The sequence below is a fragment of the Phoenix dactylifera genome, chromosome 15 (genome assembly GCF_051530095.1).
Source record: "Phoenix dactylifera cultivar Ajwa chromosome 15, Ajwa_hap1_PhDact_Kaust_v1.1, whole genome shotgun sequence".
Classification (NCBI taxonomy): Eukaryota; Viridiplantae; Streptophyta; class Magnoliopsida; order Arecales; family Arecaceae; genus Phoenix; species Phoenix dactylifera.
The window spans coordinates 17,800,513-17,865,148 of record NC_143204.1 but is presented as its reverse complement, the minus strand read 5'-3'; the positions used below and the strand labels follow the sequence as shown (position 1 = coordinate 17,865,148).

The window sequence follows — 64,636 nt, the reverse complement described above, 5'->3', positions numbered from 1 at the left end:
GAACTCTGCACCGTATCAAGGCCATGATCATGTGTCCTTAGGCAACAACTCCACCATTCCGATTCATCATACTGGTACAGGAATTCTTCAAACACCGTCCCATAATCTTCAACTGTCCCAAGTTCTTCATACTCCTGGTATTTCACATAATTTATTGTCAGTTCACAAACTTGCCTGTGATAATAACTGCACCCTGATCTTCAATTCTTCTGGATGCTCTATTAAGGACAACATCACCAACAGGACGATTCTTCACGGTCGATGTACTGATGGGTTATACAGGTTCCCTCTTCAGTTTTCTCAACTCACTACTTCCAACCCTCATACCTCACCATCTGGTTCTACTGCTCTTCTAACTTCCACTACTTCACATGATACATGGCACCAAAGACTTGGTCATCCGGGCTCTGCTGTTCTTCGCACTCTTATGTCAAGAAGGCTCATTCCTAGCACCAAGCAGTCTACTTTCTCCTGTCCGGCCTGCCGTATGGCCAAAAGCAGCAGACTACCATTTCATAAGGCAGTTCATACCACTACAGCTCCTCTTCAACTCATTCATTCGGACGTTTGGGGACCTTCCTCTGTCTCCTCACAGCAAGGGTTCAAATATTATGTTTCCTTTGTTGATGATTTTACCAGGTTTACCTGGGTCTGTCCAATTCAATACAAATTAAATGTCTTACCTATATTCATACATTTTAAGAGAATGGTTGAAACTCAATTCACAGCCTCCATTAAAGTGTTTCGTTCAGACAGTGGTGGTGAGTTCATCTCCAAGAAATTTTCTTCTCTATTTTCTAAGTATGGTATTCTTCATCAACGGTCGTCTCCTCATACTCCAGAGCAAAACGGGGTTGCAGAGCGAAAGAACAGACATATCCTGGAATCTATTCGAAGTCTTCTAATTGCTTCTTCTCTCCCAGTTTCATTTTGGGTAGAAGCTCTTTTAACTTCTGTATTCCTCATCAACTGTGCACCGTCTCCTATTTTACACCACAAATCACCTTATGAGCTTCTCCATGGACATCCTCCGGACTATTCTCTACTTCGGATCTTCGGATGTCAATGCTTCCCATGGCTTAAGCCTTACCAGCATAACAAATTGGCTCCACGCTCTCTTCCTTGTATTTTTCTTGGATACTCTACTCAACACAAGGGCTATCGCTGTTACAATCCTACAACAGGTCGTGTTTTTATATCCAGGCACGTTCAGTTTGATGAGCATATTTTTCCTTTCTCTCAGGTAACCTATTCCTCTTCAAGTCCACCAGTGCTACCTACACCGTTGCTAGTTCCGGACTTTTCAACCTGTCCTCGTCCATCTCATACCCCAGCAGTACAATCTTCTTCTTCTTCGTCTGCAACGGCCACTGATCGGTTACCTCTCTCTTCCCACACTTCTTCTTCTCATACTACCACTAATACTGGCACACCCTTACTCTCTTCGGTACCTTCAACTGCCGTTCCTACATCCTCGTCTGTGCCACTACCAGTCAGACATCCTATGATAACCAGATCACAAACTGGGTCTCTAAAACCCAAGGAAATATTCTCCCTTCACACAAATATTTCTTCCTTCATTGAACCCACCTGTTACTCTACCGCTGTTCTTGATTCTAATTGGCGTCAGGCAATGTCTACGGAGTTCAATGCCTTAATGGATCAACAAACTTGGAGACTTGTTCCCAGACCAATAGATCAAAACGTTCTTGGGTGTCGATGGACCTACAAAATCAAGAAACACTCAGATGGATCCATCGCACGCTACAAAGCACGTTTGGTTGCTAAAGGGTTCAATCAGGAGTTTGGTGTTGATTACACTGAAACATTCAGTCCGGTTGCTAAGTTTCAAACAATCAGAGTGCTTCTTGTTGTTGCCCTGACCTCTAACTGGCCTATTAGACAACTGGACATCTCAAATGCCTTCCTCCATGGTACACTCAATGAAACGGTGCTTATGGAACAGCCGCCGGGTTTCGTCGACTCATCCTACCCTCAGCACGTTTGTCTTCTTCAGAAAGCTCTGTATGGGCTGAAACTGTTAGATTTTTATTAAATAATGATTAAAAGTTTTCATACTTAAAACATATATATTATGTATATATGTTAAGAAGGGAGTGTGGTGTGGATGGTTGGTGTGCCCGCTTGAGGTGCTTGAGGTAGGTGGTTCGAATCTCTGTTCCCTCCTTTTTTAAATCTCTCATATGGAGGATTTATTTACGTGAAGGCTCGGTTCTGTGCCTGTGCTCGTCCGACCCGACGGTCTTTGCGCTCGAGCCTGTGCTCGCTCGGCCCTGCTCGTCCGAGGTTACTTGCGCCTCACAGGCCCTGCTCGTCCAAGGTTCCTTGTGCCTGTGCGACCAGAGGTTCTTTGCGCATGTGCCCTGCTCGTCCGAGTTTCCTTGCGCTCGTGCCTCTGCTCGTCGGCCCTGCTCGTCCGAGGTTCCTTGCACCTGTGCGACCCAGAGCTGAGGTCGTCCAAGAGACTGAGGCCCTGCTCGTCCGAGGTTCCTTGTGCCTGTGCTCGTCCGAGGTGCCGAGGTTGAGGTCGGACCACAGGTGCAATGAGCCCAGAGGAGCCGAGGTCGGACAACAGGTGCGATGAGCCAAGAGGCGCATGAGTCGTGCTTCGCACCCTTCGCACGAGGAGCCACGTCGCTTCCTCGATAGCACCTCTTCGCAACCGACCTCGCATCCGCTGGCCATACTCCCAGTGTTTTTTCAAACTTTCTTACCGGTTTCGACCGTTGGATCGTTTTTGGGTCGCGTCTGTCCCAAAGAAGTCTATAAATAGACCTCTTCGGATTAGACAGTATATAGAAAATTGAAAACAGAGAACTTCTATTCTTCCTGTTTGCTGTTTTTCTTTCAATCAACGGGCTTGCTGCATACTGATTCTGGGTTCGAAGGCTTCTTTGATCCGTGCAAATCATTGAGGCTGAAGGAACAGTGCGAGAGGCTGTTGTATCTCAGGAGTAGAACGCCATCTAAGCCTAGTGCACTGTAAGGCGGCGAAATCTACTTCAAGGAAAGTGACCAACATACCACGCCTCAGCATCTCGGGTTCCATTTTTCCACTTTCTCTATTTATTTTCTCTAAGCCTATTTCTGCCTATTATTTATTGAAGTAGAGTATTATAGATTTAAAATTTTCTGGGACAGTATTTTTCCAACATTCTTGAAGTAGATTTCTTCCTACATATAATAGGCTAGTACTTAGAGTTACCCCAATGGCCAATGCAAGTGACCCGGTTCCTCCTGAAAAATTTAATGGAAATAACTTTAAGCGTTGGAGACAGAAGATAGAAATCTTCTTAACCACATTTGGGTTATTTTCCATAATCTTTGACTCTCCTCCAAATGAGGAAGAGAATGAACCAGCTAGAACTTGTAATTTGGAGAAATTTAAGAAGAAAGACTACCTGTGTAGGGGAAGGATTCTGTCCTATCTTACTGATCCCCTTTTTGATGTCTACTGCACTTTTAAAACCTCCAAAGAGATTTGGGATGATCTTAATAAGAAATATGGTATCCAAGATGCCGGAATGGACAAGTATGCTGCTAGTCAATTCCTGTCTTATAAGATGGTTGACACCAAGCCCGTAGTTGACCAAGCCCATGAGTTAACAGTGATTTATCATGAATTAGGCTTAAGGGGAATGGGTATAACTGAGAGCCTTCAAGTTGCTTGTACCATTGACAAGCTCCCACCTTCTTGGAAAGACTTTGGGTTATCCCTGAAACATAAAACCGAGGATATGACAATGAAAACTCTATTGTCTGCCATTAGGATCCAAGAACAACACCTTGAGAAAGATAATGAGCAACTCATGAATCCTGAGCTTCTAACCAAGGTGAACTTTGTAGAAGGCCAAAATAAGACCCATAAGTTCAAGAACTCCAAATTTGAAAAGGGTGGACCTAGAAACAAAAGAAAACCTATGAAGCCAAAACATCATATCAATAAGAATGATCGGAAGCCGATTTGCTACAATTGTGGGAAACTCGGTCATATGGCTCGAGTATGCCGGATGAAGAAGAAGAAGTATCAGAACTATGAACATGCGCCTTCTCAACCTGCAAATCCACAAACCAACATGGTGCTATCCAGTACAGGTCCTACTAGTACTGATGATCGGTATGTAACTTTAAGTCCAGAATTAAATTTGGCAATTTGCTCTACCGATTGGTTAGTGGATACAGGTGCGAATGTTCATATGTGTACTGATCATACCCTTTTTACTACTTATCAGGTCCGGAGCGGCCTAACAGTAACTATGGGGAACTCTTCCTCGGCACGAGTGCTTGGAACTGGAAAGTACTTCTAAGGCTTACGTCTGGGAATGTGCTTACACTATTTAATGTGTACCATGTGCCCGATGGAAGGAGGAATCTGATCAGTGGATCTCTTCTAAATAGAAGTGGTTATTCTTTGTTATTTCAATCTAAGAAAGTGATTATAACAAAGAATGGAACATTTGTAGGCAAAGGCTATGAGTGTGATGGCTTGTATGTAATAAATAATGTATCTTTGGATTTTTCTTCTGATAACAATAATAAAATTGTGCTTTCAATATGTTCTTCATCTCTTTGGCATGCTAGATTAGGACATGTGAATAATAATACTATTAAAAGAATGATTAGCTCTGGTTTATTACCTAATGTTTCATTAAATGAAAAGAAAAGGTGCCAAATTTGTGTTCAATCTAAACAACCTAGAAAACCATTTAAAATAGTAAATAGAAATTCAATTTTATTAGAATTAATACATTCAGATGTATGTGATCTAAATGGAACTTTGACTAAAGGGGGTAGAAGGTATTTCATTACCTTCATAGATGATTATTCTAAGTATTGTCAAGTTTATTTAATGAAATCTAAAGATGAAGCATTTGAGATGTTCAAGACTTACAAATCTTTAGTAGAAAATCAACTTGACAAGAGAATAAAGATTCTCAGGTCAGATAGAGGAGGAGAATATACCTCTAATGACTTGAATGAATTCTGTAGAGTTAATGGAATTCTACATGAAGTTACACCTCCCTATTCACCTCAGTCTAATGGAGTGGCTGAAAGGAAAAATAGGACTCTGCAAGATATGGTAAGATCTTTGCTTGCCAACTTAGGTTTACCTGAGGTTTGGTGGGGGGAAGCAATGCTTACTGCATGTTTCCTGCTTAATAGGGTTCTATTTAAAGGTTCTAATAAATCTCCTTATGAACTTTGGAAAGGAAGAAAACCTAACCTAAATTTTGTAAAAGTTTGGGGTTGTTTGGCTAAGGTTAATATTCCTTTAATCAAGAAAAGAAAATTAGGACCTAATACTTTTGATGCTGTGTTTCTTGGTTATTCTCTTAATAGTGTTACTTATAGGTTCTTAGTCATTAATTCTGATATTAATGGCATAGATAAGAATACTATAATTGAATCTAAAGATGCTTCTTTCTTTGAAGACATTTTTTCATTTAAGGATAAAATAGAAAAGCATGTAATAGATAGATCTAATGATGCATCTTGTAGTTCGCCATCTAATTCTCTAATTATTCCTAATAATGAAAATGAAAATGAACTTAATGATATTAATGAACTTGGTAAAGGAAAAAGAATTAGGAAAAAGAAAGATTTTGGATCTGATTTCTATACTTTTATGGTTGAAGATGATCCTAAAACTTATAAAGATGCTATGAACTCATTAGATTCTATGTTTTGGAAGGAAGCTATTAATAGTGAAATGAATTCACTTATGACTAATAAAACATGGTTTTTAACTGACTTACCACCTGGTAGTAAGGCTATAGGTTGTAAATGGATATTTAAGAAGAAATTAAGACCTGATGGTTCTATTGAAAAATATAAAGCAAGATTAGTTGCTAAGGGCTTTTCTCAGAAAGAGGGTATTGACTACTTTGATACATATTCTCCTGTAACAGGATAACCACAATTCGTACTTTAATTGCACTGGCTTCAATCCATAATTTGATAATTCATCAAATGGATGTCAAGACTGCCTTCCTTCATGGTGATTTAGAGGAAGAGATCTATATGGATCAGCCAGAGGGATATGTGGCTCAAGGACAGGAAAGAAAAGTTTGTAGGTTAGTCAAATCCCTCTATGGTTTAAAACAAGCTCCTAAGCAATGGCATAGGAAATTTGATAAAATAATTATTTCTTATGGCTTTAAAGCAAATGAATCAGATAAGTGCTTATATTCAAAGTTAGAAAATGATTCATGTATTATCTTGTGTTTATATGTTGATGATATTTTAATTTTTGGTACTGATATGAATATGGTGACTGATATCAAAACTTTCTTGTCTAATAATTTTGATATGAAAGATTTAGGTCAGGCAGAGGTAATTCTTGGTAACAGGATTACCAGAATACCTGATGGTATAATTTTTGATCAATCACAATATATTGAGAAAATATTGAAGAAATTTGATAAGTACAACTGTAAACTAGTGAGTACACCTTATGAGCATGGTTTGAACTTGAAGTGCAATAAAAGTGATCCAGTGGCCCAAGAGAAATATGCTCAAATTATTGGGACACTGATGTATGTTGCAAATACAAGTAGACCTGATATTTCTTATGCTATAGGAAAGCTCAGTAGGTTTAATAGTTGCCCTAGTCTTAGTCACTGGGAAGCACTCGATAGAGTACTTAGATACTTGAGAGGTACCATGTATTATGGTTTACATTACTCAAGATTTTCCGCTGTACTTGAAGGATACAGTGATGCTAGTTGGATCACTGATTCAGTGAACCGAAAAGGAACTAGTGGATACATATTCATGTTGGGTGGTGCAGCTGTTGCTTGGAGATCATCCAAACAAACTGTGATCACAAGATCCACTATGGAGGCTGAGATTGTAGCCTTAGATTCTGCAAGTCAAGAAGCAGAATGGTTTAAGAATCTTATGTCTGAAATACCTATTATGGAAAAGCCTATACCTGCTATCTCTTTGTTATGTGATAATGAAGCTGCAATTAATACTTGTAGAAATACTGAGTATAACAAGAGAAACAGAAGACACATTAGTGTGAGACATAAGACTATTATATACCTAATTAAAAATGGTATCATAACTTTGGAATTTGTTGGATCTAAAGATAACCTAGCAGATCCTTTAACTAAAGGACTGGCTAGAAGCAAAGTCATAGAAACATCAAAGGGGATGGGATTGAAACCCATAAGGAATCATTGACAATAGCAACCCAACCTATTCTGACTGGAGATCCCAAGATGAAAGGTTCAACGGGAAAAACAAGTTGTTTAATGATTAGTTAGCACTATAATAAAATGACTTTATGTCATTTGGTCTCTCCCTGTGATGTGAGTGCTAAATACAGCAGAGGTATACGGAAGAGTTTAAAACTCTGAATGAGTCCGAGTTTATGGCAAGGTGCTGTGCTGCGAGCACCCTTAGAGGACTCACCTATGTGAGTGTGACTGTGTGGCCGCAGTCTATGGGGATAAGGGTTTAACCCCTAGAGCACTCATGAAACTGAGATATTGGTGCATAAGGCCAGAAAAAGCACCACCTATAATGAACCCAGTATTTGCATTTGTCATGGGTGAAGTATATAGAAATCTGAACCAAAGGATTTGGTTCAAAGCTTTTTAGCTACCACTATACCTTTCAGATGAAAATATACTTTCACTAGGTAAAGGTTCAAAGCCGCAAGCTACCTTTATTGAAGTCGTGACATAAACAAGCCCGATTTGACTATTTTTATTTTTGAAAACATTTTAATCAGGTGGGGGAATGTTAGATTTTTATTAAATAATGATTAAAAGTTTTCATACTTAAAACATATATATTATGTATATATGTTAAGAAGGGAGTGTGGTGTGGATGGTTGGTGTGCCCGCTTGAGGTGCTTGAGGTAGGTGGTTCGAATCTCTGTTCCCTCCTTTTTTAAATCTCTCATATGGAGGATTTATTTACGTGAAGGCTCGGTTCTGTGCCTGTGCTCGTCCGACCCGACGGTCTTTGCGCTCGAGCCTGTGCTCGCTCGGCCCTGCTCGTCCGAGGTTACTTGCGCCTCACAGGCCCTGCTCGTCCAAGGTTCCTTGTGCCTGTGCGACCAGAGGTTCTTTGCGCATGTGCCCTGCTCGTCCAAGTTTCCTTGCGCTCGTGCCTCTGCTCGTCGGCCCTGCTCGTCCGAGGTTCCTTGCACCTGTGCGACCCAGAGCTGAGGTCGTCCAAGAGACTGAGGCCCTGCTCGTCCGAGGTTCCTTGTGCCTGTGCTCGTCCGAGGTGCCGAGGTTGAGGTCGGACCACAGGTGCAATGAGCCCAGAGGAGCCGATGTCGGACAACAGGTGCGATGAGCCAAGAGGCGCATGAGTCGTGCTTCGCACCCTTAGCACGAGGAGCCACGTCGCTTCCTCGATAGCACCTCTTCGCAACCGACCTCGCATCCGCTGGCCATACTCCCAGTGTTTTTTCAAACTTTCTTACCGGTTTCGACCGTTGGATCGTTTTTGGGTCGCGTCTGTCCCGAAGAAGTCTATAAATAGACCTCTTCGGATTAGACAGTATATAGAAAATTGAAAACAGAGAACTTCTATTCTTCCTGTTTGCTGTTTTTCTTTCAATCAACGGGCTTGCTGCATACTGATTCTGGGTTCGAAGGCTTCTTTGATCCGTGCAAATCATTGAGGCAGAAGGAACAGTGCGAGAGGCTGTTGTATCTCAGGAGTAGAACGCCATCTAAGCCTAGTGCACTGTAAAGCGGCGAAATCTACTTCAAGGAAAGTGACCAACATACCACGCCTCAGCATCTCGGGTTCCATTTTTTCACTTTCTCTATTTATTTTCTCTAAGCCTATTTCTGCCTATTATTTATTGAAGTAGAGTATTATAGATTTAAAATTTTCTGGGACAGTATTTTTCCAACAGAAACAGGCACCACGTCAATGGTTCTCCACCTTCTCCTCTTTCCTTCTTGACCAAGGCTTCACTGTTAGCAAGGCTGACCCCTCTCTGTTTCTCTTTGCTTGCCAAAGCGTCCATATTTACATCCTAATATACGTCGATGATATCCTATTAACTGGCAATAATAAGGATGCAATTGCTGATCTTCTGCTCCGACTTCAGCTCTGGTTCAAAGTTAAGGACTTGGGAAATCTGTCTCAGTTCTTAGGGGTGCAGTTTGTCTTCTCTTCTCAAGGTATCTCCCTTCATCAGCAGCACTATGCAAACATCATTCTGCAACGAGCTGGGTTAGAGCACTGTAAACCAGTGTCCTCTCCCTTACCTACAAAGCATTCGACCTCCTCTACAGATTCTATCTTATTTCCAGATGCCGCACTCTATCGCCGACTTGTTGGATCCCTTCAATACCTGACTATTACTAGACCAGATCTTACTTTTGCAGTGAACTATCTATGTCAATTCATGCATAAACCATTGACCTCTCACTATCAGCTGCTTAAAAGAGTGCTTCGTTACGTGAAAGGAACATTGGATTTTTCACTGAACTACCGTCCCAGTTCCTTCGTCCTCACCGCCTATTGTGATTCGGACTGGGCTGGTGACCCCTTTGATCGCAAGTCCACGACTGGTTTCTGCGTCTTTCTTGGAGATAATCCCATCTCCTGGTACTCCAAGAAGCAACCTACGGTTGCCCGATCATCTACGGAGGCCGAATACAGGGCGTTAGCTATTACATCTACTGAGATCATCTGGCTTCGCCGGTTACTGCGTGAATTTCACATTTCTACTATCACCCCCACTGAACTTTTGTGTGATAACGTCTCTGCCTTGGCACTGGCCACTAATCCGGTTTTTCACGCACGAACCAAGCATATAGAAATTGACTATCACTTCGTCAGGGAGAAGGTGAACTCTGGTGAAATCAAACTCAGCCACATATCCTCTATTGACCAACCAGCAGACTTGTTTACAAAAGCTCATTCTTCTCAACGGCATCATCTTCTCTGCTCCAAGCTTCATGTTCTTCCGACCTCTCAGCTTGACGGGGGGTCTTGAATGATCACTGGTTCCAGAAGCCTCTCTTACCAGAATCAGTTGGTTAAACCGAATCAGTTGTAACAGTTCCAGTTCAACTGATTCGATCTTGATCCCTATATAAGGGAATGTAATAATCTCAGAAGTATGATGTTGTATTGAATAAAACTCTTCTCTTTCTCTCTCTGAAACTTCTCTCTGAAACCTTCCCAGGCGTCATTTACTGTAGCTTATAAGCTCTTCAGCTACAGTTGGTTGGTGATGAAAGTAATGGAGTTAGGAGGCTTCCATAAAACTCTACAGCGATATATATCATAGAACTATTTCATCGCTTTCAGGTTCCTTTTGGCTCTTGTCCTCCATTCTTTGTCCTTTCTTTTCTTCAAACATTTTGAAAAAATAGAAAACCATGGCGAGCAACTGTGGCTCACCTCACTGTGACCACTCTTATGGTGAAATGTGAGTCATCATTGTCATCTTTAGGAAAGAAAGATTTTAAGAGCAAATTCTAATTGCTTGGACGGCATAAAAAGCAAAGGAGAACGGCCTATGGCTATGCAAGAAGAGGTAGCACGGAGTTTCCATGATAATCTCAATTTCTTCTATATCTTTTCTATGTGGTGGATGAGATTTTTTTTTCTTTCTTTCTTTTCCTTTTTGGAGATAATTAACCAATTTTGGAATGCTAAAATCATGAATATATTTTACAGTAAAAGTAATGCATATTCGTGATTTTGATCTTTTAGAGACATTGTTTTTGTGAGCATGATGCATATTCCAAGGATACTTTGATTTTAGGGTATATTTGGTTGGAGGGAGTTGGGCTCTAGAATGGAGATGGGAATGAGTAATTCCCATTCCAGACGTTTGGTGAAGAGGAAGTATATTCTTGTTTTTATTCTAGAAGAGAATAGGGATGCTCCAATCCTCCAAAACTTAATTCAAACTCTCTTCTAGCATTCAAATCCTATTCCGATTTCGGTTTTGATACCAGCCATGAACTAAAAGTACCAGGAATATGGCCATTCCAATTTTCATTCCAATTTCGATTTGAATTTTGGTCATGACCAAACGCACTGTTAGAGGTATAAAGCTAAAACCAACCTAGCTCAACTCAACATCTTAAATGATAGAACAGGTTGAAAGGAAACTCGAAATGGATTAGAGTATCATAATTGAAATGCTTCCGTACATATCTATTTCTTGAACAATATTAAGACATTAAGGGTGTGTTTGGTTCGTGACCAGAATTGAAATTGAAATCGGAATTGGAATTAGAATGAAAATCAAAATGACCATATTCTCCGATGCATTTGCTTTATAACTGGAATTACAATCGGAATCGGAATACTAATTGAATACTAAGGAAGAGTCAGAATTAGATTTTGAAGGATCGAGACATTCTCATTTCTCCTGCAATTGGAATGGAAATATGACTCTTTTCAGCCAAACTGCTGGAATCAGAGTCACTCGTTTCCATCCCTATTCTAGAGCTCAACTCTCTCTAGCCAAATATATCTTAATCTCATCATTGACAAATCAGAGAATATGGTGTAGTTGCCCGTTCATCTCGTTATCCAACTCTCCGTTTTCAACTATGGCCGCACTCTCTCCTCGTCCTCCAAATTTGAATCCCCGCACTCTCATCAATAGCCCGTGTTTAAACCTTGGACGTCCATCAAGGACGAGTCCTCAGTACAGAGGCTTCCCATGTGCCGGTCCATTGGTTTGCGTGTCATGGCGGTGGTAACACCGCAGATGCACTGTATCTTTGATTGCTCTGAATTCTCCATCAACTAGAGCTACAAATGTCAGATGATTCGATCAAGTTGAGTGCTGATTCTAATTTAATCCACTGCCTATATTTGTTTTCAATCATGATTTAACAAAAATTGGGCTCATGTCTGGAATAATTTGTTTAATTCACACTAATTCAATCTTAACCTAAACTCGTATTAGATCGGAATTGGGTTTGATCGGATTATATCATATTGTTTTGATCCAGTTGGCTCGAATGCTCGAATCACTATTTATTAGATATTTTCCAAGAATTAGTTTCAACCAGAATCCAACTAGTGGAGCTCGTTTATATTTTACTAATACTAAAAAAATCATTTTTGAAATATAAATATTATGAATATAGATATAAGTTAATTATTTATTATATTGGATCGGGTTTGATTATATTGGATTTGGGTTGAACTTAGGCTGAATTCTAGCCCAATCCAACTTGACGTTGTGACTTTTATTCTAAGCTCAACGCAAATTTTACAAAGCCCTACTCTCCTAGCCCGTAGACCATCCTCTTCTGAATGTGAATGTCTAAGATATGGGATTATGCTGCTCCCTCATCTTGGAAGTGCAATTCATGAAAACCCTCATCTTGTAAAAATTATTAGGTGGATCAAGTCCATCATAGACCTACGGTAAATTGAATCCATCTAATAATTTCATCCTAGGATGATTTCATTCTATGTCCGCAATAGATCTAGTTCACCTAATAATTTCTCTCGGTGTTGGCCCATTTGTTAGGTTGATAAGATCTAACGACACAAAATTCTAATATACGCGTCCAGCCATCTGAATCAAGCTGAGTCTTATACCACCAAATTCACCCATATATCATTATACCAATCTAATCTAGATGTCCATGAAATACTGGTTAAAAAAAAAGAAAGAAACATTAAACAGTTGCTCAAAAACTACATTAATCATTTTACCTTCTGTGGTCAGATGCACATCAAATGTGATAGTAGCCCATTTGGATGATTGCTTGGAGAAAAGGCTCGAGCCAATCAATTCTACCACGCGATTTGGACCATAATATCATCCGCAGTCTGAGTCAGGTCCATGTTACATTGTGATTGTAATTCCACCACAGATTGGTGGTAAAATAGTTGAGTGAATATGTGGTTCTTTGCCATATAACCCTTCCCTTGGTCATTTATATTTAGGAGAACGTACAGCTCGCAATGCGTTTGCTTAGCACGAGTACATTAATTGTAATCCCAATTAGACTAAACAAAATTAATAAACGTTACACTATGGGAGTAAAGCTAGTAAATAGATTGGGCAATAATATATGTAGCGTATGGTGTTAGAGTGCAATGTTGAAATCGGAACAAGAAATTTTTGCGTGATTGTTGCAATCCACTGCACCTAGTCCAAGCAACTGGTACCCTTTCCACCCGGAGATCTCACTAGATTGAATGTTAAATTGTTATTATGTTTGATGTGGTCAGCGGTGATGGTGATATAATATGTACACATCGCATGGAAGTGTACAAAACGACTAGTTAGAGGTTTTCTTTAATAGATAATTATAAAATATTATTTTCTCTACAACAAATTTTGCAAAAAAAAAAAAACAGAGAGAAAGACTTGTTTTGCCTAAGACACATTTATAACTTATTTTTTGTAAAACAAATTTCATGAAAACAACTCATTAACAATTACATTTGTAAAACTCATTCATTTTTTTTTTTTTGTAAATGTAATTTACTATATAATGCCCGTGAAATAAATAGCCCTTCGGAGTATCTCCTCACCCTTAGGAAAATACAAGTATAAACTTAATCTAGAGCATATTCTTTCGTGACCAAGAGCACAGAGAACCAGTCTTACACATCAAATTTGGCTAATTCTACACAAATGCAATAGAATTTTGCTAGGTGCCTCCATGGAGGCAAACTATCATTGCCTTTTCCCTATGATTAGGGGGCTATGAACAATGACGGAGCCTTGCTAGTGAAATAAAATCACACAAATCAAATATCTAGTGTGATATAATCTTTTTCATCGTTGTAACATCGACATGATTTAAAAAATTAAAGCGAGAGAAAACACCAAGAAGGGATGAAAATATTATTTAATATTTATCTATATGTTTAGAATTTAGGGGTAAGAGTAGATCGAATAATATCAATTTTTATATCCAAATCTATCCGAATATGAATAAAAATTGGAGCATCCGACTAATATCTCTATCCGTATCTATATCCGTCAAAAAAATATATGAATATAGATAGATAATTATCCAATTTGTATTCAAATTTTTAATTTTATTTATAATCTTATTTAATTTTATATAGTACTCATGAACTTTTAAGAAAAATAAATGATCATATTATTATGCTATTAACTTGATTTATCATCCACTTAGTAATATCTTTGATTCTATGATCATGAAATTCAATTATCCATTTATATCCATACTTTCAGTATCCGATTTATATAAATATTCGTTTAAAATAAATATGAATATAAATTTTTGCATGTGACTAATATTCATATCCATATCTATATTTGTAAAATAAAATAAATATAAATATAAATATACTAATATTTGATCCACATCCGCTTGGATATCAACCCTATTAGAATTTTAACAAGATTATAACGGGCGAAAACTATAGAATATCTTATAGGGTGGGACTCTTGTTTTACCATGTTTCCTTTAACGTCTATTTTAAGGAAAAAACCCAAAAGCAAATAAGAAATAAAACTCATATTATTAATGGAACCTATCAATCTCATAACTTTTTTTAAAAAATAAATATGAGATAATTAATTGCTTGGTATATATCATCTAGCCATATAATATATACCGATAAAAAGTATATTCTGAAAACTATGTATTGATTCACCTAAAAGTGTATATAAGATCGATGCCATGTATATATCAGATAAACTTAAAGTATGCATCAGAGAGTCGATGATTATGTATCACCGACAGTGTAGTATGTATTGGTGAATATGATATTATGGAAACTATATTAATTTGCTTTGAAGTGTATATTGGATTGCTAGATGACTAATTTACTAAATGTGTATCATCTGATCGCGTACTATGTATCGGTGAATACCATATTCTAGAAATTACGTATTAATTTACTTAGATATGTGTATTGACTTGCTAAATAATTAATTTGCTTGGTGTGCATTATTTGGCGATATGTATTGTATTTTTTTATTTTTTTAAATTCCAAAACTGGTACTTTGTTAGTAAAAAAATTATAATTTTTAAATTTCTTCTTTATACTAAAAAATATAATATATATATATATATATATATATATATATATATATATATATATATATATATATATATATATTGGTGTTCGCCCATATGATTTTTGTTCATCGGAATTCCCTGAACTACTCTTCGAAGAGTTCTCTGATACCGATGGTATCCTGAGAGCCCTCACCACCTGGTTTCCTTAAAGTGAATTTTGACGGCATCATCTGAGAGGGCGGCAACAAACGCAGTGTGGATTTTGTGATCAGAGACTATAATTCTAGGCTGATTGTAGTTGGAGGAGGGCATATATTTGATAAGTCTGTTCTAGTCGCGAAACTGCGTGCGGCGTAAGAGGTCCTCATTCATGCTAAAGTACATCTAGGTGCTCGACGGGTTTTTTGAGAACGATTTGGTTATAGTGATCGACTGGATCCAGAGCGGGCATACCACGACAGAACGGCATCCCCTAATCTATAATATTTGTCATTTTGTGGAGGAGTTTGATTCCTTCCAAGTTTTACATGTCTTTTGGAGACGAATAGTGCGACGGATTGGGTCACTTCTTATGCAGCATACCATTCTGGGGTTGTCTTGTAGGAGGTTTTGGAGTACGTGTTGTTGGCCCTAGAGTATTATGTAGTGTGGTTATTCTGGACGTACTTATGGTTAATTTTAGTGTGACCCGTTGCACCAGAAAAAAAAAAAAAAAAAAAAGCAAATTACCCGCTGCAGCACTTTTTTGGACCCAAGTATCTGGTGGGCCCTTTCGTCTCCCCCGAATCCCACTGTACCCGCAATCGAACCTATCGACCACCACGTGAAAGTTACACGTGGAGGCGAGCATCACCATGCACGTAACCTGGCGTCTGCACGGCCGCACGAAGCGACGGCGCGCAAAACTAAAGAACTCGTAAAATAAAATAAATGATTTTTTTTAAAACCGGCGGTCCCCGGGCTCTCTTATCTCTCATCATTACCGCCGTCCTCCGCTCCGTCCGTACGGCCACCGCCACCCGCGTGGTGACCGATCGCATCCCCCGCCGACCATTAACGCTCTAGCTCGCCCCCCCGAGAGAAACCCTAGGTTCCCGCCTCCCAAAATTGGCAGCCATGGCTTGCTTCCAGCTTGCCAGACCTGGACTCTCGACGGCCATCGGCCTCCGGACCGGCCGCCTGTCCCGCCGCCTTTCCGGCCCCGGTGCCCTCACCGTCCACTGCCGCCTCCAGGAGAGCAACAGCGACTCCAATGGTAGAACGCCGCCTCCTTCTCGAATTCGATGTCTATTTGATCGAAAGGTTCGTTTTGATTGGTTTTTATTGGGTTTTTTGGGAGTCTGGATCCAGGGGAGGAGCCGCCGGAATCGCTTTTCATGAAGGAGCTGAGGAGGAGAGGGATGACGCCAACGTCGTTGTTGGAGGAGAGCAACAGGGAGTCTTCGTATGGATTGGGGGAGGAGGAGGAGGAGAGTGGCGCCAGGGGGAGGAGCAGGGGTCAGATGAAGAGGAACGGGGTCGCGTCGGTGGATTTCGAGAAGGGAATATCAGACCAGAGGAAGCATTCCATGGCGTTGAACAGTGAGGGCCTTAAGGTCGGTACCCATCATCTCCTCCGCCATCTCAATTTCGTATGTCGTTCTACCGTTTGGAAACCAGAATTAATATAAAAAAAGGTCATTTTTTACGACCATGGTTTGATGAATAATGGGATCTTTAGCATTTGTTTTCTGTTGTGCTGAGAATTATTGATCGAATTGTTGTTCTTTTAAGGTGGATTTAATGTTAACTGTGTTGAAAATATAATTCATTACTTGGATTTGTGTTGATGGATGACTAACGAGTAACGAGAAGAAGTTAAGATAGCTTAGGACGGGTTGTCATAAGGAAAAAATTTGGAGGGATGCCATTTGTAGCAAGTAATGGGGGTGAGAGGGGGGAGGATGATTAAGAGAAGATAGATGCAAGCAATAAGAAAACAGAGTAAAGAAGACAAAAGGGAACAAGTGAGACTGGAAATGAAATAAGAGTAGTGCAGCTGCAATAGTTAACATGAGGAATATGGTGGAAAAGATAAGAGAATAGCTTCATATAGAAGTGAAGAATCATTGCAAAGGACTGAAAGATGGAAGAGATCAATACTATCCACCAATAGAAAGATGGGAATAATCAATACTCTTCACCAGTAGGCATTCTGAAGTGAGGGGGAAGGGCTTTCTTTACTCATGGGACCACCAGAACTGGTTGCTTTCCTTGGAAAGATAGGATGGGGGTTGTGCGAGGGTCACGAAAAGAGATATTCCCTCTCTCTTAGGAGCATGCTTATGTATGCATTGCCACTGACAGAGAAAGTAACATCTAATAGAAAATATATTTTTGAGATTATTTGGGCTTGGTTGTATCCTATTGTCATTTCGTCTCCCTTTTACATGTCTCCTCGATATGGAAGGTGATTGTTCCACAAAGTTATCTTATTCTTATTTAAAACGAAAATATGTCTTTATTGGCTAGAAAACAGTTTTCTCTCAAACAATTGGCAAAAAGTGACAAGTGTTCGTTCGGGTGGCACATCATCTTGGTACAACAAAGATTAAATCATCAGTCAAGGAAGATTCTGTAAAAGATTTTAAAGAAAACTCACAGTTAATACATAAATAACAATAGGGAACTATTTTTTATGCATACTAAAATATGACCCCTGATGTGGTATTATTGACCAACAAACATCAAATTGTTGTCAATCAATGCACTTCCAAAGTCAATTGAGGACTTTTTCATTTTTCAATGCAACATGTTTATGGCTAAGCATTCAACAATACTGACATGTGCAAACATTGTGAACTGTAGTTTGATCACATTGCTTGCTTGTTAATGGTCAGTGATGTTGTCCTTCTTTATGCACACTATTTTGAGGCTTAGAGGGCAGCTTTTTGGGCGTCTGAGTTGAAATATTTCAACGGTAATGTGGATTTACCTTACCTCCATATGGTCTTTCAGGTATAAGAATATGCACGTCTTTTGTCCGGGGTTGTCTTAGTTAGGAATTAAATGTGTACTGGGTGGAATTTAGGATGAGAATTTTCTGTAGCTTTTGGAAATCAGACAAGTCATACTGTGATTCATAATTCAACATTGAATAGATGGACTTGAGCTTTCCAAAGGAAAGAGAGATGTATGCAAGTTGACAAGGTAATCATTACTAGTAATTAGTCAGAATCAAAGGTAACAGCTATAGCTGAGAGAAGGTTGGACCTGACCACCCATTACATAAAGGATGAGAGCGTAAGACAACCTTACTTGAGTCCTAAGTATGTTTGTTGGAATACTTGTCAAACAATATTATTATATCCTACATAAGGTATCTGCTTCTAGCTCGTACAATTTTATGATTAGGCAACTTATTAAACTGATTTATTATATTTGTATTCTTTTGCAAGACATATATCATGTTGGCTAGGATAACTTCTTTTCCTTATTCTTTGAAAATTTGTGTTGAGGCACTATAAATTCTTGAAGTCTTTTAGGTGCAGGGCCGGCCTAACCCTTAGGCGACTTAGGCGGTCGCCTAAGGCCTTGGCCCAAAGAAGCCCCACCGCAGGGAAGGCCTCAAAGACAAAATGGAAAGAAAAAAGCCTCTCTGCGAGTTCGCTATAGGCTGGCCCACTGCAGGAAAGACCTCAAAGACAAAACGGCCTTAGGCCCCCAAATACATTGGGCCGCTCCTGTTCAGGTGGCTAGATGACTTGTGCATTACTAAATATCTTAACCATTGTTCGTAACATTATACTCACGAGGCATGGTCTAAGAATGGACTTGCAGTTATAGGCCTCCTTATCATCTTACTTTAATAAAATATGTTACTTGTCAAACAAGTTAGCCAAATTAAAAATCATTTGGATATGGGTTTCTGGAATATGTAAAGTGAAAGACACTCCATATAAAATATTGGATAGTATCTATTTGGAAGGGGGAACATAATGCATAAATCTATACCTTTAGAAAAGGTCAAGTATCAACACTATATAAGTTAAATTCATATACATGGTATGGGCAATTTTTTTCAAAGAGATTGGACAGGGTCCGAGAGAGAGATCTGCTATATTGGCAAGCCGAATCGCATGTCAAAATTTTGGAGACCGTAAATTACCTATAAGATGTAGGTTCTTTTTTTTTTTTTCTGAAATTGAGTAACATTTCGAATGCAAGGCATGGCATGATCTCGGAAGGATACAACACGCTGTGTGATCAGAATCAAGTTCCATCATTTGGGCCTCAAAATGGGTTGATTAAAGCAATTTTTTTTTTAAGAAAAGATTTTGACCAGGCATATCTCGCAATTCAGGAAGAATTAGATGAAGTGGCTGAAGAAAAGAATTTTAGCTTTTCCCCTAGCCATGTTTTATTCGGGAAAGCTGTAACTTTTTGTAACTAGGAAAAGAATTCAACCTGAATTGTGCAATGGCAGATCTCAATGGTATAAATGATATTTTGTAATTCAATTTTATTATTTTGATGAAAAAAGAGACCTAGACCTTACTTTCGCCAATTTTCCACTTTTTTATCTTTCTAGATTTTCTTTAAGAGATTCGAGTTGAGCATGCTGAAAAAATGTCTTTCTTTTCCCTAGTCGGATCAATGATGGAATGAGGCTTTTGGTAATTTACTTCATACTTATATATTTATGTGCTATTCACACGTATGATTTTGACAACATGTATGCCTTCTTGGCTTACTATGATGTTGCTGTTAATTGTTAACTATCACGGCAGTCAATATCCTTCTATACATTATTGGTGCCTCCACAATCCATATTAAAACCTCTTGATTTTGTTGGCGGTATTAGCATAATTTGGTTTGTACGAAGCAGTTTGACTAGTCTTGATTTGGTTGCTTTCTCTCATTAACATGGGAGATTTTAATGCACGGTTCTTCTTGATGCAGGGTTTGATTCCACAGGCAAAACTGCTTCTAAGCATTGGAGGCACGTTCTTTTTGGGTTTTCAGCCTCTGGTTCTGATTACTATCGCATTTTTTGCAGCACTTTACTTTGTAAGCTTTCGATCTTTCCCTTCTTCCAGTTGCTGTTTTATGTTCTAAATTTTTCTTTGTATTCATTCATAGGAAGCAATATGATGCAAAACATTGTGGCTTCTCTTAGTTCGAATGAGTCATGGGGGTCTTCTAAACAGATAATGCTAGGAAAGACAGTGTCACACATCCTAAAGTGCGCGGCAAAGGCTTCTAAAGTCATAAAAATAAAGTCATGAAAGAGAAGGTGTCACACATTGTAAAGTCTGCAGTAAATGTTATATTCAGCACACAAGCAACACACACAAGCTTGTCTAGATATATGTGCATGTGCAGACATATTATAATTATATGATGACTGAAGTACTGAAAGGTGATGTACTCCCTTTCTTCTCTGTCTTCTCATTCTCTTCTCTAACCGTTTTTCTATGTTCATATTATATGGGAGTGAGAATGGAAGATAGAGGGGTCAAATGTGATAATGAATTATAATACATTCTACTCATCTTAAGCAGTTGGCTTGCTCAGTCATGTAGGGGAACCCCAACTAGAGGGTGCCTGATCCATCAAAGTCATTTCAAGTCTGCATGAACTTGGCATCCATGATGACAACCGCACCGTGCAAATTCACATTGTGGAAGTTCCACTATGTAGACAAAAGAGAATGTAAATTAGGAGTATATAGGTTTAGGAACGTGGCCTTAAAGCACAAGGAATGCAAAGAATATGGCGAAAGAGTGAACAATGACAAACATGATTCATGAGTTCCTGTTTTATTGCGTAGTCTTAAATTTGAGTCATGGAAGGATCTCAATGTTGAGGATCTGCTCTTTAAGGTTTCATTTATTTAGATGCTTATGCTGATTAATATATAAATACCGGGAAGTTATGCAGTGCAGAATGTACTGTGGCAAGAAGAAGGTGGAAAATGTTGTCTGTAGCTATTAGCTTGGATGGGTGGACAAGTAGAGAAGACTGCATTCTACCTTCTCAAGACCTTTGGATGCAAGGCATATTTTTGTCTAGGGTAATTTTATATATTTCTTGCATTAGTTCTGTCTGAACAAAGTACACCACAACATCCTGTGAATGCTTGTAAGAATCCGAGAAAATATTAGAGAAGTTGAAGTTATTTGGTGATGCTCATAAAAACACTTTTCACCTGATAAGAACAAGTTGCAAAGAAGAATTTATTCATAAAACCAAGTTGTCTAAAGGCTTGTTTTGTATTGTGGCCTTGATTGATGTCCTCCAAACACACAGTTTATGAACTAGTAATTACTGTTGGAGAAGAGAGAAAAAGAGAACTTTTATGCAGAAATGGTTTGTTGAAATGCTTTCCTAGCAACTTAATTTGTGAAATGTTACACATATTTGATAATTTATAGCTTGCTTGCCTCCCAATCTAGTTTTTCCGGTGACCTAGAACTTGATTTTTGTATCGTTTGCAGTACTTTGGGCCAAGTTTTGTGCATGATGCCAGCAAGATGCCAGTATCACCACCGCCACATATCGATCGATATACACTTCTGGAAGATGAAGGGCTATCTCAAGTGGCTCCACATGCGAACTGAAAGCGCATTAATATTCTTCGAAAATGTCAAAGAAAATTCTCAAATATCCCTGTAATATTCTTTCACCGCTTGTAAATTTGAATTCTAGCTATAGAGTGGAACTTCTTGTTGTTACTGTTTGTAATGCTTCTCGCAATTATGTAGCCCACTTGATCCTTTTTATTAACAAGTATGGGCTCTAAGGATCTTTCAGAGTCTAAAATAGATTATTTTTGAATAGTTACAAGCTTTAACTCCTGCCTAATGGATGTTCGACCAGCCAAAGAAAAAGATAGAAAATACAGATTGCCAGAGATAATATATTAGCTGTAACAGGACAGAAACTATGTTGCATTTCGAGGCGTTAGACAAATCAGATGGTTGGAAATGTTGCGATCAAAATCACAGCTAAACTTCTCTTGGACAAGAGTGAAACCAACAACAAAATTCCACAATATGATGCCCGCACACCTTGCAAAACATGATGCCGGAGACTCTCATTTTTATCAGCATCCCCGGATTCTTCTGATTGTGGAAGCTAATAGCTTGTCACCAACAATAGACCTCAGGTGTTTAATAAAGGTGCCTTTGCTCATCTTTCCTGCCTGAATAAAAGCAAAAAGATATGCACCAGTTAGGACAATCTACTCTCAATTTTGATAACAGTCTGGAATTAGGTTAGGACCACGGTTATCTAATTCACCAAACTATAAGCCAACTAGAAATTGAGAAAAACCAAATCATTTCATGATACAATTCTGTATAGTGAAAATGATTAAACAATATTACAAAAAAGAAGGTTATTTGATAAAGTTCTGAACGTGCTAAATCTCTCTCCCTGTTGTCTTTCTTTTTCTCAAACTGTTTCTGCATATCTTGATGAATCCAAATCATTCTATTGATAAATTTTCTATGAACTAAACTAAAGTATAATATATATATACTGATATCATTTTTTTTTTCAATCATACAACAAGCAAATTTAATTCATTTAAGAGTGAACTTCAAATCATATATCAAAACCAAGCAAAGCAATAAACTGAGTAACTGATTAAGACTATATTGGAACTTTGAAACCAATATATATTGCATGGGAAGCTTGTGGTAAGAACTCACCTTGTAATGATCATAGAATATCTCTATAGCTTGTCTTCTCGAGGATGAAAGGGATCCTCCTATGTCTGCAAACAGTTTTTGGAAGGACAGACTTGTTATAGAAGGTTTCCTTGATGGACTCATGATTCTCTCTGGATCTGAGTACATCAGATAAACCTCATGAGTTTCGACGAATCATAACAAAAGGAGCCAGTAAATAAAGGGAGAGAGGGTGATCGCTGGAAGAGGAGGATAAGCAAATACCTTGAGATTTCCTTGAGGATTTGAAGCTCACAACATACTCAGGCAGAATGTGAGTGTTCATGCGAGTACTCCACAGAATATACCATTTTGGGCTCGCAAGATCGTCGACGCCGCTATCGAAGTCTTGGCTGCTAGGATGGAACTGGAGGGAGCCTGCCTCAACTTTCTCAGGCTTTCCCATGATCGCACGGCATAATATGATGTGCCTCTCGCCATTAACATCCGCTTCAGACAACAAAGAACTGCAAGCATTGAAAAAGAATAACTCCATGAGCAGATGCCATGGAACTTTGTTGATAAAAGACAACATAAGCATGAGACTGAGAATTAGATTACCTTGTGTATGGAGAATGTGGTGGGGAGAGGTGGATGCCAACACCACAAGCATCAGAACCCAAGGTTCCGTTGTTAGGCTGCCCAAAACCGTGAGAAAGGACGGCGGCGACGTCCCTTGCCGGCGTTCCATACCAACCAAATTTCACATTGCCATCGCCCCGGTTGGCCTTCGTCATCTGCATCTGTATCTGGAAAGCTTTGAGTCGGGAATTCCCTGAGGAGCCGGAGTGCAAGCATTTGTGGATCGAAGTGATGACTGTGTCTGGAGCAAATTTCCTCATTCCATCAAGAAATAACTTCTCCACAACCTTGTAATATCGATCTCCATCTCCCAGCACTTCAACTCCTGGCCATGTCGGCCTGTTCGAACTTGCAGTGGTGGAGGTCTCAGGACTCTCGTCGGAGTGTTCTTCGATGGGCTCGAACTCATCTCTCCTTCTCTTAAGAGGGTTACTACGATCTGATGGAGCTACCGAAGAGCGCTTATCGATTCTCACTTCGATCTCCAGCTTCGGACGAGGAACATTCCTCTGCTCATCCGCATCTATTCTTGGGAAAAAGCATTGCCCATTGATATCAATCCAAGCGATAGAATTCGAAATTCCCGTCCCCAAATCAATCTGAGTCATATGTAGGAAGTCAAAAATATACGAACTATTATCGACAGCGACCTCTAAAATGGCCTTGCCGGCGACGAAACCAGCCCTCAAAATATCGAACACTTCGCGGGGGAAGTCGATCCAAGAGTCGTTCTTGAGGAAGAGGAACCTGGAAGGAGCGCCGCTCTTCCTGAAGTTCTTGAAATCTCGAATCAGACCGGCGCAGGAGTAGGGATCGGGTGAAAACTTTGACCTTTGGAGCGAAGACGCATCGGGTCGGCAATTCTCGACGCCATGAGGGGAGCTTTTCTTCGTCGGAAATGAAGCGAGCTCGTTCCCGTTGGAATCAACTATTCTGGCTCTGAAGTCTGCTACTGGAGAGGCTTCCTTCGTCGCTATAGGGATCGAGAAACCAGGGTTTGTTAGCTTCATCGGTATATAGAACAAGCGAGGGAGAAGAGGGGCAGGAGGTGATGTTAAGGAACTAGGGAAGCATTCAAAGTCAACGGCTATGAGAAGAAGAAGGACGCGGGTTTGAATTCTGCCGCCGTCCTCTGCTCCATTTATAGTTCTCGTAGCGGTGCCTAAGTTAGATCGAGGATAAGAGCCATGGAATTTATTTAAGTTACAACTTTGCCATTTGGTCTACCATGTTAGTTTGACCATACTCACCTTGTTTCTTCAATGTTAAGCCATCATTAATTAATGATTTGTTTTTCTTTAAAATAGTAATTAGGGCAAGCTTAGTTAAGAAGCTGGAATAGAAATATGATATTTAAAAGATGTACAGGTTTTTTTTATTTTTCTTCTTTTCTATCATCTGAGAACCCTTTGGATTGAATTAAATTCATTGATTAATTAGCTAAGAAAATATCGAATGACTTCAGAAAATATTTGATTTTATTGATTGATATATTGCCACTTAAAGTATGAATAAATCATTGGAAATTGCAAGCTAAGCTATAAATTAGATGAGGATATTTTAGTCCTTTTAAGGTGCATGGGATGAGATTTGGGTTGCGCACGTAAGGGGTGGAAATGTCATTTCATGGAGCACAAGAACCAACTTCAGGTCTTTTTAGTTTCTTGGGCTACTTTCTTTGCATGGGGTTTGGAGCTGTGACTTAGGGATTAAGCTAAGGTAGAGGGGATCGATAGAAAGAGAGGCCACGCCTCTTTTAGCTTGGTTTGTAAGCGGTTGTCACTGGCTGTGCGGCCTTTCCTTTGAGCCAAAGCAAAGAACAAGGGAAAAGATTCAAAGGTTGGTGTTTTTGTGGTGAATGTGTGCTGTGGGGGACCTGGTTTGTGGATGTACAGGGTCAGACTTCCACCTTATTGACCCTTTGTTATTGGTCTTTTTAGTTTGGACAATAAAAATTATCCCCACATGGAGGAACTTTGATCTCTTCTAGAAAAAGGATCCAATCCCTCTTCCACTCATGAGTTAAAGCTTAATAGACTAACATCTGGTGTTGCAGCAACAAGAATTTCTTATTTAAAGATCCTTGCTCGTGACGACACGTACTATAAGATCGATCGAAGTATCAATGTACATTATATTGTATCATCTTATCAATTACTTTTCTATATTCTTCAAGTCTAGGAAGAGAGTTCAACAATAATTCAGCAATAAGTTAAATTTGTATGTATATAAATTATATACTGATAGAAAATAAAATAAATCTTGTCGGATAATTAATGAATAATCAAGAAACTCATATTCAAGACTAAATGTGGATTGGAATATCACCCCAAATGAGAAGCGGCAGAAAGTTATTTACTTGTTTAAAAACAAGATTAATTTTTTTTTTCCGCTCCATTTCTTCCTTTTCTTTTCCTTTCCCTACTAGGCCCTTGTCTGTCTTTTCTGCAAAAAAAAAAAAAAGGACTCTAAAAGACCAGAATATGTGTCGGATAAGAGCTTTGCAATTTGTGCGACAAATAAAATTTAGCCAACCTAGGAAGGTCAAAAAATTGCTCAGGAAGCCACACAGATTTTGAAGTACATTAACATTATTTGTACATGCAATTTTACTATCATTTGCTCCTTAATATGTTCTTTATTAAATAGAACTGTTGTGTAGTAGGAATGAATATTTAGAAGTTATGAAGATGAAACAAAATATACTTTTTCTTTGAGGAATAAAAGTGATACTCACATCACAACTGAAGTTACTTTTATTGTGCAAAGTATAAATTATTGATCTGTTTATGTATTTAGATTATCTTTTAGACGTTGATCTGTTTATGTATTTAGATTATCTTTTAGACGTGAATATCATTAAGCTCAAGGATAACAAAATTTTGAATTATATTCTGCTCTGCCTTAAACCATTTATGAATATAAGCTGTCTACTTTATTGTGCCTGTTTTGCATTGTATAAATTTAAAATGTCCCTTGTTGAAGCAATCGTATTCTTATGCTGTGGGGTCAAAGCGCCACCTTCCAGGATGCCATAAGTGCTCGCGTGCGCACCAAAAAAAAAAAAAATTCCTTCATGTATTTTCTAAGCTCTTGAAGCATTCCATAAAACATTAGCTCTCTGGAAGAAACAAAGGCACAAGGAAGTTTTTCTCATTTAACCTACAGAAGCTCAATTACAGCATTCATAATCCACACAACCTGAAAACTTCTAGACACTAATCACAAGGAACTTTTTCCTCCCACTTTTCCGATTTTACTACAGAAACCCAGTTATTGGCGTTCATGATCCACAAGGCTTGAAAGTTTACACTTTCCTAAAAGGACTGTGAGCTACCAGATCTCGACGAAGACCTTGAATAGACACCGCAAGGCAAATCAAGCTCATAATCTGTAGTAATGTCCACTCGGTGGAGAGCTTCCTGATCTTAGCTTGGCTTGTATATCTCCTGACAGGAAAATAAACCGTTAGAGGCCAAAATCCTCCACTCAAACACAAAAGTCGTCGAAGTAGGCGAAGGTCGTGACGACCAATGTGGTCAGGACAACATTAAAGTGTCCTCCATATTGCACCAAACAAGTTGAAGGAGCAATTAATTACCCAACAAGGGGATGTAAATGTTCCAGCGGTGGATTCACACGAAGTCAACAAACAAGGTCAAAGAGCTTGCCAGATTAGCTCTGGTCAGACCCTCCTATGCTTAAATTAAAAAAAATTATTTAATAGAAGATGAGAAAGATGTAAGAAGAATTAGAGAAATAGAGTATTGCTCTAATTGGGATTTAGTTGTTGTTAAGAGATTGATCCAATTGATTGAGTGATTACCTTCCACAGAGAGTTTCCAAGATTATTTATAGCCATAGAATTTTGAATATTTTGTGAATCATATCTCAACAAACTAGAACAATACTGTACTATTTAGAATTGTACTGTAACTATCTGAAGATTCAGCATAACTGTCGGAGGTTATTATGGTAGTTTTTATTTTCGGCTTAATGGAGGGAATGCCCTTCCGCCCAAGGTGGAAAAGCCGGCTGCCAGGTGAGAGAGTTCAAGTCAGCTTGGGGAAGGTGCTAATGAAGAATATCACCATGAGATGCATTGCTTCTCATTAGGCGACATGCGACCTCGGATGTCTTTTGATCTGTTCATTTTGCTTCCGACTTAACCAAGATAGGCTTGGTTTGGTCATGGAAAACGCCACATTAGTTATGAGTTGGACTATTCTGATCATGTCATCATGCTTATTTTCTATGATAACACTAATCAAGTCCATTGCTCAAGATGCAGATTGCATAGAAACCACCAAAACTCAAATTAGAAACTTTAAGTGCTAAGAGAGAGGAGTTTACCTCCATCGTCCAATCCACTCCAAAATTCGCAAAATGAAGCCAATTTCATATGGAAGTTTAGTAAGAACATGTCTTGGATAGTCTTAGCTTGATAATGCTTGAAAACATTATATATAACCCAAGATATTATATGCCTTCTGATATATATAACGTATATTGCTATTGTTCAAGTATTAAATTTTATGGACTGATAGTATATTTTGATAGCATATTTAACAAATAAATTATCTTTTATGACGAAATTTTAATTATTGTCCAAAAATGACTTTTGAATTAGTTAAATATTAGTTTAGGCTTGAATATGAAACCAAGTTCGAGTCAAGCTTCAATTAAACTTGATTCAAGCTTGATATAAGCTCGAACTAATTTCAATTCAATTTAAGATTATAAATTGATCAACTAGACTCGTGTTCAACTTGGTTCTTAATTAAGTTCAAAATTGTTTCACTCAAACAATAAAAAAAGCTTAATCCTATAATTCAAGCTTTCATAGCTTGGCTAGAGCACCCGTTTACGAAGCAAAGTAATACTTCCCTCTTTTCTTTTTTTTTTATTCTAACTTTAACATTCCATAGCTCAGTTGGTTGGAGTACCTGTTTAAGGTCTCGAGTTCGACTCTCAATGATAGCAACGTCTTCTTTGTTTTAATCAAACAAGCACCCATTTCTTATTATTGAAAGGTAAATGCCTACCTTGCGGACCATTTAAATCCAATCCTTATTTAACTACATGGTGCTTGAAAAAAGATGAGAAGATAACCTAGTGTCGTGGTGTCGATTTGCAGAACAGATCAAGTTACATATCTAATACAAAAGATCAAGTTCAGGTTTAGAATATTGAGCTGTTTAATAAACAATTGAGATTCGATTCCTAATCTGCACCTGACCAGATTATATATCAGACCTAGCTCGATTGCCATCCTTAACCTAGTACCAGAGACTGCATATTTCCAAATCTTTTACAATGTTCAAGCCTAGTTGTTTTCTCAGCAGCGAACATTTAAATGACCATGGTACCTCCAAATAATACTTGGTAGATTGGTTCCAGAACTAAAACAGCAAAGCAGTAGCTGTGTTTGTAAAACTTCACAAAAACAGCAAAGCAGCAGATGTTACAGGACTTTAGTTTTCAGCACAGACCAGTAACATAACCAGAAGATATGCTACCAGCGCACACATAATCGAAACACCACCAACAGAAAGCAACATAGATTTGATAAGAAACACCCAGAGGAAGTAGCCCTTAATACTCATCGAATTCATCGCCATCCTCACCCTCAGCAGACTCAGCACCGACCTCCTCATAATCCTTCTCCAATGCAGCAAGATCCTCACGAGCCTCAGAAAACTCTCCCTCCTCCATGCCCTCACCAACATACCAGTGCACAAATGCGCGCTTCGCATACATGAGATCAAATTTGTGATCGATGCGAGAGAACACTTCAGCAACACTGGTGGAGTTGGAGATCATGCAAACTGCCCTCTGCACCTTGGCAAGATCTCCACCAGGAACCACAGTGGGTGGCTGATAGTTGATGCCACACTTGAAGCCGGTCGGGCACCAGTCAACAAACTGGATGGTGCGCTTGGTCTTGATTGTGGCAACTGCAGCATTCACATCCTTGGGCACAACATCACCGCGGTACATGAGGCAGCAAGCCATGTACTTACCATGGCGTGGGTCACACTTGGCCATCATAGAAGATGGCTCAAAGGCACTGTTAGTGATCTCAGAAACGGAGAGCTGCTCATGGTAGGCCTTCTCAGCGGAGATGACGGGAGCATATGAAGAAAGCATGAAGTGGATCCTTGGGTAGGGAACCAAATTGGTCTGGAACTCCGTGACATCAACATTCAGGGCACCATCAAACCTCAGGGAGGCAGTCAGAGAAGAAATCACCTGCAGAGAGCAAAATCCTTCCATTAGAAGACTGTCAATAGGAACAGAAATGTGAGTATATCACTCGCACACCTGAGAGACCAGGCGATTGAGGTTCGTGTAGGTGGGGCGCTCGATGTCAAGGGAGCGCCTGCAGATGTCGTAGATGGCCTCATTGTCAAGCAGAACAGCAACATCAGTGTGCTCAAGGAGGGAGTGGGTTGACAGGACACTGTTGTATGGCTCAACAACAGAGGTGGAGACCTGGGGTGAAGGGTAAACAGTGAACCCGAGCTTCGACTTCTTCCCATAGTCAACCGACAACCGTTCGAGGAGAAGAGAGCCAAGGCCCGAGCCAGTCCCTCCACCAACAGCATTGAAGACAAGGAAGCCTTGGAGGCCAGTGCAGTTGTCAGCTAGCTTCCGAATGCGATCCAGGCAGAGATCAACAATCTCCTTGCCAACTGCAAGAGTATAAGCGAGATGATCAGCAAACACTGATGCAAAAACGAAAACTACCTGAATCCGCTGAGCTAGAATTCCGGGGGAGGAGAATTACTGGTGTAGTGGCCACGGGCAAAGTTGTTGGCAGCATCTTCCTTGCCACTGATGAGCTGCTCTGGGTGGAAGAGCTGGCGGTATGTTCCGGTCCTCACCTCATCAATCACAGTGGGCTCAAGATCAACAAACACAGCACGGGGAACATGCTTTCCTGCACCAGTCTCACTAAAGAAGGTGTTGAATGCATCATCACCTCCCCCAACAGTCTTGTCACTCGGCATTTGGCCATCAGGCTGCGAAGAGAGGAGAACTCTATGAAGGTCATACAGGAAATGTAACTTAAGCTAGGTCCAGCCCAGAGGCCTGAAGCTTATAGGTCAGTTGGTGTAAAAGAAAGCACAGACTGGAACACAAATATAACAACATCATAATATAGAACCACACTAAACGATAGTTCATGTAATCGGCAATCCCAAAAATTGTTGCTGATAAGTATGGCAGAATTAAAAAATAACACTGCTTAAAGTTTCAGGAAGAAATTCCACAAAAAAAATAATCAAGAAAGATGGTAATATAACGGGACCCTGTATTACAAACATGATTCTACATCTATCTCTCATCCATTTGATGGACAGAAATTCCAGAATAGGACACCAGAGTTGCTCCAAATTCTAGAGCTGGGATTATAGAAATAATTATAGGTCCATGTTTCATCCAACAATAAGATAGCACCTCATTTCCACCGAAATGGTATTCATCAGAACAAATTACCAGATCTAGAAAGGTTATAGGTAACTAAAAATTGAGAAATGAAAAGGATATATCGGAACCTAGCAAAAAGTGAATTGATATGCTACCAAATATAAAGAGGCCAAGAGAACATGCTTGAAAGAACAATGAAATCGAAAATCATATGCCAATCTCTAGATCCCAAAAACATACCCGCAGATCCAAAAGTCAAAATGGTCATAAAGCACAGATCCGTAGATCTACGGAGAGATGATCCACTTTTCAGATCTCGTACAGTAATCTCGGGTTCTCAAAAACGTATCGACAGATCTAACCATTAAAACGATCAGAAAGCACGGATCAACAAATCTACCAGCACAAAATCCAATTTCTAACATGACATGAAGCATTTTAGAAGGATCCGCCATTTCCAGATCGTAAAAAGCCAGATCCGGCCCAAAAATAATAAAAACAAACGAGAAGTCGATCAATAAACGAGATCGGAGCAGAGAACAACAAAATGAGCGAAGAAAAAGAAAACATAAAGTAAAAACGGAGGAACAAAAGCGTAAAGTTTGCAGATCGGAGGAAGAGATAGAGAGTTCGGACCTGGATGCCGTGCTCGAGGCAGTAAAGTTCCCAGCAGGCATTGCCGACCTGGATCCCGGCCTGGCCGATGTGGATCGAGATGCACTCCCTCATCTTCGATTCTTACGAGAAGCGAGGAACCACCGAGAAGAGAAGGCCAAGAAGAGGACGAGAAGGGAAGAGAGGGAGGGAGAGAAGGAGACAGAATTGAAGGGCCGGCCGGCGTTTACGAAGACGCCTTCCGATGCCTTTCCTCTCTTCCCCATCGTTTGCCTTTTATAGGAGGTCGGGAGGTCCTACAACGAGCTTCCGCTGGATTTTTGCTTTATTATAATGTAGATAAAATAAAATAAAAATTAACAACGACATCTTTCGCAAAAAAAGAAGGGTTCACCTCCTTCAGTCAAACCCACCGTTAGTTGAGTGATCCTTTGAGATCTGTGCATATGAATAAATCGAAGGGTCTTGATGTTTTTAACTCAAATTTATTTAAATCTAATCATAAGCACCGGCTCGTAGTCAGCCCCAAATTCAATAGATCCATTTTACAGTGTTCCATAGTTCACATAAGTTATGGGCTAGATCCGTTCTTATAATATTTGTTATAATGCAGGATCTTATCCAAGATCTATTTAGTAAATAACTGACGTAGGGCTAAACATACGCCTGCGTACGAGTACAAAAATAGATTCATACGGTGAAAAAAAGGCACAGCTCCAATCCAGATATTAAGGCTCAAGCTCAAAAATAATGCGGCCAGGACAGCCAATACACATCCATACATATGAGATGTATGCGGAGATTGATTTGAATGACTTATATACCTCCTGTAGACAGAAGCCATGAACTATTTGAAACAAAAAATGTCCTATATTACAAAGATAGTGCATATGTTTCCCTCGAAATATCTGATTTCAGAAGTTTCGGTCCCTTTATTGTCTTCCAAATATTTACAGCAAGGGAGGTAAACAAATAGTGAGAACCTAGGGAGGGACAAAACGGAGGAAGATCCATAGCAAAACTTTGCAAGGGAGGCAGCACCATGGACATCCATCTACTAATTCGAGTTCTGATCCACGGTTTTCCAGTCCCTACAGTCTCTAAGCAACTTAACCATGCTTCTTCTGGCGCTGGTTCACAGGGACGACGAGGTGAATAAAAGAGCCGGAAGGAGTGCAATCCAAAGTCCTGCAGAAATCCGGTTCCTTTTGAAATGAGCAACTCCGTCACCAGCTCAATATAATATCCCTGGTCTCTCCAAAGGAGCCAGCCTCCTATCAACGACGCCGAGCGCGGCGTCTTCCTGTCAATCAGCTCCAGCGGCATCGCAGGCCCTTGGAAGAAGAGGCGTGGAAAAGCATGGCGTACCGGCGAGGCCGGGCAACTTGTTTTTTAGGTATGGATGCCATGGGCAGCAGTTCAAAGCATCAAAGGGGTGCCCCTTCGATACTCGCAGCTTGTTGATGCCAAGAAGGGGCATGGTGGGGGATCTTCTGGCTTCGCAAGGTATAGTATATTTCATGGGGGTTCAGGTGAACTTCTGAATTCTTTTCTTGCTTTACAAAGCTCTTGTGTCTGCCATCTTCTTCCTGCGAATGAACCTTAAATAGAGATTGGATTTCGTTTCATGTTAAAATTGTGGGCTTAGATTGGACGGATCCATAGAAGTTGGTGTGCTCATACCAGATGCTTTTGCTGGTAATAGAAATATGTACGTAGTTTCCTAAGATATAAATTGGTGGGCTCATACCGAGTGTGGCTGTTGGTATCAGAAATGCGTAGTTTTGTAAGACGGAATCCGGTGGGCTCTATGCCCAAACAGAGCGCAGTTATTACAAAATAGAAATCCGTGGTCTGATAGAATAAATTGATGGATTTATTATCGTGGTCTGATAGCATTTCTTTTTTCGGTGCTTACTTCCAATATTGATATTAATAACTTTGAGGATGCTCATTTTAATTTTTCAATAATTTTAAGTGTGGGTGATTTTCTCGGGTTTATAAAGTATCTAAGCCCAGGCCAGGCCCAACCTCGAAGAGCCAATTCTAAGCCCACCCACGCTTAGAGTGCGCTCTAAAATTCTCAAGAATAAATATTTTATCTAGTATATAATTGTAAAATCATCAATTTAATCGGAACAAAGGAAAATGAAATCAAATATTTCTAATACCAGCGGCCACGCTTGATATCAATTTGTATTTCTATTTTGTAAGACTCTAACAGGAGCCTCCTTCTCCTCCACCCGTGCATCATCGGGCTCGGCCAGGCCTCTTCGGGCCGGCCCACAAGCCCAGGAGCCCAAAAAATATCGGGGTCATCACTGACTGCTTCTATGGATGGTGTTGAATGTACGGTGAGGGCATTGAAAGGATCCCTTCTACTGGCTTCAAGCTCATCGATGACTTGATGGGGGCATGGTGGCGGGGTATCTTTTGGCTTCATGAGATAATTCTCGTGCTTGTTGCGTGATTTGTTCTTTTGAATCATTAATTGTCTTTGTATAGCTTATTAATCTGAAGGTGCAACATGGAAATTGGATATGGTTTCCCATAATGCAGTGGGATCATACCAAATGCATTTTTTCTTTTATTTATTTATTTATTTTGCAGCTGCAGGGAGAACCTCAATATGGACGAGGAAACAAAGCAACCAGCAATATGGGCGGCAATAATGTAAGTCCTGCTGCAAGTAATATAAATACATAGGTTATTGCTCGGTAATTAAGTTGTTGGGCTTGTATTGATATATTAATATAGTATTATTCTTGATGCTTTCATGGTTGCAGAGAAGATTTAACCTAGTGGGCACATTCCTAAGTACAGTTGCTAGTAACAAAATATGTTGTTACAAAGAGTTTTTATTTTCCCTTCTTTAGTAGTTGTCAAAAAATTTTAATCTCAAGCCTGAAAACTTTAAGGAACCAAATAGACCTCTATTATGTTTACCTGCTTAACCAAATAGCAATTAAAAGAAATAGCAAAAAAAAAAAAAAGCCGAATATGTTGCGCGATGAAAGGACTCACCCTCGATCGTACTGTTCCCTTTCCTGCGTCCAAACTGCGGAAAGACGAATCGAGAAGAAGAAGTAGTAGAGAATAAAATCAAATCTTTTGCAAAGACAATAATTTTACGTGGTTCACCCAATACGGGTTACGTCCACAGAGGCCACACACACAGATTTCAATATATTCAGCAAGGGTTACAATGATCTCTCTTCCTGTTGGAGATTGCACATCTAGGGCTTACAAGAGAGATAGAACTCCAAAAGAAAACTCACTACAGCCGCTCTCATCCTCCCTAGGGTTCACAAAAAAACCTATTTATAGGTTTTCAACACATAAGGAAACTTCCCTACAAAACCCTAAGTCAAAAAAAACTGATCTTGCCACCGTTTCAATCAACCCCGTGATCAGGAGTCGACTCCTCACTTTCAGGGGTCGACTCCTGATAAGTTCGAGTCGACTCGGACATCCTCGGGTCGACTCCAAGTATCAGCACCGAAACTGGCACGTTCTGTCTTTCTGAGAGAGTCGACTCCTGCAGAGCTGGAGTCGACTCCTGCAGGACTGGAGTCGACTCCTGCAGAGCTGGAGTCGACTCCTGCAGAGCTGGAGTCGACTCCTGCATGACTGGAGTCGACTCCTGCAAAGCTGGAGTCGACTCCTGCAGGACTGGAGTCGACTCCTGCAAGCAACCCAGAAAACTGCTCTCTGTTTCTTCACTGTGGCAGATGCGAGTCGACCCTCTCATCCCTGGGGTCGACTCAAGCTTCATAGGAGTCGACTCCAGCTCTGCAGGAGTCGACTCCATTCAGTTGGCACAGACTTTTTCAAGCAAACTTGAGCCAAATTCAATTTGCAGTCGTTTCGAGTTTCGAGGCACATTTTTCTCAACAATCTCCCACTTGCCGAGAAACAAGCCTGAAGCAACCGTAACCCCATCAGCAACATGATCTCCAATCATCCTCCATGTGTGTGAATCTCTGTCTTCACTTCTAGCTGTGAAGACCAACAGAAGATGCACATATGTGCAACTTCTCAAGAGTAACTACCTTTGTCAACATATCTGCTGGGTTGTCCATTGTATGTATCTTCTCTAGCCGGAAAAAATCTTCTTCGAGGAGTGACCGAATAAAGTGATATCTGATATCAATGTGTTTGGTCCTTGAGTGAAAAGCAGCATTCTTTGCCAAATGTATAGCACTCTGGCTGTCGCTATACAACTTCGCATCGCCTTGCTCCATGCCAAGCTCTTTCATCAAACCTTGTAACCAAACCATCTCCTTGCTCGCTTCAGTAAGAGCAACGTATTCGGCCTCGGTCGTAGACAATGCTACAATCTTCTGTAGTTTCGAAACCCATGAAACTGCAGCACTTCCCAGTGTGAACACATACCCGGTAGTACTCTTTCTGCCATCAATGTCTCCAGCCATGTCAGAATCCACGAAACCATATAGGCAAACATCAGGACCACCATAGCATAGTCCTAAGTCTCTGGTTTCTTTCAGATACCGCAATATCCACTTCACAGCTCTCCAATGCTCCTGGCCTGGATCGCTCATGTATCTGCTCACCACTCCCACTGCATGGGCAATATCCGGTCTCGTGCAAACCATGGCATACATAAGGCTTCCGACCGCTGATGAGTAGGGTACATACTTCATCTCATCTCGATCATTCTGCGTAGTCGGACACTCCTGCTTTGATAACTTGAAGTGTGCGCCCAGCGGAGTACTCACAGCTTTAGCCCCGTCCATATTGAACCGCTTCAGCACCTTATCAATGTACTCTGCTTGAGACAACTTCAACGTTTTAAGCTTCCTGTCCCTGCTGATACGCATCCCAAGGACTTTCTTGGCTTCACCCAAGTCCTTCATTGAAAACTCCTGGGATAATTGTTTCTTCAGTTTCACAATCTCTCCCATGTTGGCACTTGTCACCAACATATCATCTACATACAGAAGTAGAATGATATATGAGCTTTTCAATCCCTTAAAGTAGCAGCAATGATCACCATTACACCTCTGAAACTCATTCTTCAGCATAAACTGATCAAACTTTAAGTACCACTGACGAGGCGCTTGTTTCAACCCGTACAAACTTTTCTGAAGTCGGCACACCCAATCTTTCTTCCCCTTCACTACATATCCTTCTGGCTGCTTCATGTAGATTTCCTCTTCAAGGTCGCCATGTAAAAATGCAGTCTTGATGTCAAGCTGCTCAAGATGTAAGTCTTTGGCTGCCACTATGCTCAACACCATCCGGATAGTAGACATCTTCACAACTGGAGAAAAGATCTCGTCAAAATCAATGCCCTCCTTCTGCTGAAAACCCTTGACAACAAGTCTCGCTTTGAACCTCTCAGAACCATCTGGTTCAAGCTTTAGTCTGTATACCCACTTGTTGTGCAAAGCTCTCTTCCCCTTCGGAAGTGGAACCAAGTCCCACGTCCTGTTGGATGATAGGGAATCCATTTCATCATCCATGGCAAGCTTCCACTTGTCACTGGCTTCGACCTGTAAAGCCTCCTTATAGCTTTCTGGCTCACCACCATCCGTAAGCAACAAGTATTGTAGGGAGTCAGCATACCTAGACGGAGTTTTTCTGTTTCTTTTACCCTTGCGCAAAGCAATCGGGATATCAGCTGGCAGTTCTTCTTCTTGCTGTGCTTCTCCCACTGGCTCAGCAACTTCTTCATCGTCTCGAGACATTGTTTCATCATCCAGCTCTGCATATTCCGATTTTACAGCTTTGTCGCCTTGGCCCGTCTGTTGCTGCAGGTCCTTGTACAGAACCTCTTCATTGAATACAACATTTCTGCTCCTGATGACTTTCCGATCTGTCGCATCCCAGAGTCGGTATCCAAAATCATCACCACCGTACCAATGAATGTGCACTTCTTTGACTTTGCATCCAGCTTGGTTCGATTGTCTGCAGTATCGAGCACGTAAGAGATGCAACCAAAGGTACGCAAGTGAGATAGTTTCACCTCTTTCCCAGTCCATGCTTCCTCCGGCAGTCCAAGCTCCAATGCAACTGAAGGCCCTCTGTTGATCAGATACACTGCTGTACTGACCGCTTCCGCCCAAAAAATCTTCGGCAACCCCGCATGAAGCCTCATGCATCGTGTCCGCTCGTTGATGGTGCGGTTCATGCGTTCTGCAACGCCATTTTGCTGTGGCGTTCCTGGAACCGTCTTCAGTCTTCGAATTCCAGCTGAGGCACAAAAAACCTCAAACTCATCACTGCAGTATTCGCCCCCATTGTCAGACTTGAGATACTTCAATCTCTGACCTGTCTCATTCTCCACTAGAGCCTTCCACCTCTTGAACTTCTCAAATACATCGGATTTGTGCTTCAAGAAGTAGACCCATAGCTTTCGGGTAGCATCATCGATGAACGTGACATAGTACCTTGCTCCTGCATGAGAAGCCACTTGAGTTGGTCCCCACACGTCAGTATGTACGAGTTCCAACTTAGAATTTTTCTTGGTACTACCTCCTTTTGAAAAACTGACCTTCTTCTGCTTTGATAGTACACAATCTTCACAGAATTTCAAATCCACAGATTTCAGATCTCCCAGTTTTCCTTTAGTCATCATCACCTTCATCCCTTTCTGACTCATGTGGCCAAGTCTCATGTGCCATGTCCTTGCATCAACAGTCGGATTTGCAGTACTGATGGTGGAATCAGTATCAGCTGTCATGTATAGTGTTCCTGACCTTGCACCTCGAGCAATCACCAAGGCTCCCTTAGTGATCTTCCAAGCATCATCATTGAAGGTGGTCACAAACCCCAAATCCGACAACTGACTTACCGAAATCAGATTTCGAGCCAGTTTGGGTACATGTCGCACATCTTTCAGAGTTAAAGTCATCCCACTTGATGTCTTTATCTGAGCATCTCCCTTCCCTACGATGTTGCAACTGTTTCCATCACCAAGATACACCTTGCCGTGATCACCTGCAACATAGTTTGAGATGATTGCCTTGTTTCCAGTAGCATGGAACGAGGCACCTGAGTCGACTATCCACGACTCCGGATGAATATCACAGGAAAGTATCAGGGCATCATCTTCACTTGCAGTTTCGGCTAAATTAGCACTTGCTTTAGTGTCAGAACCACCATTGTTCTTCGACACTTTGCAGTCTTTTCTCAAGTGACCCTTCTGCCCACAATTCCAGCACTTTCCAAGAGGTCTAGACTTGTTTCTAGACTTGGATCGTCCACCCCTATTTCTGTCTCCCTTCTTTGAAGTCCTTCCACGTTCTTCAAAAGCCAGCGCGTTCCCAGATGAACTTGCTGATGGATCCAGGGTTTTCCTTCGAGCCTCTTCACTCAGAATAAGAGCTACCACTTCATCAAACCTCGCTGTAGTCTTTTCCGAAGAATTACTAACAGCCGTGATAAAGCCTTCCCAACTTTCAGGCATCTGACCTAGAAGAGCCCACGCCTTCACCTCATCAGTGAACGTGATCTTCACAGATTTCAATTGGGCACATAGGGTATTGAATTCACTCAGATGTGAATGAACACTTCCACTGTCTCTCATCTTCAAAGTGAATAATCGTCGAATCAGGAATACCTTGTTCGCTCCTGTTGGCTCATCATACATGGAAGCCAGTGTGTCCATCAAATCTTTTGCAGTCTTTACTTTGGATATATTGGCGAGGATCTCCGATGCCAAGGACAAACGGATAGCGGCGAGCGCCTTCTTATCAAGACGCTCCCACTTCTCCGACGGCATGTCTGTCGGCTTCGCTTCTTCTCCGCCCAGTGGTAGATCCAGATCCTTTGAGAGCAAGTAATCTTCCATCTGCATCTTCCACATACCAAAGTTCTGTCCGTTGAATTTCTCTATCCTCAATCTTCCTTCGTCAGCCATTGGGACACAGGGAACGTAGCTCTGATACCAGTTGTTGCGCGATGAAAGGACTCACCCTCAATCGTACTGTTCCCTTTCCTGCGTCCAAACTGCGGAAAGACGAATCGAGAAGAAGAAGTAGTAGAGAATAAAATCAAATCTTTTGCAAAGACAATAATTTTACGTGGTTCACCCAATACGGGTTACGTCCACGGAGGCCACACACACAGATTTCAATATATTTAGCAAGAGTTACAATGATCTCTCTTCCTGTTGGAGATTGCACACCTAGGGCTTACAAGAGAGATAGAACTCCAAAAGAAAACTCACTACAGCCGCTCTCATCCTCCCTAGGGTTCACAAAAAAACCTATTTATAGATTTTCAACACATAAGGAAACTTCCCTACAAAACCCTAAGTCAAAAAAAACTGATCTTGCCACCGTTTCAATCAACCCCGTGATCAGGAGTCGACTCCTCACTTTCAGGGGTCGACTCCTGATAAGTTCGAGTCGACTCGGACATCCTCGGGTCGACTCCAAGTATCAGCACCGAAACTGGCACGTTCTGTCTTTCTGAGAGAGTCGACTCCTGCAGGGCTGGAGTCGACTCCTGCAGGGCTGGAGTCGACTCCTGCAGGGCTGGAGTCGACTCCTGCAGGGCTGGAGTCGACTCCTGCAAGCAACCCAGAAAACTGCTCTCTGTTTCTTCACTGTGGCAGATGCGAGTCGACCCTCTCATCCCTGGGGTCGACTCAAGCTTCATAGGAGTCGACTCCAGCTCTGCAGGAGTCAACTCCATTCAGTTGGCACAGACTTTTTCAAGCAAACTTGAGCCGAATTCAATTTGCAGTCGTTTCGAGTTTCGAGGCACATTTTTCTCAACAGAATAATCAGAAACTTCAGAGTTGTTCTCCTTCCCTCTCTGTCGCTCCCCACTCCCCATGCATTACGACTTGATTTCTCTCGTTGAGAGAGGGGGAAAGTTAAGGGATGGAGGAAGCCTGGGAGTGAGAAGAGGAGGGAGGTGGAGAGAATGTTGTGGAGAAAGGAAGTTTGAGATTGAGGGGGAGAGAGAGCAAGGGAGAGATCAGCGGCAGGAAAAAGAGAAGGAAGAGCAGGTTTTTTTTTATTCCCATCTCATGGTTATATTGTACCAATAGGCATAATTTTTGTCTTTGATTGAAAATTAGAGCACCTAGTCGAGCTCTCCATTGTTTTTATTCTAGTTAATTAGAAGCTTGAATAATCCTGATTCTTTAATTTTTCCCTTCTTTGTTTCATAAAGAATGCAATTAACAATTTTTCGAAACAGAAAGAATTCAAGTAACAATGATAAATAACTATGCCCATTTCATATCTAATAAAAAGAGTGTTGGCTTCTCCAAACATCATGCTTCAAATCCTGCACTTTTTCAAGAAATTATATTATCCTGCAACATGACCAACGAAGTCTTTTCATGGTTCTTCATTATGCTCAACTGGAACCACATCTGATGAGCAACAATTTTCACTCTGGTACATCAAAAAGAGAACTGTTTTCGTGCATGCGGATAAGAACTTGAAGCAGGAAAGAACAAAGCGTGATGAAAACTAAAGGAAAAGCCAAAGAACTGAAAGCAGGAAGAGCTACTGAAAGAAGTAGAAGACGGTAAGATCCGTACTCATATGCCTATTGTTATTAAACTTGCACCACCGAATTCATATCCCTGCGATCACCGAGCAATTCCACAACCCTTCTCATGGAGGGACGGTTCATGGGAAAGGCTGAAGTGCACGAAAGTGCCACGTTCAAGACCCGAACCATTTCTTTGTAATCAGAGGAAGTGAATGGCCGTAATCTAGGGTCTATCAGAAACTCATAGTCCATATCACTGACTTCAATAGCTCGTTTTGGAGACATGGCATCAATCACCCACTGGACGATGTCTTTTTGCTCTTCAAAGGAGGGATCGAGCGCTCTTTTTCCAGTAACCAGCTCGAGCAAAACTACCCCAAAGCTATATACATCGCTTTTCTCATTTATCTTTAAAGTGTATGCATATTCTGCAAAAATCAAAACAAGTCAAATTAGAATGATGTTTTATTAAAATAAACTGCAGTGCTATTGATATCTTCTGCTAAAATTAACATAAGTTGGCTTTAACACTGCATGTTTGGAAGTGCAGGAATTAAGGTGCAATTTAAGGTATGTAGTTATTCTTGTATTCTATGGTAAGTTTTTGTGTCGGACTGCCGATAAAATGACCATATCTATGTCCAGCTGGCAGCACAGCAGCCAGTGATTCTCATGGGCCCCACACAGAATCCCACGAGGTACAACCATCAAAGCCACGCGTCAAGCAGAGAAGAGATATATTTTCCTGACCTGGAGCAATGTAGCCGCATGATCCGGCCACGTTGGACATCACGCAGTGGCCCTCCGTCTCCCGCCCCAGCGCACGTGCTAGCCCGAAATCACCCACGTGCGCCTCGAACTCCGCGTCCAACAGTATATTACTCGGCTTCACGTCCCGGTGTATGACCGCCGGCACGCAGTCGTGGTGCAAGTACGCCAACCCCCTCGCCGCTCCCAGCGCGATCTTCGCCCTCCGTTCCCAATCCAACGGTTGATCTCTCTTGTTCCCGTGAAGCGTCTCCGCGAGGTTCCCGTTCTCCATGTACTCGAACACCAACACCCTGCACTCCTCCGCGGAGCAGCAGAACAAGAGCTTCACGATGTTCGCGTGCCGCACCCTCCCCAGCGTCTCCACCTCGGCCCGGAACTCCTGGTCCGAATTCGGCCCATCCGGTCCGGTCCAGAGCCTTTTGACCGCCACGGTCTGGCCGGATTTCAGGCTCACCTTGTAGACCCGTCCCGACCCACCGCTCCCGATCAAGTTCTCCTCCGTCAGGCACTCGAAGATCTCCGACTCGTCGAACCCGACCCGGGCGAAAGACGTCAGCTTCCACAGCCGACCGGGATTCTTCTTCCCGGTTCTAATGAACCGGTAGCAGACCGTAGCGAGGAGTACCGCGGTCGCGGGGAAGACAACGGCGGCAGTTAGGAGGACGGCGACGGCAGCTCGCCTTAGGGCCTTCTGTTTTGACGGCGGGCACTTACGAAAGGGTTTAAGGCCGGACGAGCTGCAGAGGTTGGGGTTTCCGGCGAGGCTCGGAGGGAAGAAGGAGGTGTCGAATCCGTCGGGGATTTTTCCGGAGAGGTCGTTGCCGGAGAGATTGAGGTGGTTGAGCTTGAGGTTGGTCAGCTCCGGCGGTATCTCGCCTGAGAGTTGGTTGCCGGAGAGATCGAGGTAGGTGAGGACGGGGAGATCCCCCAGAGATCTTGGGATCTCGCCGGAGAATCGGTTCATGGATAGATTGATATCCGCCAGCTCCGTCCACCCGCCGGCCGGGATCTCTCCGGAGAGATTGTTTTGCTGCAGATCGAGCACCTCGAGCTTGGTGAGATCGGCAATGCAGAGAGGGAGATCGCCGGAGAATTGATTATTGCCCGCGTTGATGGTCCGGAGCTCCATGAGGGCGCAAATCTCCTGCGGAATCTGGCCGGAGAATTTGTTGCCGGAGATTATAATCTGCGTCAGATTCTTGGCGCAGGAAATGTTTCGAGGCAGAGATCCTTCGAGCTTGTTCCCGCGAAGCTCGAGGTGATATATTTTAGGGAGGCTCCAAAAGAGATCCGGAACCTTGCCAGAGAGCTCGTTGTTTTGGATCCGAACGTAGTCGAGGGTCCGGCAATCGCCATAGCTCTCCGGCAGCTCGCCGGAAAGCCGATTACCGAAGGCCACGAGAGTTTCCAGCATTCCCCTACTGCACAAATCTGGCGGCAGCTTTCCGGCTAATTGGTTCCCGGACACATCAAAGTGCTGCAGATTGGAATACCGGCCTAGTTCGGGCGGGAGCTCACCGGAGTATCTGTTGTTGAAGAGCTTCAGCTCGACGAGACTGGGGTTCTGTGCAAGAACCGCCGGAATCTCGCCCTCCATCCGGTTATCGTTGAGCGCCAGCGACGTCAGATGGAGACCGGCGAGACCCTCCGGCAATTTACCGGTGAGATTGTTCTGCGAGGCATCGAACTCGAGCAGAGAGGTCAGGTTACCCAAACTCTCCGGCAGCTCGCCGGACAGCTGGTTCCGCCACAGTTCGATCTTCTCGACGCTCCTCAACCGTCCGATGCTCACTGGTATCCGTCCGGCGAGCCCATTGTTTGAGACGTCAAGAGTCCTGAGATTGGCGAGGTTGCCGATCGAGTCGGGGATCTCTCCGGCGAGGTTCGCTAACGAGAGCCAGAGAACCTCGAGCTTCGTTAGGTTTCCGATATCCGGCGGCAGTGCTCCGGGGCGGAAGGGATTGTAGCCCAACTTGAACTCGGTTAGCTCGGTGAGATTGGCCAAGAAGGTGGGGATCCGGCCGGAGATCAGGTTGCCGTAAAGGCTCAGCAACCGGAGCGCCGGAAACCGCCCGAAGCTGGGCGGGATACTGCCGGAGAAGTTATTGCCGGAGAGGTCGAGGAGACGGAGGCGGGGGAACTCGCCGGAGAACTCGGGGAGGCCGCCGACGAAGAAATTGTATGTTAGATTAAGAACTTCGAGGCCCGAGCAGAGGGCGAATTCTGCCGCGGGGAGGCCGCCGCCGAGATCGTTCCAGGAGAGGGAGAGGTGCCGGAGAGTGGGGATCCGGCAAAACCCGGAAGGGAACCCGCCGGCGAGGTCGAAGAAGGAGAGGTCGACGGAAGCGACCGCCCCGGAGCGTGGGTCGCATGCGACGCCGGTCCAGTTGCAGGGCGAGGTGGAGGCGGTCCAGTCGCGGAGCCGGCCGGCTGGGTCGGATAGGCGAGTCCTGGTTTGGAGTAAGATTTTCGCGTCGCTCCGTTTCCCAACGGTAGCAGGGATAGCGAGGAATAGCAGGAATAAGAGCATTACGTATCGGTAGCGGTAGCTGGCCATTTCTTGGGGTGCAGGGGGGAAGATGAAGGGATAGAAGGAAGGAAGATCGGGTGAGAGGCCCTCCAGGGACTGAGGATAAAAGATATCTCGTGGGATAAAAAGACGGTGGAAGGGGGAATAGAGGGATTATCAGGGAATTTGCACCCCAACTGTTCATTGGGAAATGCTTTTCTCTCTCTCGTGAGTTCCGTGGTTTTATGCCGTTCTGCAAGGGGAGCTCGATGACTGGCGTGGCAGGCCGGTACGTTGTCCACGTGAGCTTGAGCTCTTCGGGGAAAAGGAACTGCCTTTGTGCGGCTCGTTTTCCGCAGGCGCGTTTCCGTTTGTTGGAAAGGTTGAAGCATAAAGGTTTAGTTGAGGAGGTGGGTCGGGACTCGTGAGAGAGAAAGAGAGAGACAGAAGAAACGAGTCGTATTAGCTGTGCGAGTATCGGGCCAAAAAAAAAAAAAACAGTGGAAGTCGAATTGACTCTTTATGCTCTTGTGCCATTCGGCCCCATGGGTAATGAAGGTGGTTTGGATAATTGGGCGCGACTCAAGATTCGAGAAGACAAGAGTCGTGAGAGTAGCGCTCCAACTACGTTGCCGTGACGAAGTTGGGTTGAGCTCCTTTTCGAGGGGCAAGCGTTAATGAGGCCCAAACGGGGGTGAGAACATCGAAGTCTGGGATGGCTTTTGAAAGCGATCGTGCTGTGATAGAGAAACTACAGGGGGGAAGCGTGATATGAAACACGGGATGCATAGTTCATTCATTAGAGATAAGGATTTAAGTCAAAGGAGAGCCTATTTGAATGCTTGCACTGAAGGACCACTATAATCAGTAGTAAAGTCACGGGGTTACAGACTAAACTAGACCAGGCCAATATTTTTATAAAATTCGAACTTGTTCACTCCAAAACTATTTATCTCTATGGGTTGCTGGTCATACTAGCTCAACGCATATATTTTATAGGATTTTCAACCTAATCATCTAAATAGTTCTTGAGGGCTCGTTTGGTTCGCAGGAAAAGGAGGGGGGAAAGTATGGTCAACGGGAAAGTAATGAAATGCCTCTTGTTTGGTTGGAGTTTTCAAAGGAGAGAGATGGGAAAGTTGTATTCCCATGGGAATATAATTCTTATATTTCATGGGAAAGTCTTTCCCATGAGAAACATGGAAAAGTTACTTTCGCATGAGGTGGAAATCACTCCTTTTTTATTTTTTTGCAAAAAGACCCTTCAACATTAAAGAAGCATTAAAGAGGCATTAAAGAACTAATTTTTATTAAGGGCATAATAGGAATTATACATAACTTTCCTAGGAAAGTGGATGGTCAACCAAACATGAGCACTTTGGAAATTTATCACTTTCCCATGGTTAACCAAACATGCCAAAAATACTTTTCTAGGTATCCTCTTCCTAAGAATATGATTCCCAGGAATCATATTCCTAGGAGGGAAAATACTTCCCGCGAACCAAACGAGCCCTAAGAGTTGGCGTGGTAAGCCTCACCCATTAGAAATACTTCTTGGCAAGTAGTGGGTTGGGCTTACATAGCAGTATCCAGGCATATAGGATTGTAGGGCTTGGGCAACTTATGGAACTCATATTGTTTTTTTTGGAAATGTTTCAGCTTTGATTTGGAATCAAGTGGGTTATTTCCTGGTTTCGGCATGAAAACATGTTAAGAGGCCCAACTTTATTATAAAAATAATAAAAATTTCCCACACAACTAGAGTACTATGGGGCATTTTTTAAATTAGGAGAGCAAGGCTTCTTGTGGGTTTTTGTTTCCGTGAAAATGATGTAAATAGACACCAAGGCTGACTAAGATACAAAGTGATAATAAAACAAAGTGAAACAAATCTAAGCCAAAAGATGATCAACTGGATTCCAATTTAATGTCTACCATTTTGGACTTCACTTAGATCTATCGCCTTTATTAGGACAAGCATCTCATGCATGCCACCACCCCACATCCAACTATACAAGTTGATGACCAATCAGTCTCATAGTCTTTCTTTCTTTTTTTTTCCTAAAATAGATGTATTATACATAGCAAGTATGAATACACCCAAAGAAATCAAAAATAACAAGTTCCAGAAGCCACTGGATAGTTTCCCCTCCTCCAGCCACAAGGTCTCTCCAGAGTGGTTAGCCATATTTCGCTATCCAATCTACTGCCCTGTTGGTTTCTCGATACACATATTTGGCTTGGAAGAAAGCAGCTATTCAGTCCCACCACAAGCACCACCGTCTCGTAATGCACCATGTGAATGAATGGTAGTCAATGAGTGCAACTATATGTTTTATAATATTCATGACAACTTTGTCACGTATATAACCAAGACAAGCAAGATTCCAAATTTAGGAATTGATAATGCTGTATTCAAACCCATCTCAAGGACTGATCGCCGTAATCAGCGTCAATTAGTATTACTTGTCGGGTTTTATTTTCAATGCATGAAGAAAATATTCAACAACGTAGCATCAGAGGTTCATCAGACATCACTGCAACAATTGCAATCATTATGATTTATGAGTGACAGCGCTTCCACATGTATAGCACAATTACATCAACATCAGATCATCACATCCTGAAACCACCAGGATATCACAGCTAGGCCAGAAGAGACCTCACATTCAACACCGCATACATAGTTCCCAGGATTTTGAACCCAATCACATGACAATACTTTTGCTGTATTAATGGTGCAAATTTTCCTGCTATACTAGTCTGGCAGCTGGATTGGCCTGTTCACTTGATTGAGGTCATGCCTGATGATAGAATAGGAAACCGAATATCTTCAGATAACTGGACAAGTTATCTTCAGTACTCTTGTTAGGAGAAACTCAAACCTCATTGCAGTCAGTAGATGCTAGAAGAACACTATTCTAATTCTCAAAATGGTAGAACAAGCTGGAAATCACTCTCCGGAAAACATGCTGATAATTTGATATCTAAAAGAACTCATGATGCTGGAGATGTTCCTTCAAGAATATCACTAGCTCTCGGCATATTAAACAATGATTGCCTGAACTTTACGACTGGAATCCACTTTGACAACTAGATAAAATTCCAGTGCTCCATGCGGTGTACGTCACGTCAAGATGGAATAAGCATCTTTGAACCTTTAGCAATCCAACAAACAGAGAAGGGAATAGCCCATGACCAATGATTTGGAATGGTATGGAACCTAATTTAGGCAGCAATTTAGTGTAACAGTTCGAATTTTCAAGTGTTGGCAATTGCAGAGTCGTAAGATTCTGTAGATAAGATACAAACTAATCTTTTCACATTGGAGAGAGAGCGTTAGGCAAACAAAAAGGAAAAGAAAAGGAGAAAATTTCTAGATGCGCAGAACTAGCCAAGATGGGAAAGAAACATTATATGGCTAACAGATTGCCTCAGCACGAAGGTTTCCCTGAAAGGGTAAGGAGACTGTGTTAGCACGGTTCGAGCAAATTATGGGTTCTGCGTCTATTTTGAATTGCACAAAACAGCGTGAATCGATAATATGCTCAACAGATATTTAGCTGAAAAAGTAGTTTGACAATGACCATGTTGCAGCTTAGAAATGCGAGTGAGTGTAATGGAATAAGATATTCAAAAAAGGAATCATCATATCAATCTCAAGGCTAGAATCAAAGTGTGTTAGTCATGAGCATTTACTCGAGGAATATCAAATCATCAAATTATGCAGTAAAGTAACAGAAAAGAAAACAATAGGACATGTGTTGACCATTAAGCTCGTTCTCTCTCTCTCTCTCTCTGTGGGTGTGTGTGTGTCTCTATCTATATGGGGGAGGTGGGGGGGACACAAGGACCCCAATTAATGTAATAAATAATCTGAAGCTGTAAGGAACTAAAAATGAGATACTGGATAGAATTGAAAGACAGAAAAACAACTATCAAAAAGATGATTGTGTTTGAGAAATATTCATACCATGCGAAATAAAACAATCAAAATCATATCCTTTTATGCTTCCTCATGATGCTTGACTCCATAACCAACAATTTCTGCCATAAGCCAGGAATGTTGAAGAACATTCTATGACCCAAGGTGCAGAACAAAACAGTAGGTTGAGCTAAACAAATATATATTCAGAAAGAATGAACCCTATTGCTGAAAGTAATGTCATAAAAAGGACCCCTGTATTACGGAAAAGACTTATTGGTATCATTAGAGAGAATGTACCCTATGATGGCTCACCTTTGCTAGCTTGGTTTTATTATGAAGGTGATGAAGAGTTACAGAGATGATGTAGTTGATTATACTGGTTTTGCTATTTAGATGATGAAATAATTTACAGAATGCCTCAAAGAGGATTGTAGCAAAGATTAATGTAGTTGGCCAGTCTCTAAAATGTCAACTGAGACTTGATAAGGGGAATTTCTATCAGCTTTGCCATATAAACATATTTGCTGGGCAGAGAATAGAGGTCCAAGTCAGAAGCACAAGATGTACACTTAAAGACTAAGTACTCTCCAAGGTAGCTGTGGTAAATTTTCAAAGGATAAAGTTAAAAAATAAAGAGCATTTGGCAAAAGCTCAAGTGTTTTAATATAGAAATAAATTAGGATATAGTGATGGAGACTTACTTGAGTTGCTTTATGTGTCATGGCATTAACTTCTTAAGTTGATTAAAGGAAAGGAAAATGAGATTTGCTCAACATAAAAGGGAGCAAACACATTTAAGTGAGCCATGAAACATGGAAAGCCAACATGCAATCCAACCAGAGAAAAATCATCTATGATTTCCATGGACTTGGAAAGACTGTAGAAACAAAAAGAAACATTTGATGCACAAAACTTAAGCCTTTTCTGAGGCATAAGCTCTAAGCTGAAGAGCCAACTTCAAACATCCCAGTGTTAATAAAATTATCTGATAGCTGCAAAAATTTGAGCATATTATCTAGCACTAATGTCAGATGAAGTACAACTTTTTTTCTTTGTTGAGATCACAGCGGTTATTCAACACTTTTGGGGTCTGAACCTGGGACCTCTTACTTGGAGAGGAGATGAAGAATGATGTACCAATGAAGTAAAACTTTTTCCTAATGTCCTCAAAAGGTTCATACGCAACATCTGAGTTAGGCATCATAAAGAAGAAGATAGTTTTTCTAAATCCAATCTCCTTTATTCTTTTGATTTTCTCTATTTTAGATTTCTCATTAATGGGAAAAAGAAACTACAAATTAGTCTGCTGAAACCAGAAAGTATGACCAGCTCTATGTTTCGAAAAAGCTAATCAAAGAATTGTCAACTAGAAATGCCACATAAAAAGTCGTACTCTTATCTTTATTTGCAAACATATGCAGGTATCTTCCTATCACAGATTACCAACCCACCAAAAAAAAAATCTTATACAGGTAATTCATATCCACACTTGTATGAAAGTAGCATCAAGAAGAAACTGGAAAAACATAACTTGAAAAAGGAATTTCATGCTGAGAGAAACTATAGTACCAATTATTCCCCTGACAATGAACATGAGCACTGTCCTATGAGGCTAATTCTTTACCAAGCACTAGATCCACGAAAGATGCACCCCCTTCAAACCCCAGGCACACACTAGAGACCTTCCATAACATTTTCCTCTGAAGATCGATACTTGTAAACAAACAAGAGATCCAAACAAAGCCTCTAATTTTAGCAACATCACTAATGCAAAAGAACCATATGTGGCTGATTGAGTTTTGAAACTAGAAACAACAAGACCTCAAGTACGCAAAATTCCTCTCAAGTTTCCAATTTATCATAGGTCCAGAATCGGGATAGAACTCATCTGATCCACCACACTCTCCCCAAAAAATTCATGTATAAGATCACCAAGTGATTCATTAGCAAAACTAAAATCTTAAAAGAAGATACAAGAACAACAACAAAGGTAGTTGAACCAAAACAAGGATACTCACCATCAAATGCGAGTTTCCATGGTCTGCCTCTTGCCTCATACCGCCCGGTATGGGGCATACTGTACCATACCAAGAGAAAACTAATACGAAACTCAATTTCGAGTCGGTACAAATCCTTTACCACTCCATACAAAACTGTACCACCCTGTACCGCGGCACACCGATCTTTATTGAGGTGTATCGAGGTGCATACTGACCCGTACCAAAGTGTATCAATCTATATTGAGGCGTATCGATATAAAAATTGAGAAAAATAGTTAGAAAGCCATTTGGGTACATAATACATATCATACAATATTGACCGTACCATACCGAACCAGTAAGGTACCGATACGGTACCTGGTACTGAGATTGTGGGCCTTGCTAGTTCCTTTGTTAAGAGGCTAAGTCCTTCTCCATCTAGTTCTCCGTCAAACTTCTTAGGCTTTTGCTAATACAATGTGGCATCTCCATGAACATTTATCTTGCTCTTTTCTAAAGTCACAAGGCAACTGAGGAATAGTTTTATATAGGTTAAGGTTAAAAACAAACCTTGCTCCAGCACCCTATTGAACATCTGCTCCAAGATTGGAAAGAAGATAAAAATAAGGAAAAGGGGATTATCATGCCAAGTCTTTAAAAGCCAATAGAAAAGCCAGAAGAAGTCTAGTACTCAAGATAGCAAACAAAGAGGAACAAACAAAACCATTCATTGAGCCTCTACACTTAAAATCTGGATGCTATTCTAGCCATAAAATGATCATAAAGCTATCGATCAAGTTCAATATATGTCATTACCAAGTTAATTTTAATGAAGATCACAAATTTCCCTTGCTAATGCATGTGCCATAGACACACAAAAAATGAATGTGGAAGTAAGAGAGCCAAATGAATCCACATTCTTGCCATATGATAATCATAGCAAAATTATCATCCAAGATGCTGAACCTCACATTTATTAGTTTAGGCAACATATCATTATGCATATTGGGGATGCATAGAAAAGAAAGAGTGACTAGGTTTGATGATAGCAGTAAGGAGATAACGCTGCAATATGGATCAGTTTGCAATCTCACAAGAGGCGATCAACTAGTTTACCGATGCCTGAGTATTCAGTTATGCTGCCAGAGACATTTGTCAATGAGAATGTTCATGCGGACAACAAATATCAGTAGTAGGAGAATGCGACCGATCTGGACAAAAGGTACAGAAGGAATTTTTGCTGAAAAAAAGGAGAGAAGGGAATCTTTTCTTGAGTAACACAACAAACAAGGAATTGATGCTACAACAACGCTAATCTTTTCTTGAGTAACCATTCATTTTCTTGGACAATGCTGCCATAAACATTTGTCAACCTGATCGACAAAGACATGGAAAACGAACGTCAATATGAAGAGAATATATACCATTTTGAACAAAATTACTAAAGAATTTTTTTTTAATCAAAAGAAGAGAATATTTTATCGAATAAAACAAGAAAAAAGGAATCGATGCTACAGTGCTTCTAAAGATTAAAAATCACTCTAAACAATCAACAATAATTCTCCGCATGAAAAAGAGAAGAATAATTAAATAACGTACACATACAACAATTTCAAAAGGAGAAGGGGAAACTAAAAAATAAAAGAAAGGCAGATCAGAATTCAAAGAAACAACATCCAATCCAATCAAATCTAGGAAAATATCAGAAGCCCAAGCCAGCATTTACTAAACAAGCAGCAAACCAAACCCTTCCCTATCATAATTAGCAAACAAACAAGCATAACAGACAAGAACATTAATTAAACAACACCAATCAAATATCACTCCTATAAATCCACCAAAAATAGAAGAGCAAAATGGAATCCAAATTTCCAATTCCCATAAAAAAAGTAAAACACACAAAAAAAAATAATAATGTATATTCGACGACTACATACCCGAAAGAAGAGTAATCAGACTAAAAGAAAAAGAAAAAGAAAGGGGGAGGAGGTGATACATCATCATGGACCGTTAGATCCCGTGTGTGCATAGATACATAAACACCATGCGAGGGACACCGAGCTTCGGCGTACGGCGAGTGGTTTGGGTCGTTCTCGCTGCGTCTCTCCCCCCGTAGAAGCCGCCGTGGTTCCTCTCTCGAATGCCTGGCTCCATCCTGTCTGCCTTCTATCGCTCCACCACGTCCAGCGCCCCTACATTGACCCAAATGCCCTCCGAGCTAGCGCGCGACGGGCCGGCGGGCCGGGGGCAGTTTGGTCATTCGGGGGAACAGACGCGGGGCCATCGGAGAAGAGGAGAAAAGATCTCTCTCTACAGAAGAGGGGTGGGGTTTTATAGCATGGTCAATGGTGAGAGAGATATTTTTTTCTTTTTTTTTGCCCTTTTGAAATGGATATAGATATATTTTAGACTTCGTTTGCGTTGTGGGGTTGTTTGGGCCCTTTCAAACTCTCGTATGGGTTTGGCCCGTTGGGCCCGGAGCCTCCTTGATGGTGATAGGTATCTTTGGCTGAATGAATATATATTTTTTTTCTGTAAAATAATGTGAACCGTTGGATCGTGCAATGTCTTCTTCTATTTGTGCTGGAAGATAGAAATTAGAGTGCTTTGAAAGCTGCATAAAGTGCGATCCAATAGTTGACGTCATGAAAAAAAGGATCAATTATTCTTTTATGCAAATGATACAATCCAAACCCGATTCAATGCCCGACCAAGATTGGCTGCACACATACTCTTGGCATTGCATAGAACATGTTAAATGAATGGGGCTAAATGGACTCTAGAATCACATGGGCTTTAAAATGTGGTGCTCTTTAATTGATCAAGGCATGCAGATGCTACAAATTTTGAATCGTACGGCAACTGGTCATCAAAAAAGTGCTGCACCCTAAAGTCCATGTGAGTATGGATTGCAAAACGCATTCTCCTTCATTACTTCTTTTTTTTTCCAAAAATCCGCTTGTTTTTATTGGTCCAACAGTTTTTAATTGATTACAAGATATTTGTAATATCAATTTACTTTGATGGATGAGTTGATGAAAATGCTGCAGGAACTTGGCATTCTCCTTCTTAATTATATTATAGCATTGCTCCATAAAATATTCCTATGCTAATAGAGCCAGATAGTCTTCTAAATTCATCAAAAATTTGCAAGTTGCGGGATTAATGACCCAGGCACCATAAATTGTAATGATCTACGTGGACGTATGTTTAGTTCCATATCGGTTATTCATTGGGTAGATTTTGGATGCTTGTATAGAATTCAGAAATCTAAATAATATCTTATGTCTAGTCTTTTTAGATAAAATCATAGGTTGTTGCAAATAATGTTATAGCGGATTCTATTTATAACTTATGTGAACTAAGAAATATTGCAGCGCGGAGCTGATCGTGAAGTTTGTGATTGGATTTGAATTTTTTTGTTAAATAAATATGTAAAAGCATGGCTAATTGAATGATGATATGGTGTCCATTTATATAAGGTACAGAGAAAATTAATTTCTTTCTTTAAATGATACAACTCCTTGCTCGTAGCTGGAGTTAATAGAGACATACATGTGAGCGCTAGTGCTACACTTTTAGTTTTAGGTCCACATTGGGTGTCGTTATACGTTTTAGGTCCACATTGGGTGTCGTTATACGCGGAGCAGTCACTATTCCACAGACGGACGACTGGAGAACGAGAGGAAGGAGTCGGGGTGTCTTAAAACTCCACTAATTCCCGGTGGGCCCAATGGTACAAATTAGGTCCACCGAGCGGATTGATGGAAGAAGGCATTCGGTTTGGTACGGGAGCATTCAATTTAACGCGCTTATTAAAGCATGCCGTGTGTCACATCGGGTCAAGTGGAATTACTACAGTGTCAGTTGGGAGTACAAATGGGAGCTGGTCCCAGGAGAGAGGTTTGCGCCCAAGCCTGAGACTGTGGTCAGCCGAGGGGGTTATCCATTGCGATTTCTTTTCACAACAGCTCTTGCATGAAAGCCTGAAGGTCTTCCTACGGCCAGGGGCGACGCACCTGGAGACTTGATAGCATGTAGATATGGAAACTCGGAGTTCACCCTAGGATTAGCTTTTTCATTTAGAAAATAGCTTGAGGTCAGCTCCCCATCTGGGGGGTGTTGAGAGACCGGGTGATGAATATTCACCTGCTCTTTCTATAGTGTGGAGATAGTCTTTTTTTTTATTATTATTTATGCCGGAGGGCTCTTTAGGTGTGAAGACTTACGAGCTAACCCATGGATTTTCTCCGGTCAGCAACACCAATTCTAACTTTTCTTGAGACTCTGCAGGGCAGCATTAGCGATGAGCGGTTTGGACACTAGGGCATCAGGGCTGCTTATTCTGCCTATTGTATCTTGGTAGCCAAAAATACCTACATCTTTGAGAGCGGTAAACTATTGATGAGATTTGTGTTGAAGAGAGCTATGACTTAAGCGGTCATTCATCATGTCTCTATTGGGGTAACTGTGACGGGTCGAGATATTTGGGACTCCTACTCTGATTTGCATCCTGTTTAGCTACATTTATCTCGAAGCCCCCCACCTTTAAATTTCTTCAAGATCAACTTTAATGGTAGAATGTCCGAAGGTGGAGGAGAAGCTGGCTTTGTAATCTGAGGCTCGGATTCAAGGTTGCTAGTAGTTGGTGGTTCTGCTATTTTTGATATCTCGATTTTCGGGACAGAACTCGGAGCGGTTTGGATAAGTATCACCAATGCCAGACAGGTTCTGAGGGCAGACTGTATTGCAATTGAGGGTGATTCAGCCACGACGGTTTGTTAGATGTAAGGCCAGGTTGGGGTGATGATCTTTTACCCCCTCTTACATGACATCCGAAGAAGTTCGAGGGAGTATACATCCCTTGTATCCGGCACACTAGTGTGAGGCGAAAGTAGCGGCGAATTGGGTACCTTTTTTACAATGGAGCACTCTAAAGAGTTTTTGTAGGCTACTAGGTCAACTATTTCGGTGGGGCTTTGTGACATTTTATTTTCTGATATTTTTGAATGTATTTATATTAGAATTGATTCAGCCATCCGCCCTATAAAAATAAAGAAATAAGAAATTGACAAGCTCCGGAAAATCTTGCAGCGCCCGGCGACGACCGGTCCAAGAAATGAAAACTCTTTATGCACGGCTGCATCTCCGCCGGTCATCCTCGTCTCTTCTCCAACGCACCTGAAAACAATCAACGGCTTTTGACTCGTGGATGGAAAACTGGACATGCATGCGTTGGTAAAGTTTTTTATTACCTACCACCCAGATTTTCTCCTCTAAACCGCTCCTCCTTCAAACTTGTGAGTTTTGGAATTTGACTCTAGCTAGAGCTAGGTTTGATTCAGAATTGCCTTTGGATTTAAAATTTAGAATTGACTGACCTATTTGGGTTTTGGGCTAAGTTAGATTTGGTTTTAAATCGGCCTAATGTAGGCCTAGATCTAAGGGGTCTAAGGGTTCAAACGGGCTAAACTCGAGACTTCAAGATTATTGTCGTCAGGTTGATTTAGGTATTTTCAAATATGATCTAATTCCATGTGAGTCGGGTATGATCCGGACCGAGATTTCTTCAAGCACATACTAGTTGCACTATGTCATTTGGTGCGCTTAACACTAAAGCTAGTGGACCTTAAATTAAGTTACGCCTCAAGTAGAGATCAGGTCAGTCAAGTTTGAGTCGGGTTGAAGTAGGTTTGGATCAAAAAAAACTTTCAATCAATGCCGACCTATTTATAATCAAGTAGGACAAGACAAACCTACGCCCAAGCCGTTCATTCTATATAAACTCATATCTGCCCGTCAACCCATACATATACCTAAGAGTAGAGCACAACACAGTATTCAAAAATCAAAAATAATTCAATTTATTTTCAAATATATCATTATAATCACAATAAATTTAAAAATTTAGTATATGTGATAATCATAAACTAATTAGGGATAAGACTAGTTTAAATGAAATCTCATATTTCGAAATCCAGCGACCCATCCATCACTCTCCATATCATTTTTCTATAAAAAAATTAAAGCATGTGAACAGAATTACGAAACTTTTTATTATGTTAGATTTGGAAGCTAGTTCGTTCTCAATCCTAAGAAATTTTCTTGACGGGGAGTATCTAGTAAAGAACTTTTTGATGCCTAAGTTAGAAAGACTCTTAGAGAACAACAAAAATTGACAGTGGCAGAGCAACAACATGGTAGCGTATGAAAGCTCGAAAGCACTTACCTAGAAGGTCCTTTTAATTTGGAATTGGATTGTATAGGCGAAGGCCAACGTTTGTCGTCGACGGATTCAAGCACGTTGGTTGGCTGTCTTTGGTGAGCCAATGCGTATTCCGAGGATTACATGCGGTCGTTTCGCTCGTTCATCATGCTAGCACGATTTGGAAGACTGCCTATGATCGTGGCCGAGGTGTTGACAACTAGAGAGAGAATTTTAAATTCAAAGAAATCTTTGTGCGCTTCTAAGCTGGCCATGTGGCGAGCTCAAGTTGATTAGATAAAAACTTCGTGGAAGGGTCTGATCGGCTGGTCCTCCCCATCGTTGTGGTTGGTTCCAAGGCATATCAAGTCCCAGTAAAAAGAAAATTGCATAAATATATTTATTTCTGGCAGTTTCGTGCCGGATGGCTATTCTAGATTAGATTTTTTCACCCTCGGCAATCCCCGTAACCATATTTAGATTGAAAGGCTTGAGCAAAAGAGAAGAGACAAGAAAATACAAATCTCTCGTTCAATTATGAGAGAAGAGAAGGAAACCCATGTTTTCTTGTTTAATTAATAGTTTTTGGGGGGAAAAAATAGAAATTTAAAATCGCTTATTTGAATTAAAAATCAAAAGAGAGGAGAAAAGTAATGTGGAGAAATGACTTCTCTGCAGGCCTTCTTTTTCTAATCTCTCCAAAACTGGAGAGGTTTGGTCTCCTCTCTTCTCTTCTTTTCCTCTGTGCTCCAAGTTCTTTTCTTTAGACTTCCCTTGAGTTCAAGATCCTCTTCTTTCCCTTTTCCTTTGTTTTCTTTCTTCTGCACCACTGCGTATCAACAAAGCATGGAAAATGCAAAAGGTAATAACGGCCCCTCCCACCTCCTCTAATTAGTTTTCACTCAAACACTTCATGTATCATAAATAATTTAATATTAGATAACAAGAAAGATAGATTACTATATCTACTTTTATTATAAAAGAATTAAAAATTAATCATACATAGAATCATAATAACGTATGCTGCCTATTTGATAGACAGATCCAAAAATAGTTATCTGAAAAGTCAATATAGAGATTTATATATAACTTTATCTTTCATATTTTTATACTGAAACCGGTAATTTACAATATCCATATGGACCATATAAAATAGAAAACAAAGGAAATGAAAATATCTAAGTAAGCTTCCCGTTTAGTAGTTTTATTATGTTGATCAGGTCCTCCTCTTCTTTTGGAGAGAACCTAAAAATAAAGCTTTCATCTTCGATTATCGATATCGACGCCGCTCTTCTCCATCTTGTTCCCAACTCCATGACATCTTCCCTCGAGATCTCTCTATCTCCGCCTCTCCACCAAGATCCGGCGTTCGGAGAACCTTAGCCCATAAGGACGTTGGATTTATCCTTGGAATGGTAATACCAGCATCTTTTCATTTTCTTATGCCCAAACATATGCATGTATGTATGTGTGTATATATATATTTATATATATATATATATATATATATATATATATATATATATATGTGTGTGTGTGAATATATATATATATATATATATATATATATATATATATATATATATATATATATGTGTGTGTGTGTGTGTGTGTGTGTGTGTGTGTGTATGTATGTATGTATATATGTACATATGTGTGTATACATAACTTCTAAAATTCAGAACCTCGGATTAGGAAGACAATTAAGTTGATTTTTGTCTTAGTTTAGGTATATTATTTTAGAAATTTGATATTGTGGAAAGTCTTATGCGTCCTTTTCTTTTACCCTTCGGCTGCTGTTTTTTCTTCAAAACCAACTGATCAATGTGTTCTTCATTTACTTCTTTTCTTTGTTTTGCTTTTCCCAGTCTTCCAAATCCGGGAATTATGATCTCTTTGTGGAAGTAGATGTTTTCCATTCCTCTTACCATGTAAGATTGAAATTTTAGTCCAGTTCTTCTGAATAAAAAACGTTTCTTTTTTCTTTTTTCCGTGGCTATCAACTTCATTTTGCCATCGTTTGTTGACTTTAGATAATACAAAATCTTATATTAAATATTTAAATTTTTTTTTGCATGGATACCTTTCTAAATATTCAAATTTAGGTGTATACTCTTTTAAAATTTATATTTATATCTATATCCTTATAAAATACTGTTAGTATACAAATGTCTTTAGATTAATCTAACACCGTTAAAAAAATATTTATATAAATTAAAAATACAATAAATTTTGGAAATGACGTTATTATTCCCGCCTTCTTTCCCTGCAGATCGGGATGGCGAATGGCGATCGCGTTCGCGATCCCACAGGCGATCCCGCGGGCATCCAAAGAAAAAAGGCGCAATGCCGATGGCAAGAGCTTTGGACCCTGACGAAGAAGCTTCTCCAAAAGCGAGGCCCGAGCTCAAGGGCTTGCCCGCCTGTCGCTATGGAACCGAGGTTGTGAGGATCTTGTCCCCTTGTCTATGCGTCGGTGAACGTAGCGAAGGTGGTGAATCCCCTGCCGTGTTTGGGAGATCTGAAATTCATTCGAGGTTTCAGACAAAAACGAGAATATAGATTTGCCTCTCTCAAAAAAAATATAGATTTGCCCTCCACTTTCAGGTTTCCTGGGTTCTTTTGCTCTGTTTTGATCTCCTTTCTTCTTTTTTTCTCCATTTTGGTGGAAGGCTTTGATTTTGATGGCAATCAGGTGGTGTTCGATAAGAAAAACTTAATGCAATATGTTTGGTTTTCTTTAAAGCAATGATCTACCTTTTTTTTGCCATCCGCAAGCAGTATATTTAGCCAGAAAAAGATATTTGGATATTGTTTGATTAAAAAAGATTGGTTTTCTTTGTGTTTATCTGAGGAGAAAGTAACGTGAGATAATGGGGATGAATTATTTATGAGCAAAGAAGTCTTGGAGATGGATTGCTTGGATGCTAGTTTCTTCCTGTTTCTTTCTTCCTGTTTCCATAATATTTAAAGGAGCTCTGTTGTTTGGGATCGCAATCTCCTCCTTCACAGTGATCAATCTCCTTTCTTTCTCCCTATTTCCATAATATTTAAAGGAGCTCTGCTGTTTGGGATTGAAGAACACCGGTTGATGTCTGAGAAAGTGAAATTGTTGTTTCTAAATGCCATAGTAGTTTTATGGCCCAAATTTGAATGGTCAGATTGTTATCTTTATTATAAGGGTTTGATGGTTTCTAGATGTTGATTTGTTAAATTCTTTCCTGCTGCTAGGCCCTTTATACTAACAAAAGAGCAATGCATTTGGAGAGGGTGAAAGAGAAACGAATGTTCATGCATCTTAAAAAATGTTTAAGTAGATTTATTTTTTCATCATTAAAAAGACTATCAATTACAGAAGGCACACATGCAGTGTTCGTAGCACCAAGAGGAACAAAAAATAAAAGACGACCCCGAAAGCAAGCTTCAAAAAAGGAAATTTTAGTTAGAGAAGATAGTGCCTACCCACAATCTTGATTGGTACATGTTAGATATATCTATCCCAACTTTTGCTCCTTATTTGCTTTCAGCATTATTACTAAATATAATTTATTGGTTGATATAGAGTTAATTCTTATACTTATTCTTTTTCATTTTTTTGTTAATTGCAAATTTGATCGCATGTTTTGCTGGAGCAGTGGAGATTATGTTGGATATGGATTTTTTTTTTTCTTTTTTTAGCAATCTATTTTATTCTACAATGATCAAGACGATATTCATAAGCTTTTACCTTTTGGAAATAGCACAAAATATCTATTTTCTGTGAATGTGACACAAATCTAGGTGAATAGACAAATCAAACAATATGACCAACAAGTCACTTGGGAGTACCCGTTACAAAAAAATTGAGGTCATGAAATGCGAGGAGCCATCTCACGACTCCCATTTGTAGATGCTTTAAGCTCATGTGGGAATTGGATGGCGAAAGATGATAGCGGATGAACCTCAGCCTTTTGATGTGATGCAACACTTCCAGATCCATGATCTCGGACTTGTGCGTCCCTTGAATATGATAGTTAAGTCTATTGAAAGCATGACTTCATTCTTGTGGACCTGCCACGGCCAAGTTAGAAGGTTGGCAGCTCTACAGTCTTAAGAGCAAAAAAGCAAACCAAACAGACCCTCTCTTCACCAAACTGCAGGTGTTTCAAGCTATTTGTCTTCATCCAAAGACTTCATTCAAAATTGAACGAATCTAAAATCCTTCCACTCAAAAACAAGGACTCATCTAAAATTTTCTTCCAGGCTTCCAGAAAAGCCTACCATGCAATGGAGGAGGAGGAAAAGTGAACGCTCTAAACAAGGTCTAATTGGCTTGGTGTAGTGCGCAAAAAAAAAAAGAAAAAAGAGAGAGAGAGAGAGAGAGAGAGAGAGAGAGAGAGAGAGAGACTAGTAGTGCTCGAAATGGAATTGTGTGATCTGTCCCCCCGCGGATTGCCCGTGTGATAGCGATCTCGATCGCGATCCCAATCTGCAGGGGAAGAAAACGAGGATAAAATTGTCATTACCAAATTTTATTTAATTTTTAATTCATATAAATATAATTTTATTTAACGGTGTTAGAATAACCGTTAGATTAGGGCATTTGTATAATAACGGTGTTTTATAAGAATATAGATAAAAATATCAATTTTAAGAGGGTATAAATGCAAATTTGAATATTTAGAAGGGTATCTATGCAAAAATCTAATATTTAATTACTTGAGAAAAAATGCACCCTATGACTGAAAGTAATGTCATAAAAAAGGATCGTTGTATTAGGGAAGTGATTTTTAATATCATTAGAGAAATAATATACCCTAACATAGTTCACCCTTGCTAACTTGGTTTTGTTGTAAAGATGATGAAAAATACACAAGAAACCCGTACTTCGAGACAACCGGGCCATGGTCGGTGGCGGCATGGAGTTCTAGGCCAAGCATATTTACAGGAAGGCCAATAGGGCCGCGGATTGGATGGCCTCGTACGTGGCCAATAGGTGCCTTATGGGTCGAAAATAGGATCTACCTAAAGCGCTCTAAAATTTGTTATTTTTCAATTTTTTTTGATATACTTGTGCTAGCACTGTATGAACCATCCGTCTTAGCAAAAGAAAAAAAATGTAGTTAACTATATTGGTTTTAATCATGTACAGCATATATCTCCAAGGCATATTCTTATTGAAGAATGGGGTTTGGTGGTTCATTAGATGTTCCTTATTTTTTTTTGTATCTTTTTTTTTTTTTTAAACTGATAACCTTCCTATCAAGTCCTGGTAGCACAAATAATTATTTGATTATGAAAGGCTTGCGACTCGCACTGAAGGACTCGAAGGAAGCTCAAGTCAAAGCTTGCAATTCTTTCCCTTCATCTTGGCTGTTTCATGGTTAGGAGAATCTCATGAAGTTGGTCTCTCTAGTGTACGAATTCAAAATATAAAAGCAAGATAGCTCCTCTCTGTCACCTTTTTCTTGAAAAAATCTATGTTTAGGTTGACATCTGGCTGGAAAAATCTGCTTTATGATTCACTGCTTTTAGTTGAAAAAAGATTTAGATGACAATGAATGCAGCACCACACAAAATCGTAATTAAATTTCTCAAGAATTTTAATGACTTTTTTTTGGTCCTTAAAGCACAAAGAGTAAACCAATTATTTGAGCTGGTTTTAAGAGATTGACCTGAATAAAAGAGGGATACCTCCAAAAAAGAATATACATTTCGAAAACGATTTGAGATAGTTGTGACATGAACATGTAATGGACCTAGGTGAAGATTTTTTACTTATAGTAAATGGATGGAAATACATGAAGTCACTTACTACTGTTCTACAGCCTTATAGGTAGGACCAGAAGTGCAATAAGATCCAAGAACCCTAAGACCTATTCGATAAGAGGCTTTTTGCTTATGCCCTTGTGTCTATAGCACATTACAAACATTTTCCACTGAAAGCAAGCAAGCAAGCAAGCTATTTGGAGTTTGGTCATTGGAGGGGAGTGATATCCTGCATCTGGGAATCTTTACTGCTCTGATGCTTCATCATTTGAATTCTAGCAACCCCACAAAACAGATGTAACATAAAGTGAAAGGCCACCCTCACAAGGCTGCAGGTTGCTACTCTAACCATCCCCCTCGTTCATTTCTTGTTGGTCTTTTCCTTCTCAGACACTTGGGGCATTGGCAAATAGACAAAGATTCATTCCCTCTGTCAAGAATGTCATGGATTTAGACAATGATATGACACCATTAACGTTTTACATTTAAACATCTCTAAAGTAGAGGACATGTCACATGGTAACACCACCCCCAATAATTTCAACCCATGAGGCATGACCTAGCCCACTCTTGTAAATCCAGAGGGCCACTTATGAACCCAAGAGCTTCAATTATACCATCTCTATCTAAAGTAACCTAGGATAATATAGGATGGTATTATTGCCATTAGGAATCCATCAATCCACCATTAGAAAGTGAAAGGAAGAATGATGGAGGGAACGCATAAGTCTTCCATGCGTTAGGCACAGGGATGAGGGATTGAACCCAAAAGGAAGAATATATCAATAATAATACATGCACCATGTCTCATTGACTACTTTAACTTTAGTCTCGAATATGTGATTGTATGAAATCATGGAATGTTTGTCGCGCTCGTCTTCTTCATGAACCAGTATATATATATAGATAAGGAAAAGGTTTCACAAATACCAATAAACCAAAATTTGATAAATAAAAGCAAGCCAACCTAGTATTCTAGCACATAGATGGTTTGGGAGAGAAATTAAGCTAGGTGGTAAAAGTTCAGAATTCAGAAAAACACAAAAGTTTTACAAAATTGAAAAGACCTGTAAATAACTATAAAATAAGTAAAAAAAATGAAGAATTAAAAAAATGGAGGATCATTGATGTGCTCATATATTTATTTATTTATTTTAAAAAACAAATGTTGGAGAGAAAAAATAATAAAAAGAATGCAAAAACACTACCTCCTATGACAACACATAGCATTATTAATTTGTATTCAGTAAGTGTTTCATGAATTTGTTGCTATTAACTTAATTGTTTCAAAAAAGGAGTAATTGAATAATCGTTTATTAGTAAGATTTCCAAGAACAATTTAATGAGTAGTTTGGCCAAGGAAAGAATCATGAGTAGTTCATTCAATAGTTCAAATGGCATTCTTACTATACTCTAGTTCAAGTAGGGGCCCACAGCAAGTTGCATGATTGAAGGGCCCATCAGGCCCAGAAGAGAAAAGCTGAGTTAGTTTCAGCGACAAAAACCACAGGCTGGAATGCAATTGCCAAAGTTCCCTCATAATTTTACTTCAGGAAGAAGGGGAAAAAAAAAAGGGTTCCCTCTAAATTCTCATTTCCTGTTGAACATTTGTCTCTTCCTTTCCTCCGTCCTGGTTTCTCTTAACATATCTTGGGGACATGAAAGGGGTGGGGTTGCATCAGTTCTATGCTGTCTCTCTTCTATTTTGTTTTCGATTCACATAGCCTTTTGGCCTCGGATGCTTTCTCTCCATGTTTAGCTTTTTGGGGGTCACAAAAAAGTTACGGGAATTTACTGAGCAAAGAATAATGTTTAGGGTGTATTCGTACCCGTCAGGTATGATAAACCCGCTTCAAAAAAAAAAAAAAAAAAAAGAAAAGAATAATGTGTAAGTGGATTGGCAAGAACTTATTTTGGGTGGGAACAAGGTTTATCTTTCTAAAAGTTAACTACAACATGTCTACAGTGATGAAGAGAATCCCAATAAATCTGAATGGGATTCTGGCAGATGAAAGTATTCAGAATAAAAGTGGGTTCTTAGATGTTCCTTTGTGCTATACAAAGGAAGGAAATAGGATTGCCCAATCTGCAACTGAAACCATTGATGAAGGCATTGTTGGTAGCCAAGTGGAGCATTCAAATCTCTGATTGAAATATACTTTGGCTAGAAGGATACTATTGTCAGTTGTCGGCCATTCTGCGAAGCACTCTAGCACTCACTTTTGACAGCAAAAAGTAGAATTTAGCTTCTGACTCAAATAGGTCTAAGAACAATGGCCAGGTGAATTACTAGCAAAAAAGCAGCCTAATTTTGACGACATCCCAAAAAAAAAAAAAAAAAAAACATGCAAACCAATATGGGCATTTCATGTTAAAGCGAGGGTGAGTTTGAGTTTAGTCGAAATGATCAGCATATAGCATTCCACACAAAAGGTCATCTTGATATTATCTAATGTTGAGGATGTATATCATTATTCCCACATAGAATCTCTATATTTGGTTTTGAGCATACTCTAATCTGGTCGTTCCAAATTCTTCAACATTGTCTCCCTAGTCTTATTTTTTTAACATATAATCAATGATATATGGACACTAAAATCTCATTGCCACATATATTGTAGGATCTAGCTCTCTCTTTCTTTAAGCAAAATTGTGCCAAGCATCAAGCACAATTTTG

General features: G+C 40.4%; 4 protein-coding genes and 1 long non-coding RNA gene across 7 annotated transcripts; 1 reads left to right on the top strand and 4 right to left on the bottom strand.

Moving 5' to 3' along the window:
• Positions 1-15,944: 15,944 nt before the first annotated feature.
• Positions 15,945-21,821, top strand: LOC103704258 (uncharacterized). Of its 2 annotated transcripts, none has more exons than XM_008787474.6 (4): positions 15,945-16,248; positions 16,344-16,588; positions 19,935-20,042; positions 21,473-21,821. In XM_008787474.6, exons 1-4 carry the CDS (start codon positions 16,110-16,112, stop codon positions 21,593-21,595), a joined length of 615 nt encoding a protein of 204 aa, XP_008785696.4. In that variant the 5' UTR covers positions 15,945-16,109; the 3' UTR covers positions 21,596-21,821. The 2 variants fall into 2 exon arrangements, with proteins under 2 accessions (XP_008785696.4, XP_089783673.1); XM_089927547.1 differs by having other exon boundaries at positions 15,952-16,248; positions 20,115-21,719.
• LOC103704257 (putative inactive poly [ADP-ribose] polymerase SRO3) lies at positions 21,229-24,424 on the bottom strand. Of its 2 annotated transcripts, none has more exons than XM_008787472.6 (4): positions 23,270-24,424; positions 22,934-23,175; positions 22,691-22,827; positions 21,229-22,179 (listed from the first exon to the last, which is right to left on the bottom strand). In XM_008787472.6, exons 1-4 carry the CDS (start codon positions 24,298-24,300, stop codon positions 22,081-22,083), a joined length of 1,509 nt encoding a protein of 502 aa, XP_008785694.4. In that variant the 5' UTR covers positions 24,301-24,424; the 3' UTR covers positions 21,229-22,080. The 2 variants fall into 2 exon arrangements, with proteins under 2 accessions (XP_008785694.4, XP_008785695.4); XM_008787473.6 differs by having other exon boundaries at positions 21,768-22,179; positions 22,691-22,755; positions 23,270-24,420.
• A 4,232-nt stretch (positions 24,425-28,656) lies between these two features.
• LOC103704256 (tubulin alpha chain-like) lies at positions 28,657-31,655 on the bottom strand. Its single transcript, XM_039134142.2, has 4 exons — positions 31,361-31,655; positions 30,081-30,315; positions 29,615-29,985; positions 28,657-29,542 (listed from the first exon to the last, which is right to left on the bottom strand). The coding sequence occupies exons 1-4, from the start codon at positions 31,451-31,453 to the stop codon at positions 28,886-28,888; spliced, it is 1,356 nt and encodes a 451-aa protein (XP_038990070.1). The 5' UTR covers positions 31,454-31,655; the 3' UTR covers positions 28,657-28,885.
• Positions 31,656-40,592: 8,937 nt separating this feature from the next.
• Positions 40,593-44,466, bottom strand: HSL2 (HAESA-like 2). The gene is made up of 2 exons (XM_008787470.6): positions 41,570-44,466; positions 40,593-41,247 (listed from the first exon to the last, which is right to left on the bottom strand). The coding sequence occupies exons 1-2, from the start codon at positions 44,145-44,147 to the stop codon at positions 40,883-40,885; spliced, it is 2,943 nt and encodes a 980-aa protein (XP_008785692.5). The 5' UTR covers positions 44,148-44,466; the 3' UTR covers positions 40,593-40,882.
• A 2,169-nt stretch (positions 44,467-46,635) lies between these two features.
• LOC103704255 (uncharacterized) lies at positions 46,636-52,360 on the bottom strand. Its single transcript, XR_016398537.1, has 3 exons — positions 52,003-52,360; positions 51,123-51,379; positions 46,636-47,550 (listed from the first exon to the last, which is right to left on the bottom strand). It is a non-coding gene; the product is annotated as an uncharacterized LOC103704255 (long non-coding RNA).
• Between the last annotated feature and the right edge of the window lie 12,276 nt (positions 52,361-64,636).

What these genes read in the sequence shown, in the direction of transcription:
- LOC103704258 (XM_008787474.6), top strand. Translation starts at nt 16,110, where the DNA reads ATGGCTTGCTTCCAGCTTGCCAGACCTGGACTCTCGACGGCCATCGGC. An exon ending in GAGCAACAGCGACTCCAATG is followed by an intron (nt 16,249 to 16,343) that starts GTAGAACGCCGC and finishes GTCTGGATCCAG; the next exon opens with GGGAGGAGCCGCCGGAATCG. An exon ending in TGAACAGTGAGGGCCTTAAG is followed by an intron (nt 16,589 to 19,934) that starts GTCGGTACCCAT and finishes TTCTTGATGCAG; the next exon opens with GGTTTGATTCCACAGGCAAA.
- LOC103704257 (XM_008787472.6), bottom strand. Translation starts at nt 24,300, where the DNA reads ATGAAGCTAACAAACCCTGGTTTCTCGATCCCTATAGCGACGAAGGAA. An exon ending in ATCCTCAAGGAAATCTCAAG is followed by an intron (nt 22,828 to 22,933) that starts GTATTTGCTTAT and finishes TGATGTACTCAG; the next exon opens with ATCCAGAGAGAATCATGAGT. An exon ending in TATTCTATGATCATTACAAG is followed by an intron (nt 22,180 to 22,690) that starts GTGAGTTCTTAC and finishes GCTTTTATTCAG; the next exon opens with GCAGGAAAGATGAGCAAAGG.
- LOC103704256 (XM_039134142.2), bottom strand. Translation starts at nt 31,453, where the DNA reads ATGAGGGAGTGCATCTCGATCCACATCGGCCAGGCCGGGATCCAGGTC. An exon ending in GCCTCGAGCACGGCATCCAG is followed by an intron (nt 30,316 to 31,360) that starts GTCCGAACTCTC and finishes CTCTCTTCGCAG; the next exon opens with CCTGATGGCCAAATGCCGAG. An exon ending in TCAATCGCCTGGTCTCTCAG is followed by an intron (nt 29,543 to 29,614) that starts GTGTGCGAGTGA and finishes TGCTCTCTGCAG; the next exon opens with GTGATTTCTTCTCTGACTGC.
- HSL2 (XM_008787470.6), bottom strand. Translation starts at nt 44,147, where the DNA reads ATGGCCAGCTACCGCTACCGATACGTAATGCTCTTATTCCTGCTATTC. An exon ending in ATGCGGCTACATTGCTCCAG is followed by an intron (nt 41,248 to 41,569) that starts GTCAGGAAAATA and finishes TGATTTTTGCAG; the next exon opens with AATATGCATACACTTTAAAG.